The 72,089-nt window shown below is 36.8% G+C and overlaps 1 protein-coding gene across 4 annotated transcripts; it reads right to left on the reverse strand.

The window, feature by feature from the left end:
• Positions 1-15,150: 15,150 nt before the first annotated feature.
• On the reverse strand, positions 15,151-35,758 carry LOC129874720 (villin-4-like). 4 transcript variants are annotated; one of them, XM_055950054.1, is made up of 24 exons: positions 35,427-35,758; positions 34,931-35,029; positions 33,904-34,011; positions 33,446-33,545; positions 32,415-32,483; positions 32,107-32,343; positions 31,836-32,013; positions 31,621-31,753; positions 26,148-26,310; positions 25,910-26,057; positions 25,677-25,777; positions 25,302-25,457; positions 24,453-24,521; positions 24,292-24,360; positions 24,052-24,189; positions 22,205-22,333; positions 21,743-21,890; positions 21,578-21,588; positions 20,921-21,061; positions 17,066-17,191; positions 16,931-16,996; positions 16,133-16,460; positions 15,816-16,057; positions 15,151-15,730 (listed from the first exon to the last, which is right to left on the reverse strand). In XM_055950054.1, the coding sequence occupies exons 3-24, from the start codon at positions 33,957-33,959 to the stop codon at positions 15,617-15,619; spliced, it is 2,922 nt and encodes a 973-aa protein (XP_055806029.1). In that variant the 5' UTR covers positions 33,960-34,011; positions 34,931-35,029; positions 35,427-35,758; the 3' UTR covers positions 15,151-15,616. The 4 variants fall into 4 exon arrangements, with proteins under 4 accessions (XP_055806029.1, XP_055806030.1, XP_055806032.1 ...); XM_055950055.1 differs by lacking the exon at positions 34,931-35,029 and having other exon boundaries at positions 33,904-34,001; XM_055950057.1 differs by lacking the exon at positions 34,931-35,029 and having other exon boundaries at positions 31,621-31,750.
• Positions 35,759-72,089: the final 36,331 nt, after the last annotated feature.

Raw genomic sequence — 72,089 nt, forward strand, 5'->3', positions numbered from 1 at the left:
GCACAATGGAACTAGGATCACCCACACATTTCGTCAACATAGATACATAAAACACCGGATGAACCATAGCCATTTCCAAAGGCAACTCTAACTCATAGGCAACCTTGCCCACACGTCTCAAGATTTTATAATGCCCTACATACCTAGGGCTCAACTTCCCTTTCTTACCAAACCAAACTACTCCCTTCATGCGTGAAACCTTCAAGTACACCCAATCATCCACATTGAACTCAAGGTCTCTTCTCCTTGTATCGGAATAGGACTTTTGACAACTTTGAGCCGTTTCAACCTTTCTCTAATGACTCTCACCTTTTACAAAGCATCAAGCACCAAATAGGGACCCAACAAGGTCATCTCACCTACTTCAAACCAACTAATTGGAGACCTACATCGTCTTCCATACAAGGCCTCAAAAGGCGCCATCTCAATATTTGAGTGGTAGATATTATTGTAAGAGAACTCTACAAGTGGTAGGTGATAATCCCAACCCCCCTTGAACTCCAACTCACAAGCTCTTAACATATCCTCTAGCATTTGAATTGTCTTTTTGGCTTGCCCATCGATTTGAGGATGGAATACGGTGCTTAACTTCACCTTGGTACCCAGACCCCTTTGAAATGATCTCCAAAATGAGAAGTGAATTGGGTACCACAATCCAAAATAATCGACAAAGGCATACCATGAAACCTCACCAATTCCTGAATATACAACTTAGCATAGTCCTCGATGCTATAAGATGTCTTGAATAGTAAAAAGTGAGCTAACTTCGTCATCCTATCAACAATCACCTAAATCACATCCTCCTACTTCCAAGTGGGGATCTCAATGTCTTGTGCTAGGCCACCTGGCCTTTGATGTTCGGTCTTAACTTGTTGGCAATTCGGACATTCAGGCACAAATTTTTCTATGTCCCCTTTCATGCCAGCCCACCAATAAAGCTCCTTCAAGTCTCAATACATTTTAGTTGAACTGGGATGAATGGATTATGAAGAGTTGTGAGCCTCCTTCAAGATCAAACTCCTTAGGCCATCCACTACGGAACACATAACCAACCTTGGTAGTAAAGTACCCCATCTCCCCCTTATGAAAAGACCTCTACTTTCTTTTCTTTCACCAACTTCTTTAGCTCCACAAATATCAGGACAAGGTATTGTTTGGACTTAACATCCACCAACAAAGATGATTCGGAACCATTATGAACAAACATACCACTATCATCCCACTCAACTTTACCCTCTTCCTTTAATCAACATGAGTCACACTCCCCATAGACACTCTACTAAGTGCATCAGCAACCATATTTGCTTTACCTAAGTGATAATGCACACTCATGTCATAGTCCTTAAGGAGTTCAAGCCACTTTCTTGCCTCAGATTGAGGTCCTTTTGAGTGAACACATATTGGAGACTTTTGTGATCGGTGAACACATCCACATGTACTCGATAGAGGAGTGCCACCAAATTTTTAAATAAAAAATAATGGCTGCTAACTCAAAATCATGGGTAGGGTAGTTACACTCATGTACCTTCAATTTCCCAGAAGCATAAGCTATAACCTTGCTGTTTTGCATCAAGGCACAACCCAAACCTTGAAGAATCATAATAAACCAAAAACCCTTCTAAGCCTTCCGATAGAGTCAAGATAGGAGCGGAGTTAAGTCAATTTTTCAAAGTTTGGAAACTCTTTCCATACTCATCTATCCAAACTTTGTATTCTTTTGAGTCAACTTCATCATAGGAGATGAGATGGAAGAGAATCCATTAACAAACCTTCTATAATAATCGGCTTGACCCAAAAAGCTTCTAATGTCCGAAGGAGACAATGGTCTAGGTCAATTCTTGACCGCCTCTATTTTCTTAGGATAAACCTTACACTATGTGACCAAGGAGTGCCACCTCTTTCAACTAAAATTCACACTTACTAAATTTTGTAAACAATTGCCTATCCCTCAAGGTTTGAAACACAACTCTTAAATGGTCCTTATGGTCTTCCTCACCCCAAGAGTAAATCAAGAGGTCATCAATGAAAACTACTTTTTTTTTTTAGGGAACAGACCCTACACGAGGCTCCCACCTCTCGTGCACAGTCAGGGGTTGAGCATCACCCCCAAGCCTTAACATAAAATAAAACAGAAAAATACAAGGAGGGGGACATAAACCTTACCTCCGATCCTATGTTGGTTCATAAGTCGGCTAACCTATTAAGGTCGGCTAACTCATCCCCGTAGCAAAAGGAGCTATCTATAACTAGAAAGCAGTAAACCTATGAGAGGACTCCTCCCGATACAAGTCGACTAAGAAAGCATAAATGAGGGAGACTCTCCCCTTCCATGAAAAGACAAGAAAGTAACCTACACTAGTCCTATTCAACTATGCTACGTACCATACATAGCTAAATTGAAGAAGAACAAGTATATGAACCTTCTATCTTGCATGGGGTGAAGAAGCTCTTTTCATCTTTGCCCTTTTTCATCTTGTCGTACCAAGTAAGTCCAAGGGAAGTATGCAACAGCATCGCAATCATGATTATCAGCTAAGGAGGATGAAACGAGAATTTTGCAGCTTCTGATGTTCCAGCAGCCTTGGATATTGGAGGGTTCTTGTGTGCCTGCACAGAATCCAAGAGGGCTGTTGCAGGTGTTGTATCATGGTATCTGTTGGCTGCATCTACAAGTGTACACTTTGTAATTCCTGCATCTGCAAAGAAAAACAACCCTTTTGCCACTACTGTTGCTGCAGCTATAGCCCATCTGTTGCAGGTCTGTCTTGATGTTGCTTTATGTTCTAGTGAGTGGTTGTATGCTGAAGTACTTTTTCTTTGGGATTGTAGTTGTGTATTGTACCTGCACAAGTAAAAGAACAAGAAGAAAAATACCTCCAATACTTCTGCACAGCAAACACTGTGCTGTGGTTCTACAGGTCCATTGTGGACTTGTAGTTTGTCCTTGTATGCTGCATGTTGTTGGAGTTTTTGTGTGTTGTGGCTTGTAAACATGTCCCCAACTGTAACATGCTTTAATGTATCTCCATATACCTGTAAATGCATAGAGACAAGCCAACAAGACCAAAAACAAATAGACACCAACCTCCTTATTATGCTTACGTCGGTTAACTTGTTCAAGGTCGCTCGACTAACATTTCCAATTATCTATTTGAGGTGGAACTTCTTGAGCCTTGTAGTTACTGTATTTTCTGTGTTCTTGCAACATTTGGAAGCCTTTTGGACAAGCTGGAATCTCCAAGTAGTGAATTGCTCCATTTGAAGACTTAAGTCGGCTAACTTTTTCAAGGTCGCTCGACTAACGTCTCCAATTATCCGTTTGGGATGAAACTTCTTGGGATTTGTAATTACAGTATTTTCTATGTTCTGGCAACATTTGGAGGCCTTTTGGACAAGCTGGAAGCTCCAAGTAGTGAAGTGCTTCATTTGGAGAGTTAAGTCGGCTAACTTTTTCAAAGTCGCTCGACTAACGTCTCCAATTATCCGTTTGAGGTAAAACTTCTTGGGCTTTGCAAATACTGTATTTTCTTTGTTCTTGAAACATTTGGAGGCCTTTTGGACAAGCTGGAAGCTCCAAGTAGTGAAGTGTTCCATTTGGAGACTTAATTCGGCTAACCTTTTCAAGGTCGCTCGACTAACGTCTCCAAATTTCCGTTTGAGCTGAAACTTCTTGGGCTTTGCAACTACTGTCTTTTCTGTATTCCTGCCTAGTTTGGAGTTAATTTGATGTTGCATGATGCTTTTGTTGGGGGCTGCAGCTGTGGCCTGTGCTGGTTTGATGGCTGTTGTTGTAGCTGTAGTCCATCTGTTGTAGGTATGTCTTGATGTTGCTTTATGTTCTAATGATTTGTTGTATGCTGAAGAGCTTGTTCTTGGAGGTTGCAGTTGTGTATTGTACCTGCACAAGTAAAGGAACAAGAAAAATTCTGCACAGCAAAAACTGTGTTGTAGTTTCTCTTTGTATGCTGCAATTTGTTGGAATTCCAAGCTCAGTTGCTGACACTCCAGCACTAGCCCCTTGATGTAAGTTCTGGTTGTATGGAGGAATTCCACAAGCTGCAAGCTCCAAATGGTGAAGTGCTCCATCCTGCCACTGCTGTAATATGCAGCACACATAGCTGGCCCTCCAACTGTGGATTGATATGTTGCATGTGTACAAGTTCCTGCACAGTCAAAAAGTAGAAGGAAAGGAAAGAAAAAGAAAAAGGCTACTCTAATCCTAGGTAGGTAAGATGCAGGGGAGACTCTCCCCTTTACAATGGTCCTAACTGTAGAACCTTCAAAGTGGTTATCACTAGTCATATTGATATCCAATTTGAAGAGTAAGTTAGAACATTGAAGATAAAAATAGTTCAAGGAGGTTGTTTGATCCTTTTTAATCTTTTTCTCCTGAAGCTTGCCATCCCTATCTTGTCCAGCTTGATGTAGCCCTTGGTTTCTTGTGGAAGTTGTTGCATATTATAGAATTGTTGAGTATTGTCAAGCTTATGGCTGTGCTTAGAAAGAGTATCTGCAACAAAATTGGCTTCTCTAAATACATGTTTGCAATGAAAGTAGTCTAGTAACTGGACTAAATTCTGAAGTTCTTCCATGTATTTGTGTATGCTCCATGGAGGCTTGATATCTTGCTTCAACCACATAGTCAAAAGTTCTGAGTCCACCTCCAGTACCACTCTACTATAACCATGTTGAAGACACCAAAGGATGCCCATAGTAGCTGCCTGTACCTCAGCTTGATTGTTGGTTCCATGTCCTAATGGAGTTGCAAATGCATATATCAAGTTACCCTTGTGGTCTCTCAATATTCCCCCTGCTCCAATCTTCCCAGGGTTGTCCAATGCACTCCCATCAGTATTCAACTTTACTATTGAAGGTGGAGGTCTGATCCACACAACTTTAATCACTTTAGTGTCATGTTGGCAATTTTCTACCATCAGAACCAGATCATTCCAACTCTTAGGCCACTTAATGTAAGGATAGACAGTGCTTATCAGGATGTACAGGTCCTTAACACTAAGGTAAGGATAGACAGTGCTGATACTACAAAAGTATCAAGGTAGGGTTTGAACACCCTATTCATTAGGTCCATAAACACAGTCGGCGTATTCGTTAACCCAAATGACATCACCAAAAACTCATAATGACCATACCTTGTTCGGAATATCATTTTGGGAATATCACACTCTCTTACCCTTAATTGATGATAGGCAGACTGAAGATCAATCTCGGAGAAATGACTTGCCCCTTGCAATTGATCAAATATATCATCTATCCCAGGAATCAGATATTTGTTCGTGATGGTCACCTTGTTCAATTGCTTGTAGTCTATGCACATTCGAAGCAACCCATCCTTCTTTCTTACAAATAATATAGGAGCACCCCATATTAAAATATTCAGCATAATGAACCCTTCCTCCAATAAGTTCTTTAATTGTTTCTTTAACTCCTTTAATTCCGTCGAAGCCATTCGGTAAGGAGGAATAGATATAGGTTGGATATGGGGGGAAAGATTGATACCAAAATCAATTTTCCTTTCAAGAGGGACACTAGAAAAGACATGGGAAAACTCATTAATAGCGGGGACCGACTCAAGAGAAGGACTTTCGGAGTCGACATCCCTAACTCTCACAATATGGTAAATGCAACCCTTAGCAATCAACTTTCGGGCCTTAAGACAAGAAATGAACTTACCATTCTCTATCGAATCATGATCCTTCCATTCAAGAACAGACTCATTTGGGAATTGAAACTTGACTCTATGAGTTTTTACGACTCATCTAAACTTCTACGAGTCGTAACTTGACTTGTATACCCACTTCTCCCTTAGCCAAAATATACACTCTCAACCTCAATCCTATGGGTCACTCCTACGACTCGTAGGCTGAGTCGTAGAAATCACTTTCAGTACCTTTTCCAGAATTTTCCTATGTTTTGACATTTCGACTTACGGGGCCTTACAACCAAACACCAAATATAAAGCCGACTATTAAACTACCTACTAAATAGAATTCTCATTCCTCTGTTCCATGCATCTATCATCTGATATGCATATATTTAATTCTCATTCCTCTATTCCCAATCCAACTCCTCTTCCAACTTATATACATATGATGTCTATCATTCAACTAATTCATCCGTCTGCGAGTTCCCCGACGCCTAATAACAATACACCAACTACAAAGAGTACAAGCAAACCCTTCTAATTTATCGGCAAAAACAACTACGAGTCAACACAAACTGTAAGTTGCAATTGTTACTTATACCAACAAACATGCACACTACACTTGAATGCTTTACACATCCTTTTAACAATTACGCATACTATATTTTGCAATTGATACATATACATACATAAATACGTATTACTATTGAATGTTTTACATTTTCACAGAACACATTAAGTGAATCTCAAAGACCAAATTTTAAAGAAAGAAATATTGGCCTTGTGGCAGCACATATTTACGTAGTTGAATTCCAAAAGTAAGGATTACCATATATACCCTTTTGCTAATATTGAAAGACGGACATAATATAACATCAACATATCGATATCCTTTTGATTATGATTCACTAATTCTTTGTCCCATCGTCCATTTCCAGCACCACACCTCACTACGCCGGCATCCAGGCTCCAAGCCCCAAGCACCAGCAAAGTCCGGCGCCCTCCTTTATGCTACAGGAGCCAAGATTTTATCGCCGGAGTCGACCGCCGGAGAAGTCGCCGACGAAGCCGTCGATAATCTCAGGCGCACGAAAGAGCTTACATTTCTACATATTTTATATTTTATATTCTATATTTTATATTTTCTATTTCTATTCCACAACTACATTCTACATTTTGGCTTGTCTTGTGCTTTCATCTTCTACAGGTTACTGTTACCGACGCCGTAATAATCATCAATACGTCGGCATACCTCCATCATCCACCCTCTCGAGCTTGAAGGGTCACAGAGAGTTAGCTTGGCAGCATTGGATTCTTTCTTCGTATTACTGTTATTCAAAAAGCTTTTTCTGTTTATTCGTACTCAACATTTTATATTTTTTGCCATTGTTGTTGTTGCTGCTGCTTCTCTTCGGCTTCTCTTGTGCATTCATATTTTGTAGGTTACTAAATAGGGAACGCTTCATTAGATCTGGTTATCTCTTTTATGTATCAGCCCGACGCCGGCCAAATCGACAAAGGTTTCGACGACAGTACGCCTGATACAACAATTATTTCCCCCCAAGTGTCTGGGAATACGACTGGTCAGATCTGGACACACCGAGGAACTCACTTACGACGGCAATCAGGTTCATTTCGACTGGAGTTGGTACCTCTGGTTTTCATATATTTTACCCTTTTTATATCTATTTCTTGTCCATACACTTGCAGTTTCATTGCGCTTACTTGACCTTTGAATAATTTATTTGAATAATTTATTAGTTCATATGCATTTTCCTGGAGTTGGTTAGTGATGGTAGACTAGGGTCATGTTCTCGAATGGGTACAGGGATGGAGACAGAGTCGAGGGTAAGGAGGGGTAAGTTGGTTAAAGGGGCGTCTAGACTGAGGGTAGGTTCTTGGAACATTGGGACGTTAACGGGTAAATTGATAGAGATAGTTAAGATTCTAAAGAAAAGGAAGATTAATATAGCTTATGTCCAAGAGACCAAATGAATAGGCTCTAAAGCCAAGGAGGTAGGCGGGTATAAGCTTTGGTTCTCTGGTAGATCTAAGTACAGGAATGGGGTAGGCATTTTAGTAGACAGTGATTTAAGAGATTAGGTAGTGGAGGTTAGGAGAGTCACTGATAGGATGATGTCGATTAAGGTGGTCGTTGAAGGGATCACATTGAACATTATTAGTGTTTATGCACCGCAAGTGGGCTTAAGCGAGGAGGATAAGAGGCACTTTTGGAAGGATTTGGATGAGCTAATGGGAGGCATACCGCCTACTGAGAAGCTTTTCGTAGGAGGGGATTTCAATGGGCACATCAGGTCTATTTCGGGAGGGTATGATGATGTGCATGGAGGCTTTGGCTTTGGGTACAGAAATGGAGGAGGAGTTTCACTTTTGGATTTTGTAAGAGCTTTTGGGTTGGCGATAGCCAATTCGAGTTTCCCAAAGAAGGAGGACCACCTGGTAACCTTTCGTAGTTCGGTGACTAAGACTCAGATAGATTATTTACTCCTTAGGAAGGATGATAAAGGTCTGTGCAAAGACTGTAAGGTCATCCCGATTGAAAACCTTACTACCATACATAAGCTCTTAGTGATGGATTTAGGGATCAAGATGACGAGGAAGAGGAGGGTCGGGGATGACCGACCTAGGATCAGATGGGGGAATTTGACCACGGCTAGTGCCCTAGAGATGGGAGAGAAATTGAAGGATATGGGGGCCAGGGATAGTAGCAGGGATACGAACGGTATATAGGATAGGATGGCTAATTGTATTAGAGATGTAGCAAGGGAAGTGTTGGGAGTCTCGTTAGGTAGTCGTAGCCCGCATCGAGGGGACTGGTGGTGGAATGGAGAAGTGCAAGGGAAGGTGGAAGCAGAGAATATGGAAAGCAAGGATGAGGTAGAGAAGTGAAAGAATGGGGAACTTTATAAGATAGCAAGGAAGGAGGCGAAGTCGATGGTTTCAACGGCAAAACCGGCAGCTTTCGAATGCCTTTACGCTGAACTAGAAGAGAAAGGTGGGGATAGGAAATTGTTCAGGCTATCTAGGGCGCGGGAGAGAAGGGCACGCGATGTGGATCAAGTGAAGTGTATTAAGGACGAGCATGGAAAAGTATTGGTAGACGAGACCCTCATTAAACAGAGATGGCAGTCCTACTTCCGTAAACTCTTGAATGAGGAAGGGGACAGAGAGATTGTGTTGGGAGATTTGGAACATACAGGAAGGCCTCACGAGTGGGTGTTGTAGGAGTATTACAGTCGATGAGGTTAAGGGTGTTGTTCGTAGTATGCGCTGGGAAAGAGCGACCGGACCTGACGAGGTTTCTGTGGAATTTTGGAAGAGCGCGAGCTCGGCAGGTCTAGAGTGGCTGACTAGGTTATTTAATGTCATCTTTGAGACGGCAGCGATGCCTGGAGAATGAAGGTCGAGCGTAATGATCCCTCTATATAAAAATAAGGGGGATATCCAAAATTACGACAACTATAGAGGTATTAAGCTTCTAAGCCATACTATGAAAGTGTGGGAAAGAGTAGTGGAGATAAGGGTAAGGAGAGGCATGTCTATTTTAGAGAACCAGTTCGGATTTATTCCGGGATGCTCAACTACAGAAGTCATCCATCTTATGAGGATACTGGTGGAGCAATATAGGGAGAGGAAGAGGGACTTGCATATGGTATTCATCGACCTAGAAAAGGCCTACGATAAAGTGCCACGAGAGATACTATGGAGATGTTTGGAGGCTAAAGGTGTGCCTATAACATACATTAGGGTGATCAAGGACATGTATGAGGGGACCAGAACCAGGGTAAGGACAGTTGGAGATGACTCAGAGCACTTTTCAGTTATATTGGGGTTGCATCAAGGATCAGCTCTTAGTCCGTTTTTATTTTCCTTGGTGATGGATGGATTGACGCGACAAATTCAGGGTGAGGTGCCATGGTGTATGCTTTTCGCGGATGACATAGTCCTAATCGATGAGACTCGCAGCGGAGTTAACACTAAGCTGGAGGAGTGGAGACAAACCTTGGAGTCTAAAGGGTTTAAGCTGAGTAGGACCAAGACACAGTACTTAGAGTGCAAGTTCAGTGAGACACCTCAGGAGGTTGGCACGGAAGTTAGGCTTGGTGACCAGGCCATCCAAAAGAAGAATAGTTTTAAGTACCTTGGGTCTATTATGCAAGGCAGTGGGGAGATTGATGATGATGTCACACATCGTATTGGGGCAGGGTGGATGAAATAGAGGCTTGCTTCCAGTGTGCCGTGTGACAAGAAGGTGCCCCCACAGCTTAAGGGCAAGTTCTACAAAGTGGTGGTTAGACCGGCTATGTTATACGGGGCGGAGTGTTGGCCAGTTAAGGTTTCTCACGTCCAAAAGATGAAAGTGGCTGAAATGAGAATGTTGAGATGGATGTGTGGGCATACCAAGAGTGACAAGATTAGAAATGAGGCTATTCGGGACAAGGTAAGAGTGGCCTCGGTGGAAGACAAGATGCGAGAAATGCGACTAAGATGGTTTGGGCATGTGAAGAGGAGAGACACAGATGCTCCAGTGCGGAGGTGTGAGAGGTTAGCCATGGATGGTTTCAGAAGAGGTAGGGACAGGCCGAAGAAATATTGGGGAGAGGTGATTAGACAGGACATGACGCAATTACAACTTACCGAGGACATGACCTTAGATAGGAGGGTGTGGAGGAGTCTTATTAGGGTAGAAGGCTAGTTTATAGTATCGTTATTCTTCCTTAGTATTAGGCGTATTAGCGCACTAGGATTCCCTGTGGTCTGATGTCTAATATTAATATTTATTACCTGCATTACTTTCTGTACTTCGATTGTTCTATTTTATCTGGATTGTTTTTGCTTTCGTTACTTGTTGTGCTTCATCAAGCTTTGAACTTCTTATTCTTATCTGACTTCTCCTTTTGATTTTATTTTGATTTTTACTGAGCCGAGGGTCTTTCGGAAACAGCTGTCCTACCTCGATAGGAGTCAGGTCTGCGTACACTTTACCCTCCCCAGACCCCACGTTGTGGGATTTCACTGGATCGTTGTTGTTGTATATCGATATGATAGATTTTTTTGCGCAAAATGTTTTGGTAAAGACAAAAATCCATGACTGAGGGAATTAATTATCAAGCATATGATGCGTGGACCTTGCGGTTAAAAATGCCCAACAAGCACATATATGAGGTATGAGCAGTGCAAGTTTCATTATCCAGAACTTTAACAACCAATCAATACACGGAATGGATGGATATCCAATTTATTAACAAAGAAATAATGGTACAACTATAGACATTCGTGGAATGGAGATGAATACAATGGGTGGTGCCGTATAATCTTTGAGATTCGTACATTTCAAGATGCACACTGGTGTCTCCTCCAGAAGTGTTTTGGAGAATTTATGAGTTCAATTTAAGTGAAATGCAATCTCCACTTATTAATTTGCAACTACATCTCTCAAACAAACAATCGGGTACAGAGCACAACTATGACAAGTTGATTACAATATAACAACATTTTATGCAAAAGCCTACGTTTAATGAATTGACAACACTTAGTATACTATTGGAAGAGGACAATATGCAAATGTTGATCTCAATAGATAATATCAAGCATACTATGTTTATAGAGTACTTCTTTAATAAACAATGAGGCACGAAATAATCTATATAGAAAATTCCCTAAATACTATGTACGGAATCCGCAATCCAAAAAATGGACTGGAAGATTTGATGTTTTATTGGTTGAATAGCTATTGGAAATTTATTTAGACCTTCAAATTACTGTATAAATGACATAAACAAATATAATGGACTTTTATATATTTATATTGTAGTTAATTCATGTGAAGGTGAAAAGTATTATGAGCGATTGTTATTCAACCATGTTAGAGGGCCGACTTGCTCATGGCGAATGAAGACTAGTGTGATATTTTAAAGAAAACAACGAGAGAAAGGAGGTTATTGGAATCAGATAACAGCATCTCTGATTGTCTATGTGAGGCAGTCTACTTCAAAATGTCATAAGCTCTCTGAAATTTGTTCGCAATTATTTTGGTCCACTGCAATCTAACAGATATTAGGAAGCTCTGAAAAACATATTATGTCAATATTTCAGAAGACTTTAGCTAGAAATACGACACCTACAACTACAATATACACTTCAAAGCATTAACCATTTTCTTGAGAATATGGGCATGAGTATCAACAAATCAATGTACCTAAAATAAATCAAACAGATTATCATAGTGCACAATCAGAATGTAGGAAACTAATTGAGGAATGGATGATGAAGGCTCCTAAAGAAGATTTAGAGGCACAGTCAAAGATGAATTTAGACAAGCAGAAGCTTTCAAGATCATATGCAGATTGTCGACTCGGAAACACCAAGATTATTCTTTGTGGATAGACTTGAGGAACTAAAAAAACATATCTCTATCGGGCATTACTGACAAATATCAAATGAAGGGGTATGATAGTACTGGCCACGGAAAAAAATGGTGTAGCGGCTGTGATATTATTAAGAAGACGTACTGCACACTCTAGATTTAGCATACCTCTACAAATAAATGATACAAGTATGAAGAAAATGTCTAAATAAAGAGGAACGTCTAAATTGATATGAACATCTAAAATAAAAATAATATGGGACAAAGCTCAATGGCCAATTGACACACAATTGAAATAGTCCACAAGAGTTTCAGAGATATAATGACGATAACAAGCCATTTGGTGGAAAGCTCATGGTCTTTGGAGCCAATTTTCTACAATTGCTTCCATTGGTTTCTAATTCTATATGGACATAGACAGTTAAAGTCAGTTTAGTGACATCGTATTTGTGGCCTTTAATGGAAAAACTCCACTTCGCAATAAATATGCAAGCAATGATAGATACCAAATTTAGTGATTTTTTTTACTCCGTGTCAAAAATGGTGAAGACCCCTCAATAAAGGATGATTTGATACGAATCCCAGAAGAAATGGTCTTTAGACAGAAAGATAATACTACTGCAGAGAAAAGCTCAATATCGAAAATATTCCTAGCACTACACCAAAATGCAAAATGAGCCAAGTTTATAACAGAAAATGCGATCTTAGCGAGTAGAGATGAGTATGTAGACTAACTAGACAAGATGTTGATAGAGAAATTTTTCAAAGATAGCAAAGTTTTCATAAGTTTTGACTCTGTAGAATATGATACCAATAATTCTTATCAAGAACAATATCTTAATACTTTGGTCTGCTACCACACAGGTATGTAGTTAAATTCACCAGGAAAATTATGTTTTACTTAGTTGGTTACTTTAGATTTACATATCATTATATATATGTATAAGGTGTATAGAACATGACTAGAAAGTTACATATATTTGACTTCTGCTGCATAGGTTAATTCTAAAAGAAAATGTGTCAATCATGCTACTTAGGAATTTGAATCCCTCAAATGGATGATGCAATGGCTTGCGAATGATTTGTAGTGGATTAACAGCACCAAATAAACAAAGCATGCTCATCTATACAGGTTTAGACGAGATAGAGTTACAATGAAAACAACAGATATGTCAAGACTCAATAATCAACATGAAAAATTCAGAATATCATCAACTATATTCTTCCATCTAGACTTTTAATGAGCATTTACTATATACTGATATGTCTAGAGAACCACGTGCAACGCATGTGCCGTGAATCTAGTAAATTAAAAATACACAAATTGATAAGCTTTTTATTCTAAAAAAAGAAAGATAATTGATGTGTATGCAAAAATAAATGAAGAGTACAAGAAGACGGCCAGAGAAACGGAGGGGAATGACAAGTGTCGGCTATTTTTGCAAAGTTTACTCTGTACTTTGTTAAAAGTGAAAAAGGTTTTGATATACATTTTAACTTTGCCATTTAGAGCTAATTTACCCCTCGTTATAAAAGTGGCTCACATATACCCCTATCGTTATAAAGTGGCTCACATACACCTTTTTTTCGAAACGAAATTTTAAATTTTTTTAAAAACCAAAATTCATATAGTCATATATGATCCTTTTCACACATGATTTTATTTTTTGAGTTTTTTGATTATTATTATTTTAGTTTCTTATTCTTATTTTATTTTTTCTTTCATTCTTTGGTATAAAAAAATGAGAAATAAAAAAAGTGTGAATGCAAAACGAAAAAAAAAGTAAGAAAAAAACTTTAAAATATTTTTTTTCCAGACATATTATAATTTATTGTATTGTATCTGTAAAAACATTTGGGGCATATATGATAAATTTTACAAGAAAGTTAGTGAAAAATAAATTTGACTATAAAAATAATAAATTCAAATTAGTCGTTGAATCGAAAAAGCCAAAAAATACGTGTGAGAAGAGTCAAATATACCACTACATAACTATTTTTTTTAATTTAAATTTTTAAAAAATAAATTCAAAATCAATATTTCACCCCATTAGAAAAAAAGAGTATATGTGAGTCAGTTGTGTAACAATAGGGTATATATGAATTACTCTTATAATAAATGGTATATCAACTCTAAATGACAAAACTAAGGGGTATATCAGACCATTTTTCTTTGTTAAAAAGAAAGGAAAAACTACACGAAATAGACCCAATTGTGAAACTATTTACCAAAATTGGATCCAATCCGAACTATTTACCTTTAATGGGCCCATGACCCAAACTATCTACTCTTCCTTATTATTTCTCGTATGACGTCAACATCACTACTATGAATTAATCCTCTATGATACTCCATTGGTATATTGATACCATATCGGTATCATATAAGACTGAGCTTAATTCTCTGTAATACTCTATCGGTATATCGATACCTTATCAGTGTCATATTGGATTGAGTTCTTTTTTAAAAAAATAAAAATAAAATAATTAAGAGAAATTATTACTCATAATCTTATTTATTAAACTCTAAATTAGTAGAAAATATATTATTTATGATACTTTGTCAGTATATTAATGAATTATTGATATCATATTGGACTAAGCTTAATCATATGTAATACTTCATCAATATATTGATACCCTATCGATATCATACAAGGTGGGCGTGACATCAACACGAAGACAACACGCGAATTTTAAAATAAATTTATATCATTTTAAAATAAACATTTTTTATGTAAATAATGAGACATTTAAGGGTAAATATTTTTTCTTTCCGAGTATAAGTGTTCTTTTTCCTTAAAAAAGGTCTAAACTAAGGTGGCATTTTTTAACGCAGGAGGTAAAATCATTCTTGTATAATGCACTAAATTAGGGTGTTATAGTAGAAAATGCAAACATTCTTTTTGTTCATTAGTTTGGTCAATTTTGACTTTTTGTCTCTTAATTCAGGTTCCAAACTCCCTGTTGAAAGAATTTCAAAAAAAAAAAAAAAAAAAAAAGTAACGGGGTTGAAGTATTTGAGTTTTAATGAAGGAGAAGAGAATACACAGCCAGACTATTAAGATTAAATTGGTCAAACACCGAAGAAAATAGGAAATGGGGAAAAAACCAATCAGACTTCCATTCATTAAAAACAAAAAATAAGTGGAGTGGTCACACACTGTACACAACCTCGCATCACAGCCTAATGAATTTCATTTGCTAACCCCTCAAAAGTTTTCTATGAAATCAGTGATGGCTAAAAAAATTAAAAAATATATAGGATGCATAAAAGAAAAAAAAATGCAAACTCACAACAAACAAAATAAATCCAAAAAATATCATTGCAAGTAAAGACAGGATCTTCAGTCCTGTCCACTTCCAAACTTAGGGAGCAGTAGCAGCTTAAAATACACTGGCGCTGTCCCTCAAAACACTGTTGAAATCGGACCCTTTGCTGCTGTATAGGTGCGAGAAAAACGGGAAGCAATTGGAATGGACAAAAAAATGATAGAGAAGGCTTGTAAAATTCTCTTTCTTCTATCCGCATTATATAGCCTGGGAGAGAGCAGGCCTTGATGCACTCAGAACAACTGGAGTGCCATTTTTACCTTGTTCTGTTTCCACTTGGGTAACTTGTAGAAAGCCTCCTTAAGCATCCCGAATTTCTCTCTGAACTCTTCCGAAGACAAGTAAGTCTGCAGCCAAAAACAATAAAGGATCATAGTAAAATCAAAAAAAGCATAATGTACAATCTCCAAATGAAGCTTCTTGAAAACACACCTCTCGCTTAGTTACATCAATTTCAGTGACAGGATCTGTTGCTGTTGTTTTCAGCCGGTCGTAAGGATAGATAGGAAGCCCTTCCTCATCTTCAGTTTCACCCTCTTTCACATCCTCCTGTATTGTTTCTGGTTTAGGTTTAGGAGCCTCATCTGTTACATTGTTAACTGAGTTCTCCTTAGAGTTGCCCTGAGGACTTGATTTCAGGGCCTCCGTGGTCAATTTCGGTGCTTCAGGGCTCCCTTCATCATTTGAAGAGTTTTAGTTTTCTCATATGGAGAAGCGTAGTAGTTAGTTCCAAAATGAAAAGACACTACCTTTGATAGAGGGAGGTATTATGACTTCCTTGGCAGGTAAAGGTTTATCGAAACTTGCTGTTAATGCTGCAATAGCTGCTGATCTAGGTGCCAATTTTGCTGAATCTGGAGTAACAGATTTTGGATAAAGCTTTCTCACCATTGGTGGAGGCGTAGATAGATTTCTTGCATTTGGGTTCTCAAAAGTAGCTGCTAGAGCATTAAAAGCTGGAGATCTGCCCCTAACACGAACTCGGTCAGGGCTGAAAGACACGCTCCTCGATCGCTGTGACTTCTCAGGAGCAGCAGATCTACCACCATATGACACAGGTGTTCTCCTTTTAGGTTTCTAATGGAGCAAATCATGCAAAATTAGAAAATCAGCACTAAGATAGAGGAGTCCTTACATGAAGCGAAACAAACAAACTACTCAAAGAACTCAGCCAAAAGCTAAAAATTAGAAAGGAACTGCCGTCTCTACAGAATAGAAACACGACACCAAGATCAGGTAGAAAGGCCTAAGAACATGATGATTCTAATTCCAGAATATATGAATATAAAGGAAATAGTCATCTCTTCAAAGTGACTTTGAAATAAAGTGCATTCTATAAGTCTTATCTTATTAGAAGGATAGCTTTGAGTTTTTCAAATCCAACAACACTTCAGAAGGATACATCAAAGAAGAAAGTGTCATATTGAACAGCACCCAGATGGTACAAGAAAATAAAGCAAACATGGGCACAACAAAGAGAAATCCTTACCTATGTAGTTCCAGGAAAGGAAAGGAAAGAAAACGAGCAGATATAGGAAGAAACTTACATCCATTGGTGGAGGGCCCCCGTTCTTCACTAGTGTGAGTTTTCTTTGGAATGAGTTTCCATGCATCTGCCGAAGTGTTCTCTATTAGCAAAAATTAGCTTCAAAATCATATGCAAACATCATGAAGACACTTACAGCAGACTTGGTGGAGTCCCAACTGAAATGACGAGTGAAGAAAAGTGGTTCACTCCCTTCCATAACAATGTATATTGGAGCTTGGTGAGATAGCTTCTCCATAAGAAAATCATATTCCAGGAATTTCTGATGGAATTGATCAAAACTTATTAATAAACAACAGAACAGCCTATGAGATCATAAATTTAATTCTGGATTTGTAGAATTTTGTGCAGCTATAAATTTATCCTATAGCACTTCACAAACTATGCAAAACTAGCATTCAGGTTTCCAAAGAATTGTATATCCTGTACTGTCAAGGGAAATGACATTATCCAGCTAATATTATGTTCACAAGGGAAGTCAAGGGAAAGAAGAGTATATGTAAAGTGCTTGGTCTCTTATAACACTAATAACTAAATGCCTGTATAACTTATATGGGAATTGATGTATTATTTTATACAGGATAGACGTGGAATAAGACGCGTGTATTAGCATACCATGATAAAGTTAATTCTTCACTTCAGTATTACAACTCATAACAATCCTTGTAATAACTCTAATCACCGAATAACAATTTTTGCATTATAATCTTTGTATTCCTGGCTGACTATTCTTCTTGAAGCATTAGATTGGCATAGTCAGATTTTGCCAAGCAATCGCCTTTTTCCCATAAGAGATTGTTCTCCTCCAGTCCTCCTAGGCTTGAGAGCTTATTCCCTTCCTGTTCACCTTTCTTTTTCTTTACTTATTTTCTTTATTGAAGGAGTTCCAAAATAACAAGTCTATGAACCAAATGGTCCAAACTAGAGCCTGAAGGAGTTCCAAGATAACAAGTCTATGAACCAAATGGTCCAAACTAGAAACTATGAGATAACAAGTCTATGAACCAAATGGTCCAAACTAGAAACTATGTTCGAATTCTCTACTCGGCAGTCCTCTCCCGTGGCTCCTTGTGCTAATATTCGTGGAAATGCTCTCAACATGGCTCTTTCCTGCTACCCTTTTTGAATAAAGACTTGGTTATAAAGGAACAAATAACACACATTTAAAACACGACATTTTCTTTGATAAGTTTAATTAAATGATATGTAAAATTGAACAGACATCCTTTTATCTTTTCTTAGGTACTTTTTAGGCAATCAGCAAGGGTAAACGATTATAGTTGAGTGTGGACTTGAGTCATCTGATAGATTGAAAGAATCTAAGAAGTCCATAATCTGTTTACCACGTTCATCCTACAACAAAAGCATTTTTTTTGTGAATAAAATGTTTCATTAAAAGACATCAAGAAGATGCAAAAGGTACGAAAGAGGGATTTCTAGCTCCAATACATAAAAAAGAAACTATAATAGATTCAGGGAGCTAACAAAGTTCAAAAACTGATCATTGCTATTTACAGGGGTTAGATTACTCCAGCAAAAATGCTCAAGGTATCCAGCTTTTAAAGAACGGTTTGAGGATGAGATTCCATCAAAACATCATCTCATGACATCTTCTGTTCCTTTCTCTCCAAAGACACCAAAAATTACTTGCAGGAATTATAACCCACATCTTCTTGATGGCTTATTAATTCTCAAGATCTCCAATCTTTAGATGCTTTTCTGACTATTTATGCCATGACCTACTTGAGTCCAAATAAAATGGAACTGTTCCATAAGACAGACACAACTGTACAGTGAAGAGATGATACCTGGGCTATGAAGAGACATGTAGCACTTGTTGGCAAACCATATACCCCTTCTACTGAGATTATCCTGCGTCAGGCATGCTTCATTGTGGACAGTACAAGTGAAGCATAGAATTTTTATGGGCAATTTTGTTCTCCAAATTAGTTTTCAGGGCGAGGACTCAATCACTTGCTTATGCGAACATAGATGCTTATAGCTTTGAATGTCCACGTGAACTTTCCCAAAATAGTCTACCATGGGCTTGTTCATCTAAGTTGCAAACTACCCAGCGGCCAGCTTTGAGAGCAGGCTGAAATGGTAGCGTCTGGGTTATTGGCTATCTGAAAAAGTGGGGTAGGAATTCATCATTTTTGAGCTGTTGAGACACTTCTCCTTCCAAAACTTGATATGAACTCCCTTGACCCGAAGGTTACATTCAAGAAGAAAATATTCCACAACTTGCCAATACTTTTCCAGAGTCCCTAAACCATGGGGGCTCTAGACAGCTTAGTGCACTAGTGATTTTGAGCCCCATATTTTGCCTTCATGACTTCTTTCCAACTACCAGGCTCTAAAGCATATCTCCATAGACATTTTATCAAACCTAGATCTCTGATTCCCAAGCCACCTTAAAACTTTGGTTAAATAACTTTAAGAACATTTCAACAAGTGCAATTTGTGATTCTGACAACAGCTTCCCTGGTTTAAAGTTCCTAGTAAAGTTTTTCTATTTATTATTTCTGTAAAAGTAGAATTATAATTCCATGCTATTTGGGATAGGTTTCCCCTATATAAAAGGGGTGGTTTTGTTATTTTCAAAGGACATTATTAATATTATTTGAGAGGTAGTTCTCCTTTACACCTTTGTGTATGGTGACTATATGCACTTTACAACCTTATAAGAAAGATTCTTAAGCACTAAGATTAATTCATAACTTGATATATTTGGTTTCTATTAAAGTAAATTGATGAAGGTAATTAAGTCTAATACTAATAATTGTCTCCAATTTCTTCGAAATAGAGGTCTAGATCACTTTTGGTCTAAGTTCTTGAATTGGCTCTATTAGTATTATAAATAGTTTTAATCCGCTAATTTTGAATACTAAGATTAATTAGGGTTCTTAGCACTTAATCTTGAAATTTGGGGATTTTATTATCGAATTTCACATATCTTTCAAAATTCTTGTCTTTAATCTTTGTATTTTCTCTTCCGAATTATTTTCTTGTTTATTCAAGTAACCCGATTCATATCACCAATAATTCTTCTGCCTACCTCTACCCCTCTTGAAACCATTCATAGCCAACCTTTCACACCTCTACACTAGGGCATCCGGGCATCTCCTCTGCATATGCCTGAACCATCTTAGCCTCGTCTCACGTATCATGTCCTCTATCAAGGCCACTTCTACCATGTCCCGGATATCTTCATTCCTAATCTTATCTCTCCTAGTATGCCCACACATCCATCTTAGCATCCTCATCTCCACAACATTCATCTTTTGAACATGAGAGTTCTTGACTGGCCAACGCTACATTCCATACAACATAGTTGGTCTACCATGATTCAATCACTAGAACATTTTCCTTGAACTCTTCCGTTCCTGCCGAGAGACTTCTCTCCCTTTTCTCTCTTTTTGTTTACTCAAAAGAAGCATTATTGAATGCTGAAAGTTTATTTTCTCCTAATACGGTCATCTTCACTACTTAGATCGATCTATTATGCATACTTTGCTATTGAAACATTTCTCAACTTTCATGTATCCAGTCAACAATTCCTTGGACAATTTGCTTTTATTATTATGAATTAAGATTATCTCACTTCAATTGCAAATTCATCTTGCTGCTATGCTTTGTGAAATTTTAACTCATAGATTACTCTATTTTCATCATCTAAGCTCTGTAGACATTCTTCTTAAATTAAAACAGAGCACAAACGCTAATTTTGGTACTCCATTAACACAACTAACTGAGCTTTTACCCCTTGAAGCTTCCAGTCATTCAAGGAATTCAAACGAGGCCTGCCCTATTTGAAAAGCCTTACCAGGATAATAATCATATATATGCTGCTCATCCCAATTGTGTGTCGACTCACCATTAACAGCCTAAAGTAAACCTCGCCAACATTATAAATGCAGAAGCTTGCATTTAGCAACTCATACTCACCTAAGCAATGAAAGAACTTCCTTGTAAAGCATTTAAAGCATACCTCACCAATGGCTAAAGCCTGCATTTTATTCTTGGACTCCACCTGCTGGCCAACCCAAATATAAATATCTGAATGACAATCAAGGATAAATACATCTTCTGTCATCAAATCATCTTGGTTGAAATTGTAGATCTCTGTCACCTGCAAGTTTTAAGAGAATCACGTCTAAGTCTAAAAATATTTTTGTCAGTGTTGATTGGACAATAAGTGGGCGTCCAGACATCCAGTCATTTAAGTGTACGTAAGAAATACTCTTATTATATACAAAAGGTACTTGTAAAAGGAAACACTATGTATCTTGTGACCTTTCTATTTTAACCTAAGTTGCTTGGATTCGGGTGTAGGTGTCCGATACGGGTACGGATCTAGAGGTTGGATCCTTCATGATCTAAATTTGAAGATTCAGGGATACGAATCCGGGTATGGATACGGGTGTGGGGATTTGGCTTAAAATAATTCAAACTAAATAGATAGACCGTATCTGATACGTATCCAACACCCATGTCTTGTCGACACGGGTGCGGCACCAAAAGTAAAGAGTCCACGCAACTTAGATTTTAACACTTCCCTCCTCTCCCAATAGGAAATTCGCCAAAACAATAAACTGTAAGAATTAACAAAATTAGAGGGATAAGAAAAGTCCAGCAGAACACTCACCTTCAGTTCCCCTGGAGATCAAGTAAAATCCCAGTAGCCAAGAAATGGAGAAGTGAATAAAACTAAATTAGTAGAACTATTAAAATCAAAGAAACATAAAATGCTACTTTTTCAAGTATACAGATTTTTGGGGGAAAAAACACAAAAGAAAGTGAGAAATTCTACCTTTTGAGAAGGTGCACGAAAACAAATGAGGATCGCTTTCAGCATCCCTTCCAATCTTCTCACTAGGATATTCAGATTTTCCACCCAATATTTCCCAGAATTGCTCAGATTCTGCCCCTTCTTTTTGCAATTTTGACTGCATATCAGGCTGCACGTTGTGTGAGAAAAAACCATTGTTCAACTCTTTGACAACATGAAAAAACCATCTTCCGAAGTTCTAAATAATTTACTGATCAAAGGAAAATGAGACAAGGATATAGCATAATTAATATAGATAAGATAATTCAATGAGAAAGCAAAACTGGATCAGTTTGACTGTCACTAGTTAGACAGTCATGCAGCAAAGATCTCAAAAATTAAACACTAAAAGTGAACACCATCAAGCATATTTTCTTCAGCTTGCAGATAAAGCAGCTCAAGTAATACATGTATGCTATGGGAAAACATTCCATGACAACTTGCCTTGATAAGATCCAGTTGCCTCTCAACAAGTTCCTGATCCTCAGAGTTGGTAAGATTTCCAGTCCATGTGAAGACAGAGGAGCCACTGTGTAATATGTAGCAATATGAGGAATTCAAAGATGAAGCCACCTGATTTCATTAAAATGGAGAAAAGCAAATTATGATTCTTTAGCCAAACACCATGTAGGAAAGTGCAGAATAATCTAAGCACAACAGACAATTTAAGGTCAATAAATTTCCCCAAAACCGATGACTACTCAATTGTAAGTAATTGGACTACCTATATAATATTTGTATCGTTTCTATTCAGATCTACAAAAAAGAAAAGAATGTGCAGAGAGAACTTGCAAAACCTAATTTCAAAATCCAAAAATTGTTTTGCTGAAGAACACCACATACGGTGATACAGAGATGTATAAAAATCATGACGTATTATACACAAACATGACACTTTCAGGAATAATATATGGTACGTCTCCTCCATCCAATGATTTACTAATTACTCCTATCATTTCATGTTACAAACTTCCCAAAATCCAAATTGGGACATCTTAAAATGTTCCAGAAAGGGTCAAAAATGCCCCCTACCATATAGAAAATGGTTTAAATTTGCCCTCCTTCCACCTATTGGACCCCTATTGCCCTTAATGTTAATTTTTGGGTTAAAGTTGCCCTTTATTCCACCTAATGGACCACAGTTGTCCTTTACAGTTAAAAATGTCCCTCCTTTTAACGGAATTATAAGATGGATATGTGGGGCTTTAATTATTGAGGGTGGGTCGGGTAATGGGTAAGAATGTGGGTTTTAATTGAATGGGTATTTAAAATTAGGGGTGTCTCTTTTTATTCCTAAACTGCCACATGTCCTTTCATTTTAATTAAGGGTATATTTGTGTCATAGTATAACGGTAGAGTCTTAATTAAACGTATACTGAAACACAGGGTATATTTAAACTATTTTCGGTAGTACAGTGGTATATTTGGCCCTTTCCCATAAAATATTTGATAAGCATCTCAGCTAATAAGAACTCTTTCTTTCTATAACTGTGGCATTTTGGCGAGCTTGCGCGCAATTCAACTATTTCACCTAATACATGCTACCTAACCAATATATGTATTGGGTGATTCTGCATATTACAGTCTCAAGTATATTGGAAGAATTCAACTAATGTCGCCTCATCTAGGATTCCTTTGGTTGAAAGTTTTTACTTCAGCCTTTTGAAGATCTCTCAAGCATTCCAACTCAAGTAGTTTGATGTTTTCTCAATAAATTAATCTTTCTTTTGCAAAAATAAAAAAACAAGTAAAATGTGCTTTTTGCTTCTGCAAATACATTACACTGTGAGATTTCATAATCTCTGCAACAAGTTAAACACACATAAAATGGCAGGGCACACTAGACAAGAGAATTTGGACTACAGCAAGCTCTAAGGAAAAATTTGACAAGCTAAACTATGTCATCTACAGGGCAACACTATGTGAATAGTACTAGTAAAGCAACCAGTATAACACCAGGATAGCTAATTTGAGGTGCTTAGTAAGACGCTAAGGTCCATAAAACTTTCATCTGGAAGCATCTTCCTTGATAAGAAGAATCTCAGGATCAAAGAAGACCACAGTCCTATTACTAGAATTTGAAGTGTTAGAATAGGAATAGGAACAAGAATAATATATATAGTCCTAGTGTCCTAATTAGAATAGGAATAGTATATAGAATCCTACTTGGAAAAGGATTGTATTGTAGTGTCCTAGTTGGAAAAGGAGTCAAATGTTGGTTGGGAGTATGCATGTATGTATGTTGTCAGGTATGTATGCATGTAGTAAATGAACTTTCAGAATGAACTTACAGGTTCTACTTGAATTGATTGCATATTATCAGGTCCAGTACCCTGAACTCGGAATAATGCAATTCCATCCTCTTTATATGTATCATCTGCAAGTTCCTTCACTACTAGGTGTTTCTTGTATCCTTCGCTAAGACCACCCTGGTAATTTTAGCAGAAATAAGTTAACAATAAATGTCCAATGTTATCTTAAACAAAGACGAAACAATGGTATGAGTCAGACACTTTTGCACTACCACAAACCTTGAATACAATAAAGCTCTGAAAGATGACAAAGAATTGGAGTGGTTCATATCCTTCATAAATGCGAGCCTGGAAGTTTTCCATATTAACCAAACTTCAGCATCAACTCTAGGTTAATGATCAATATTTAATTCTGAACTATTATCATGCCAGTGAATTACCTGAGTAGCTGAGAACTTCAGTAACTCAATTATCCTGCCTGCTTGAGAAATTGCTGAAACTCTGTCTTCCTATGTTCCATAACAGAAAGCAGTGATGTTTAATAGCTGTTTAAACATTTTTTTTGACACAAGCACAAGAGAACCTTTCAAAAGCTACACATTCTCACTCTACTTCCTGAAACAAAACCAAAAGCCATTGTTTCTCCTCTAGCTATTTTTAGTTCTAGAAGATTTTAATATTCATTTCCTTGCTGACTTGATAATTTAAAGATATTCCGTTAATATCTTATACTCCCCTCATTGCATTTTATTGAGATGATCCGGAGTAGGAGGGTAAAACTATCTAATTTTTTGTGTGAATTCTGACATAGAAACTTCAAGTTTTTTGAAATAAAATGTACATATTTAGAAACTACATAAAGTACTACAAGTCACTACAATTAACAATTCATAATATTTAAAAGGCATATGGAAAATCATGGTCAAAGAAAAATTCCTTTGACTCTATAAATAGGTTAGGTCACATAAAGTGGGACGAAGGGAGTATAATTTTCCTTTTTTGAAATGGCAAGTATTATATCTTATATAATTTTCTTGTATTCTTTTTATATTGATCATTGCCTTTCCGATTGTTCGCAAGTTAAAACTCTACGGGATAGAATATTCAATAAACAGGGAGCAAGAGAACTATCCTTGGACTTTTTTTAAGCCAAGATTTAAGACATAACTTATAGGATACAGCACTTCCCCTCGCCTTCTCAAATTCAAATTTTAAGAAATAGAGAGCTGTATGACACACATAAATTGTTCCAGGAACAAAACAGAGAATGATAATGCAGAACATTTAACCTCAACACTTTGCCTCCCAAACCAGGTGCCAATGAGATGCTCCTCTTTATCTTCTCCAGGATAAGAATATTGGAATATGTAACAGTCTCCACTATAAAATTTTGATTGATCAGATGCTTGAAGAAGAGTCTTCTGCTGTCCATTCACACGCCACACCTGAATATAGACATAGAAGCAGTGAATCAGATACTTTACAGCAATGTAATGTTCCATCGAACCTTCTCAAAAAAAAATGTAATGTTCCACTGAATATTCTTGTTAAAGATATTTCTTCCCACGATTCTCATACTTCGCTCACAAGTAATTTCTATTTTAAAATGAAAATTCAAGAAAGTCTTTGTAGATCAATACGGAAATAGACAGAAGCTAGGCTACCTGTAAATTGCCTGTGCAGTCTATATATGGTTGAGGTTCTTCCTTTGGAGGAGCTGCTTTCATTAGGCCCCTCACATTAAGCCCTTGACGCTTAAGAAGCGCTGGAGAACAACGAGGGCAGGAGAACATCAGTATTATCATAACCAGGAGGTTCAGAAAAAATGCATGAAGAAAAAAAAGTAGGTAGATTTAAGTTCTAAGAATTAGCAGAAATCCACCAGTAAGTGACTAACCAGCAACCTTGCCTCTACCATCCTCTGTCACTGCCACATTAGTTGATTGTGGCCAAGAGTCAAACTTTGAGCGGAACATGACAGTCTCGAACCCTTCAATTACACGAACTACATGGCACTTTTTTCTATCAAGGCCAAGGAGTAATTCCTATAAGTTGATAGTTAAATGAGATAATAATTAGGTACATATAAGTTGAGATACATATTTAATAATCTAAACTGACAAATGAAATATTACATCTGCAGCCCCACTTGCAGTTTTTCTCTCATCAAGAGAAGTGTTTCTTCCCATCCACACAAAAACTTCTATCCCACAATCAACTATATAGCAACCATTCGTATCTAGCAACTCCCTTGTCAAAGACTCAATCTCAACAGGTTCTGCTTGCCCTCTTTGAGCTCTATAAAAGTAAACAAATACCAGCAGAATTGAGGTGTATAGGTTATAAGGTGATCATAACAAAAGAAAAACAAAACAAAAGAAGAAACTTAAACTTGAAACATCTTGAAACGTATCAGTTAAAACAAGATTTTTATCCTTTATTGGCAAATGTTTCTGAAGTACAAACATTGCACCTTATAATTGTGCAACTTTTGGGATAAACATCATTTTTCTTTTTATTTACTCTGGTCAGTTGCTAAAGTTTGAACACTCCAAAAGTACCCGAGCGGAGCAGAAATAAACTGAAAACACAAACTTTACTCCACAATATGAAGGCAATAGAAGATAACTAAACATAGACTTTTAGTGTGTGAGTCTCATTTTAGATCCAAAAGGAAGACTTTTGTATGCATCCAGGACTAATGTCAGTATTTCTTACTGGAAGTATCCCTCTCTAGTATCTCTCTCTCTAAGATTCCAGCAAATAGATTTGAACATTTAGCCAAAATTATCAACATTTCAGTGATCATGGTTAGGATTAAGTTTACTGGGTAATGTAAACCCTTTTTTTTTGGAAAGGTAACATTTACTTCTATATATCCACAAGTATACTACATCAAAGTGTAGTCCCCCTCCAAAAAGTTTTACTTCCAACAGTCCTAAGATCTTCTACTTACAGCCAATCAATAGAATGAAAAACATCTTCAGTATTTCCTATCACTACTTGCTTACACCAAAAATAGTAAAGACCTAGGCAATTTATCTTTATCCTCGTATTGTTCTTTTTTCCTTCAAAACATCTCTGATTCCTTTCCTTCCAAATTGTCCACCAAATGCAAGCTGGCTTTTTTCCTGAATTTCCACCACTGTTCCAGAATTTCAGGACTTCTGTAATTCTCCCAGGTTTTGTCCACTTGATCTTCCTCTTGTGGATGAACATCTCCAACAATTGATATGTTCATTTGCAGTGTAAAAAGAGATGGTTGACTGTCTCCACCTGTTCTTCACATAGATAGCATCTAGAGCATAGGTTGAATTTCCTCTTGCTCAAGTTTTCATGTGCCAAGACTGCCTCCTTTGACAAAAGTCATGCGAAATAATTCACCTTGTATGAAATTTTTGTTCTCCGGATCATCCTCCAGGGCCATCCTGCTTGCTGCACTTCAGTAGACCTCAGTTCTCTCTGTATGCCGATCTTATAGTGAATGCTCCCCTTATCTCCCCCTTCCATACTAGTCTATCTTCCTCTTCCGTTAGATTAGTAGCCATGCCATTATGTCATGAAATCTTGTTATGGTTGTCATTTCCCAGTCATTTAAGTTTCTTCTTAGATGTAGATTCCAGCCTTGACCTATCCATAAGTCTGCCACTGTTGCTTCCTGTGCTTGACTTGGACAATGCAGCTCGGGAAATGCTTGTTTGAGTGTCCCCTGTCCACACCAAATGTCATTCCAGAAAGCTACTTTTTCTCCATTACCGACCTTACAGTTTGTTCTGTCCCTGACCAATTGCCATAAGTTCCTAATTGATCTCCATACACTGCAATTGTAAGGGTTGGTCACAACTCTGTCATCCACTTATCTTCCATGCCATATTTTGCAATAATTACATCCTTCCATAAAGATACATCTGGTGAGGCAAATTTCCACAGCCATTTCATCATCAAGCTTTTGTTCTGGGTACTCAAATCTCTGATATTGAGTCCACCCCCTCTTGCTTACTAGCAACTCCTCCCATTTGACCAAGTGATACTTTTTATTATCTTCACTCTCTTGCATAAAAAGTTCCTCCTAATTGCATCCAACCTCTTAGTTACATTGGCTGGTATAGGGAACATTGGCATCACGTATGGGGGAAGGGTATCCAAGACACTGTTAACTAGAGTAAGTCTACCACCTGAGGATAAATATTGACACTTCCAGTTTAATAGCTTCCTTTCACATTTTTCAATTACTCTACTCCATATTCCTCTTGACTTGCTCTTAGCTCCCAAAGACATTCCCAAGTAGGTTGTTGGTAGTTAACCCACTTTCCCTCCTACTTTGAAAGCTAAGTCCTCAATATTTGCTACTGGGTGAATGAAACTCTTGCTCCAGTTTATGTGCAAACCTGAAACAGCCTCAAAAATATTGAAAATAACTCTCAAAATCAGCATGTGCTCCTATACTGCTCCACAAAATACTAGAGTATCATCTGCATATTGTAGATGAGTAATCTCTAGGTTGTTTCTTGTATTATCTCCCACTTGGAAACCTCTGATCCAACCCTTTAGTTTTGCAGTCTGGAATAGATTGCTCAACCCCTCCATAGCCAAGATAAAGAGAAAAGGAGATAGGGGGTCCCCTTGTCTCAGACCCCTACTTGATTGGAAGAAACCACATGGCTTTCTGTTGATCAGGACAGAGAACTTCACTGAGCTTATGCACTTGTCTAATCCACTGTAACCTTCTTTGTCCAAAACCCATCCTCTGTAACATATTCATCAAAAAGTTCCAATTCAGGTGATCATATGCCTTCTGGATATCCAGTTTGCATAGGATCCTAGGCTGGTTATCCCTCTGCCTGGAATCAACACATTTATTGGCTATCAATACTGCATCCATGATCTGTCTATTCTTGATAAAAGCCATGTGTTGTCTGTCCACAAGCTTATGCATCACTTTCTTTAGTCTTTCAGCTAAAAGTTTTGCAATCATGTTGTACACTCCCAAACTAGACTTATTGCTCTGAAATCATTTAGTTCCACTGCCCCTATCTTCTTGGGTATCAAAGTCACAAAAGTGGCATTTATACTCTTCTCAAATACTCCCTCCTCATAGAAGTTTTGAACTGTTGCTACCATTTATGGTTTGATGATGTCCCAAACTGACTAAAGAAAGTCATGGAGAAGACATCTGGACCAAGGACTTTGTCCCTCCCAATGCTTTGATGCTTTCTATGATTTCATGTGCTTCAAAAGGAGCCATCAGCTGGTGGTTGTCATTTTCATGAATCATAGGACACTCCCTCATTTCCAGGTCTGGCCTCCACTCTCAGTTTCAGAATATAGTTTCCCATAATACTCCGTGATCTCCCTCTGTATCTCAGCAGGTTCAGTCACTAACTCCTCCTTGCCTTTAATTTTTTCAATAGTATTGACTCTTCCGTGAGAATTTGTTGTTTTAAGGAAGAAACTTGTATTCCTATCCCCCTGTTTAAGCCAAACTGCTCTAGATCTCTGTCTCCATGTTGTTTCTTCATTTTTGACTCTCTTACAACGCAGCAGTAAGAGCCAATTTGGAAGCTATCTCCCCTTTCTCCAAAAATCTCTGATCCTGTATCATTTCAAGTTCTGCTAATTGGTTGGGCACAAGTTGCTTCCTGTTGTTTCAGATTGCCTTGACTTATGTTACTCCACTCTTTCAACTTTTCTTTCAATGCCCTCAGCTTCGCTACCAGTACAAATTCTGGTTATCCATGGAAATGAGAAACTCCCACAGCACTTCACTCTGTCATTAAAGCCTTCTGTAGTCAACCACCAATTTTCGAACTTGAAATGAGATTTGGTTGTCCCCCACTCTCCATATTGTAGCATCAATGGAGAATGATCAGAAACAATTCTCTGCAAAATAGATTGCATGATGTTTCTCAATTTTGTATCCCAATCTTCATAGAACAGGAACCTATCTAGTTTTGCTGCTGTGGAATGTCCGTCACCTCTCCTCCATGTGAACACTCCCCCTGCTAAGTCTAAGTCCAGTAATTCCATGTCTTCAATGAACTCTAATAATTCTATCATTGACCTGCTGATTCTTCTACAGTTGAACTTCTCAGAAGGATATCTCACTGTCTTGAAATCCCCACATAGTAACCAAGGACCCGTGAATAGACCTCTGACTGCCCCCAATTCCCACCAAGTTTCTTCCCTTTCTGATCTGTCATTTGGGCGTAGACTCCCGTTAGGTGCCATTTAAAAGCCAGATTCTTACCATGAAATTGAATATGCTCCCACACTACTCACTTTCCCTTCCAATATTCTTTTATCCTACATAATTACTATGCCTCCCCTAGTCCAGCTAGCTTCTAGTTGCACATAATCTGCCCATCTATACCCCAAACATCTTTGAACATATTGGCAATCTCCCCCACTCTTTTTGTCTCTTGAAAACACAACATCTGCTTTCCAGATTCTTATCATGTTTTTGATAATACTCATTTTCCTCCCACAATTCAGCCCCCTCATTCTAGGATAAGATGTTTAAATTCAATGATCCATAATGGCTAAATACGCCCCTCCCCCCTTTTACTTCTAGTACCATTACTATTGAACTTAGAATCCAGTTGTAGTTTCTTTAGTTCCAATTGCCCTTTCCTCTTGCATGTTGAAACTTTCTTGCTTATTACTGTCTATCTTGTTGCCTAATGTGAGGTTATCTCGATTCTTGTGATGCGGGTTGGGCCTTGTATAGTGGTTTTTGGAAGCACAAAGCGGAAGAAAGCGACAAGACCGTGCTTCACGCTTTAAGCGCACCGCTTGCTTCATTGAAGTGCAATTTTCTAAGAAAGACTTTCTAAACCTTGCACAATTAAATTAATAAACCAAAATGAAGGGTGATTGGAGGCCTTTGTAAGGACTGCAAAGTTATCTCGAGTAAGAATATTACTACCCAACATAAACTCTTGGCGATTAAAAGGGATGGGAAGAAGAGGACTTTGTATGACGATTGTGATCAAAAGGGGTGGCTTGACCCCTTCTCGAGCTTAGGAGATGAGGGAGAGGTTGATAGCGATGGGGGCTTGAGGAGTATTAGGGATGTGAACAACATGTGAGATAGGATTGGTGGTAGGATTAGCCTTATTCATATAGTTTCTTGCTTTTGTTATTTTATATCATCTATTGTTTATTATGTTTAGGCAACCGCACCATTTTGTTGATGTTATTGTTTCTTGCTTGTATGCTTTGCACTGTTTTCTATAGTTATCATGTTTTCTTAATTGTCGTTTTTCCTTATCATTACTACTTTGATTTGCTTCACTTAAGCAGAGGGTCTATCAGAAACAAAATCTTTTCGAAACAGCTTCTTTACCTCCATGAGGTAGGGTAAGGTCAGCGTATACTCACTTTGTGGGATTTCACTTGGTATGTTATTGTTTGTTATTGTAAGAAGACCAAGGTTAGGTTTTCTTATCTTTTTGGAATTTGTTATTGGTTATCAGCAAAACCTTTGTGTTGTGATTTTAATACAACTGTTAACCATTTTTTTTAAAGAGTAAGGTGATGAATCCTGCAGCAACATAAATAATAGCATTACCTAAATGAATGCGGAAAGAGGGATTTAAGGATACTCACCTATACAATCTAGTAGGAAGAGGATCAACGCTTTTAGCCTCATCCCGTGTAGTCTTCCTTGGAAGAGGAGCAAAGCCACCAAAAAAACCCCAGAATTCTCCAGTCTCAGCATCAGCCATCAATTTACCATCTTCTACAAATCAATCAGAACACCATTCAATGCAATGGACACTTCAGTATAATTCCCTGGAGTAATTAAATTACTAACTACTTACCAATTGCAGCGACATCGCATTTGCCATCGTGGTACGTATCTTTAATGTACTGAACAACTTCAAGTGCTTTAGCCCTTTCTTGAATAGAGGAATTGGAGCCATTAAATTGAAAGATTTTAGACTTGGTATCAAGAATGAAGATGTCGTCATGATTAAGTGAGGATCGAGCATACGGAACCTGTACCAATAACGTAGAAAATGGTCATGAAAATATAAGCTTAAATTTTTCTGATCATTTAAAATCAGAAGCAAAGTAGTTGAGCAGACTTGCCTCCTTCACATGGACAACATGCTTCCCTTGGCATATGTACAAACAGGTCTTATACTCTTCTTCCTCTACATGCTTAAATCCAGATGCAATTCCACCTTTTAGAGGGATTATGCATGGTTTGAAATAGGAAAGGAATTTCTCAGTTTCATGGCCCTGCACTTCACGATATTGAACAGCACGCCCACCAAGTGCTGCATCTAGTTCAATAGTTTTTATGGCAGCAGCACCAGCTTCATCCTAATAAAACAGACTCAACTATGAGAACATTACAAAACACTTGCTGCATAATCTTCTAAATAGAAACAAACCTGACTAGTATCTTCACCAAGCCAATAATGAATATCATGCCGTAAGGCACCATTTTTTGAAGCACTGGTCTGAAAAAGATGAGAAAGAAGGCCTCAGATGAACAAGTATAGCAGTCTATAGAACATTTCTACTGAAAAGTTATAGTAGTCCATAACATTACTAAAAGGAATGTTTTCCCAAGGATATCGCGTCTACGGATACTTCCATAAAATTCTCTATTTCCAGAATTCTGAAACAGGTCTACATCTGAGAATTTTCTCTAGGCCAGGCAGAATTGATGTTTTTCCTTATCTTCTTAAGTCTTGAAATTTTCAGCAATTTTAACCTATACGCATAATCCAACTGAAGAATAAGATGCATGAGGTCTAATAAATATTCGGTACTCGATCAAATTTATCTACAACCATAGTAAACCCTACAATCCAAAAGAGAGGGGAAAGAATAAGCCCTTCTAGCTGACAAATCTGGCATATTAAGCTGCCAGTCAAGTCATCACCATCCCATCAACCAGATATGACATAAATGTTTTCCAATTACATTAAGTGAGTCTCAGGCTGGTCCAACATCATAAATAGCTCCATAATAGAACAATGACAGTTCCCCTTAAACATGATATGGAAGCACAAAGCCTTCCAGAAAAAAAAGGTTACATTCCAATTTGAAATTTCAATCAAGCAGTCAATACAACAAACCAGAAATGACTAGCATGGATGTGTGTGTTAGATTATTTCTCACCCATAGGATGCAATATCTTCTATGGATCAGTTAAGTCATATTAAAGGACGAAACATTCAAGAAAATCTACCATCCAAAAGAATATTTTTTATTTTGTTTTAAAAGTTTAATAGCTTCTAGATTGAGGTAAGTTGTATATTTAAAATCATACAACATAGTTATATGATATAACAGTAAAACATTCTACAGAGACAACCGATGTTCTCCTGTTAACAGTACAGAAGTAAAACAAAATGACTCCACTAAGATCCTTCAGCATATGATGAAAGCTAATAGATCAGCATAAATAACATACCTTCAAAATAATATATGAGTCTCCTGTATAAAATTTACCATGTGATGACTTTGGAACGGGAACTGGACTTAGCTTTTCAATACGCCAGATCTCTATTCCTCTATTAATGGGGTCAAGGAATTTGAATTTGCACTATTCTTTAGCTAAAACATTAGCCAATGAAATTAGAAGATAAATCTGGAAATGGACACAGGCATCAATGATATCAAAAATTATAATTAACTCATCATTCACATGTTATTCTTTTTTTCAGTGCAATGTTTTCTGTATCTATTTCTTCACTCTTTTTGAAAAATATTAGTATAAGAGTTCATCCTCTAATTAACATTGAAGCAGCAGCTCTTCCTAAAGAGGTGTCTCTAAAAAAACAAGCTCTTAAGGATTCATTACAGCAAAGAGAGAGAAAAATATCATTTCATGAAAATCTTCTACTTCTACGTGACCTAAAATGAGGATACGCCTTTTGGCCTGCTCCTTGAAAAGCTGGATCCAAATCTCTCATTGAAACAGCCATAGTTGTTCCTTTCTGCTTTCAGTACTTCAACTAGAGAGAAGGCTGAAAATAACTGAAACGTGAATGCATAATCAGGGATAATATCACTAGACAAAGAGGAAGTTTCAAATCCTTTCTCTACTAGGCATATGGCACAAGAGAAAAATTCATAAACTTCTCAGAAACATAATTATCCAAAGACAAACAAAGATAGTAGAAACAGGACTACTTAAAGAAAGAATACAAAGATGAAAAGATAAAGTAACAACAGCCACAATCTTCAGAAGAAATAGACAAATTATACAAAAACTCATAGAAGAACAGAGAAAATCCATCAAACACAAAACCAACTGAATGTATGCTTCACCAAGCAAAACACATATCACCCTGTAACCTCTAATGACATCAAATACTGCTTGAATTCCAGATAGCACTAAAACAAAAGGAGCTAGTAAAGCTACTTCTTTTTTTATAACTATGGTGTCCGGGCCAGCTTGTGCGCAACTCGCCTAATTCCATGGGTACCTACTAACTCCCGTAATAGGTGGCGGGTAACTATTTTCATCAAGTCTTAGACAAATGGAAGGAAATAACCTAATACTTGGTGCAGCATACCGACAACTACATCTAAGAAAGGGACATGTGGTATATGAAGGAACAAAAACAGTTTTCAAATTAAACACATGCAAGATATTCTTACTTGAACCCTTGTAATCTTGAAGACACTAGTTTCACAGTGATACATTATATTTCTATAGCCTACCACTTTCATTTTTCAAACCCAATTTCATTGCTTTTAGCTTCATTCTCGAGTAGACCCATCCATCTGAATTTTCAAAAATAAGCCTCCACCTCCCTTCTCGCCTACAATTCTTTTTCCCATTCATGAATGCATTTTTTAAAATTCCACTTTGATCATATAAAGCGAAGTAAGCAACTAAAAGAGAAGAGTGTCACAACTTATACCACTCCCACCCACCCCTATTGCATACTTGAGGTTTTCGATCATTTCTTTTTGTTGTTGAGATAGGAATCCAAGGAACAGACGGAAAGGAAGAGAGCAGGTAGTGAGTTGAATTGACGTCATCGTGCTGTGCAACAAAGGGAGAATTCTGTTAAATTTTTGGAGCTGGAGAAAAGAAGAAAAAGGATTGAGAATCGGGATATGAGAAAAGGAAACAAAAAGACCAATAGTATCAAGTCCCAAATCACCCACCAAGCAACCCCAGGAAAGAGGTGACGATCTGGGAATTCTAAATCTAACCTCCCCAAAACTAAACAAAACAAAGCATAATAATAAACATAAAAAGAAAAACTCAGATTGCAAGTCCACATAAAAGGGGTCCAGCATCAGAGAGCATTGAAATTGCAACCTATTTGCATCAAAAAACTTCAATAATGCAACTTCCATTCCCAGATCACACATAAAAGAGCCCAGTTAATAATCTAAAACGAATTTCAAAAATAACTACAAAACAATAAGATTACCTAGCTTTATCGAATGAATTTACCCAAATCCAGTGCAACAGATCCAACCCAACCACACAATTAAGCTGAAATACAAAATTTGACAGGGGAGGAACAATGGAAAGTGTTTGTAGTTGTTGTTTTTCTTTGGAGAGAGAAAGATAGAGAGAAAGGGAAAGAGAGGAGAGAGAAACAGTATATCTATTGTAATATACGTTCGAGAGAGGGACAGAGAAAGTCGGGGTTGGAGGGAATGATTTGGTGCCAGGCGTGCTTGTCACTAACGGCAGAGAAGAAAAGGGAAGTGAAAGAGGAGAGAGAATACAAAAAGGAGGCCAAACACTCTGAGATGAACTGTAAAGAGTTTTTTTTTTATGCTATAAATAATCAAATAGGTACTTAATTGCAAATTACAGATGAAAATGAAGCATTTCTTTCATTTTCTTTTATACTTTTCCTCTCCACAGAGTTGATATGACCCCCCGCCAATTTGAACTTTAGAATTAGCTCATACTTTTGGAATAAGACTAAGACTTATTAACATAATAGAAATGATGTTTTATGAGCTATTTTAATTGCACAATGTTCGTATGGTGGAAGTAAGGGAAAAGCAAAATCAAGACTCCATCCTACTTTAGTTGAAGGAAGATGTTCACAAGCAGAAAGTAATGGCTTTTACTAACGGGGGATGGGGAGATGGTGTATTGAGCATCAAAGTAGATCGTGCGTTCTAAGTGTTGATGATCTTCGATATAGAATCATGACAAAGGCTCATAGCTCTAGTTATTCAATCCATCTGAGCTCTACCAAGATGTACCATGACTTGAGAGAAGTCTATGGGTGGAATGGCAGGAAGAGGATATCGTAAACTTTGTTTCTAAGTGCCCGAATTGTCAACAAGTCAAAGTTGAACATCAAAGGCCTTATGGAGTGGCACAAAATATAGAGCTTCTAGAATGTAAATGGGAGATGATCAATATGAACTTTATTACAGATTTATCGTGATCTCTCAAGCAATATGATTCGATTTGGGTGATTGTGGATATGACTTCTTATCTATTAAGACTATTGATTTAGTAGAGGACTACACCTGATTGTACATTCGTAAGATAGTCCAACTTCACGGAGTTTCCTTATCTATCATCTCAGACAGAGGTGCTTAATTAATGACTCAGTTTTGGGAGTTGTTTCAGAAAGGTTTAGGTTCGAAAGTAAATCTTAGTACCGCTTTTCATCCTCGGACAGATGGTCAAGCAGAGCGTACTATTCAGACTCTTGAGGACATGTTGAGAGCTTGAATCATTTACTTTAAAGGTAGTTGGGATGACCACATGCCTTTGATAGAGTTTGCGTATGATGAGTCGAGAATTTTAACTCATATAGGACTTGTTATTTCACGAATTAGTGTCCTCAATGCCTATTTTGTGTCCATAACTGATTTTAAAGTGTTGATTTGCAGCTATAAAGGTTTAAGAATAAGGCAAGGACATTAAATTGTAAAAACCCAAAAAGTTGAAAAAATAGTGAAAAAAGAAGGATGGCACCCGCCAAAGGGTACTTGGTGACTCGCCTAGTGAATCCTTTGATTGCCCAAAAGTTCTAAAAAAAATGGGCCAACAGTCGAACCAATTTGGCGAGGTAAAAGTCTGAATGGCGACTCGTCGAACGGAAAAGCGAGCATGATCAAACTCACCAAATAATACTGAAAATTCTACTCAGAGAACGTGGCAAAACGGCGAGAGAAATGTGAAGACGGCGACTCGCCGACATGGAATGTGAGCTCGACTAAGATTGCCAAAAGATCCTGAGATTTTTTTATCATAAAACATTGCATAAAGGCGAGTAAGAGCTCCAAATGGCGACTCGCCAACTTGGTATGTGGGATCTTTCGTGCTCGCTAAAAGGGAACTTAAGTACTGAAGAACTGGGGCAACTAAAAATCGAGAAGGCTTTCTGATTGGCGATTCCCTCAACCCTTCAGCGAGCACTACTAATGTCGTTGAAGTGGTTCCGAAGTGAGTTTTCTGCCACATTTTGGGAAGGTATAAATAGCTCTGAAAAATGAGATACTTTTCACTACTCTAAATACTAAAAGAAGACCCTTTTAATATTTTGGGGTTTTGAAATTAGTACTTTGTAAGACCCCAGAAGTTGAAAAGTCCTAAAACAAGGAACAAAGGATGAAAGTGCAGAGAAATGGAGAAAATTGCCCCAAGAGTCGATCACAGATGGCCATCACGGGCCGTGGCACATACCACGCCTTGTGGTGAGCAACTGTGGTGGAGATTCAGAGACTCATATATGTAGGGAAGGGACCACAACGAGGGACCACAGACCATGGTGAGAAACACGGACCGTGAAGCCATCCGTGGTGACCCCTCCTCAAGGCCCTCAGAAAAAACTTCCCTAGGCAAGGGCCATGGACGACCACCACGGATCGTGGAGCCTTCCACAGACCATGGTGTGTTTCTGTGGTGGTCACTCTGCAGGACTCTTGCAGGACCTGCACCACGGCCTCGTTCCACGGGGCCATGATGCCCTTCACGGACCGTCACGAACTCTGAAAGGTCTTTATGAAGAAAGTTCATATACCCTCCCTGCAAACTCCCAAAAACTTTTTCCATGTCAAACATTACGGGACCCCACCATGGGCCGTTGTGAGTACCATGGACCGTGAAAGGTCCCCGTGAAGCCAGTTTCGCCAGATTTAAAAAGGGATATTTTGGTCTTTTTCAGGGTTTTAATTCAAAATGAAGTCGTTTTGAGGGCATAATTCACTCATCTAAAGACCCTAAACCCTCCCAAAGCCCTCATTTCTTCATACCAACTTCCCAAACAAAAATACTTCTCTCCCTTAGTTTCCTCCATCTTCAAGAAATATTTCGGGGTTTCACTCCAAGAAGATCAAGCCTCCATATTTTTCAAGTTTTGCATTATGGAATTATTTTCCCAAGGTATATGGGTATCATCTATGGGTTCTTTCACCCATGGAGCTCAAATATTTTCTCAACTTAATATTTTAATTTTAAATAATGAAATCTTATGGACTTTTACATGATGACTCTAAATGCATAGATTATTGTTTATTTGAAGTTTATTTACCTATATTGATATATATTGATTCTCAATTTCATGAAATAGATATTTTATCAAGGTTTCTATATGAAGGCTTGAAAGTAGTTTTAAAGTGTAAATGGTGGGTTGTTTTAAGATATTTTAATTGATGCATTTTCATCATTCTCATGCATGCTTGCGTTATTTTTAAATGTATTGAAAGTTGAATGAAATGAACCCACCTAATTTCCTTATGTTGAAATGAAGTTAAATTGAAAGCTTGAACTCCAAATGAAGGTTTTCTGAAAGTAAATGTTCATGTTTTAAGGGAGTCTTATTAAATGAGAGAATGATTGAATAATGACGAAACGACTTCTTTGCCAAATAATAGATTCAATGTGATAAGGACAACTCTCACATATATGAATCAAATGAAAGGTTTTAATGAGCTATTGCATCGAATGATGATTTAATGTCTAAAGTTATATGAATACTTATGTTATAATGATATCTAAATATTATTCCGTGGGATTGACCTAGCACCAAATATAACATGTAGATGGGGGACTCGACCTAAGATGTCCTTAAGTAAAATCTCATGTTACATTAACTATGTGGCAACGTAAGAGCCCTTGTAGGCTATTTTGGCTAGTGGATCCACAATTAGCCCTTAAAGTTAAAGTTAAAGAAATAATTAAAGTTGACGGAGTTCTACCCGGCAAGTAGTCTCCCTGTGTCAACATAGGGGGTTATGTTGGATTTCATGTAATAGCTCACATGGTTTTAAATTTCGCTTAGTGTCATCTTCCCACAAAATGAATGTTTTAAGGTTACATATGATAATTTCTCATGCATGCTTTGATTTATGCATTTTGCTTATAAATGTCTTAATGTCCTTCATTATATTGCATGCTCACATACTTAGTATATTTAAAGTACTAACGCATATTCTTGTATATATGATATCACCATGTAGGGAACGATGTTGATCCACACTTTCCTCTGCATGGCTAAGTTCAATCATTGAAGGCTACTACTACTTTGGTAAGTTCCCATATTTCGGGAACAACATTCCTATCTTTTCCAGCTTATGACATGTATAGACTATTGGGTTACTTTTTGGTACTTTTGACTTTTATCTTGAGGGTGAGCTAGGCACATGTCTTAGCCCCTGCCAAATCTAAAGTATTAGAGGTATTGTTGGGAAAATAGACTATGTTGATGTGGTTGATTATTCTTATGTTATCTTGTTTTTCCCTTAGTCCCATTAATCTCTTTTACTTCTGCTTATTCTTAAATGTCATTACCTATGAAAAGCTTAATGAACGCTAAGAGGCTTAGGTGAGGTACCTCTGTGTGTCTCATTCATCGTGTCATATCTAGACCGTAGGCTTGGATCATGACAAACTTGGTATCAGAGCTCTAGGTTTTGAAATGGTCCTCGGTGTCCAACTTACCGTGTTAAATAGGGTCTTGTTCATGATTGTGAAGTTAGCCACAACTATGAATAGGATACTATGAGACATTTAGAAAAGTTTTCATTTCTTTCAAATTCATGTTGTGCCCTAGAGGGTCCTAAGCCTTTCTCTAACTAACGACCCATTTTGTATTATCTTGATAATGCCTCGAGGAAGAGCACATCCAAGAGCAAGGGTTGATGATGAGGACCAAGCTCCTACGATTTCCGATGGCCCATATCATGATGAAGAGGTAATGGTAATGCTCAATTACATTTCTTGAAAGAGATATAGACAATCTTTAGCGGTATAGTTCACCCAACTAAGAATCGGGATCGAACCCACAGGAAATTGGTTGAAACAATTCTATTAGCTATCACTATTTAGTCATAGTTACTACTTCCCAAAAATAAACTTGTATAAAGTAAAAGTGAGGGGTATGATTGTATTTTAGAAACAAAATAATAATGTGGTGACAAATAAACAAGATTGAAGTTGTAAACTATATGAAGACTAGACTAGTATTGTGTTCCCCATGACTTGTAAGTTAATAGACTAATCATATTCATGATATCATTCAATATATTGCATGCGAAATCTAGCGATTTAGGTAATATCTAATTCATCTTCTGGTCCTTCTTAAACGTATCGCATTCATCTCCTCCCGGTCTCAGAATGTATAATTTACTAACCCTTGCCCTGGATCCCAGAGTACTATCTTCTCCCGATCTCAAGTAACTTAGACGAAGTTTATCTTTTCTTTCGAAGCCAGACACTTCAAATTTCTGTTGTGATATTCTTTTCCAAATCACTACCTTCCACTTGGGAAAGCAATGAATACGGGTAAGTTCTTAATGCGTGCACTCACTAAGAAAGACTTTTGAATAAATAAATCACATTACATGCAAAAACAATTCACAAATATCAATCCTAGGTTTGCCTATTCTAGTTAAGTCGTCATGGTTCCCACAACCCTAGTTGTGGGTTTAGCCTTGCATAATTTTGATAGATAAGGCAATAAAAAATGAATGAAACATGTATTAGAAGCCTTACAAATATCAATGAATAAAACTCATAATTGAATAACAAGATTTAGATTCAAATCACAAAACTAGAATTCAAAGAATCTGAGTTGTGTGTTTTTCCTCCCAAATCTATCCAGCAGCTTTTGATCAATGAATCCAACTCCAAATTATAGTTTTAGGTCGTTTATTCTAGCCTTAAAACTGAAAAACAATGTGTAAAAAGTATATGAAAGGTGTACCCTAAAAATATAACACAAGAGGGTATTTATAGAAACCTAAAACTAATCTTAAATGAACTACGAAGCCAATTTGGTTTTGGACTCGGTTGGTGCTGGACGGAAGCCACCACATCCAGTGGTGGGAACCATAGCTCATGGTAGACTTACTTGGTCATTTCCTTAGACTTTTATGGCTGGACATCCCGCCACAGCACCCACCACTGCCAGTGGTGAGGACCACGGCTCGTTGTAAGGCCATTGGTGGCTGCCTTGGCCATGTTGCTCCTTAATTTAGATCTTGGTGCTTTCCTTGTACTTGAAACTTATTGCCTTGGCATTTTGATGTCTGGACATAACACCACGGTGCCTACCACGGCTAGTGGTAAGGACCACGACTCATGGTGAGGCTTTCTTTGTGTGAGCTTTAAGCCAATTTCTTGGGAGCCTTCTTCACGGATGGAGGAGCTTCTTCATGACCAGTATTGCACACCACGGTCCATGGTGGCTGTATTGGTGTGAATACTTGGTCAAAACATGGTTCTTCCACCTCCACATGTCTACTACAATATCCCTCAAGGCCCGGTGATGTTCGTTCTTTGAGTTCTTTCACGTTGTCGCGAAACCCTTCCAAACTCAAGTCAACCTAGAACTTCTTGCATATTTTGCCACCAAGCTGTCAACATACTTCAAGATCTATAAAATTTTCACATGAACCATGATAAATACCATCAACCCAAGCGTGCCTCAATTTTCCTGAAAACTAACTAAAACCGCATATCAAACTACCAGCATAAGCTTAAGAACTTATAATAACTCTTTATTTTGGGTGTCGTAAATGTCGTATTTTGGTGACACATTAACACCCTCAACTTAGAATTGTTGCTTGTCCTTAAGAAATAACAAAACATAAGCCAAATGATGCACAAATACAAGAAACTCATAGGAAACATATAGCAGCCTTGAAACACAAAACTCATGCCCAACTACACTCATGCAATGCACTCATGCTCTAACCAATTCGCGAGGATTACTTCATGACATTGTACTATCCATAGCTTAACCAAATCAATGCAAATAGTCATAGACCAGTCAATGTAGCAACCAAACAACACAATCATAGTGCCCTTATTACAAAAAAGTCTCTCACACAGTGTATATAAGCAAAACAGAGACTGAAACAAGATTACTCACACTCTCAAAACAAGTTCAACAATGCACAAGTAAAGACCATAGGCTTGCCCTTATTTTCAACACTTGAACTCTTGAATAACCTTTTTAGGATCACAATAGGACTTTTTAGACTTGTAATATAGGCTAGGGCTCAGGTAGGGTACATTTAGGGTAAAAGTGACTACTTTGCCCTTTTAAATGCTACTTTGACTTAGCTACTTGTCTTCAACCCCCAAACTCTTATTGCTCCCTTATTCCCTCATTCTTTCTTCTCGAGTGTGTTTTCCGCTTTTGTTCAATCTTTTTATTTCTTTATGACTCACTTTTGCACTTAATTTCTTTTTTATTTGAAGCCACAACCTCTGCTTTTCTTTTATCCTCTTTCGACCATTCTTTTCATACCCTAACTTTTCTAGCCACCCTCAACTTAGGCTTTTGTAATGTACATAATCACCTAGGAGGGACCAGGGCCAAGATAAAGGTTCACAAAACTGATTCTCCTTATAGTAGCCACCCTCAACTTTGGCTTTTGGCCTGAGTTGAGGTAAACATTTTCCTTGGAGGGACCAGGGCCAAAATATAAATTCACAAATAGTAAGGGAAGGAAAATTTTGGTTAATCAAAGAAAAAGTTCATTAAAGCTCAAAGTTTTGGTTCAAAGGGTACAATTTCATTTGGTTGGTTAAATTTAGGCTAAGTGACTTATTATCAATAAAGGCCTATGATCATGTCCTAATCCAGCTATCCAGTTGTTTTAGTGGGACTAAACAGACAAGTTCTAGCTTACAAATTCATCAATCAAACTACATAAATTTAGCTCACACACACATGGCACTGATCTTATGCTCTTTAGCCCTAATCAACATAGTCATAACTAGAAAATCACCATGTACAATGTTACAAAGATCTTAGCAAATTAGTTATCACATTTGAGATGCAAGCACACAATCGTTCACAAATTTTTGAATGGGGGCCATTTTTTTTCTTTACTTTGACGGGCTTACTACAAACTCCTATAGAAACTTGTATTCACACAAACAACCTAAACATGCCTGTTCTACTAGATAATACACCTTTAAAGAAAAGAAACATGGCAAGAAAAACTTCAAAGGGTTTCAGGATGCCCCACTCGCCACTAAAATTTGTGCATTATCCCCAATGCACTCAAAAACTCCTAAATTTAAAACAGGGGAAATGATCATCCCTATGATGCCATAGACATCGATAGTAGGTTACCTAACTACTCAGACTTCATCAAGTATACATATGGGTTTCCTCTTATGAAGCGCCTGATTTAGTGTCGCGGAACGACATCCTTAAAGCAATTTGTAACAAGGTCCATGACCCTTAGAAGGATCCGTAGACCCCTAACTCTTAAAAAACTCAGTACTTTCCGCGAGCATCTTTCATTACTCATTAAAGGGTCTATGACCCATAGAAAGGGCTAGTAGACCCAACCTAGAAATTTCCAGTGAAGTCCTATTTGGTGCACCATTTTGTATGAGGGATCTTCTAAGGCCTGTAGGAGTTCCTACGGTCCGTAGGTCCGCCCGTGGGAGGCCAAAGTCAGTTTTCAATGAGGGTTAGTTTGGTCTTTTCCCACCTTTCCCTAACCAAAACCCTAACATTTTAGGACTGAAATAAGTCCCTTATCAGTACTCTTTATGGTTTTCCTCCTCATTAGCACTTAGAAGACTTATAGCAAGGATTAGATAGGAGAAAAACTAGGGTTCAAGAGCGTTCATCGAGTTTGTTGAGTTTTATCTAGAACACCATTTTTCAAGGTATGTAGGGCTACTCATAGTATTAGAATAAGTTCGTTTGTATCCCCTACATCTAAATTCAGTTAGTAAGATCTAAGCCTAGGGTGTCAACCTAATTTTTCTTCAATTCTAAGTTATTTTATTCTTTATTATTAAATTTGAATCCCTATCGTTGAACTCGTGATTCTTTATGTGATTCTAGTTCTTTATTGTTGTTCATGCTTACTTTTTACATCAACCCTATTTGAGTTGTTTGAAGGCTTTTTTATTGCTATAGATTATGCATTATTTTCAGCTAAAGTAAAAGTATTTCAAAGCTATTCGTAAAAGAAGAGTTTAATCGAAATTGAGTGTCCCAAGTGCATTACTTGATATTAAAATATTTTGCACTACTATTCTTATGCATGATTTTCAGAGTTTAAGTGAGTCAAAGTATTATACATTAATTTATTTTGAGAATGAGTTTGAGAAACACGAGTGATGTTTATGCATTTGCTAAGATTTATAAAGTATGTTTATTTTAAGAGAGAAGTATAATGAGTTTGAGAAAGAGTTGAGTTAGACTGAGTTAAGAAAATGAGACTTAAAGAGAAGTATTTTGAGTATTTTACTCATATGAGCATTATTACATGTTTTGGGAATAGTATTGAGCACCGATTTGGGTATGAGTTTAGATAATTCCAACCCCATGAACAACGTAGCCAGCGTAGGATAGGATCTTGCCATTAGTATGGGTGATTCCTTACTTCAGTCCCTGATAAGGACTTTTATATAGATCCACGATTGAGCTTGCGTTCTTTTCCCTGGCAAGGTATTGGACGGCTCTAGTAGTGAGACTAGTTCGTTGTTTCATCACAAGGCACATAGTGATGGTTTTTGATTAGATAAACTCTCCAAAGAGCAAATATTATTTTTATATTGAGTTGCATTCGTTTGCTTATATTTTGTAAGGCATTTACTTATTCTCATTTTACATGCTTTATTGGGTTGACTTACTTCAGTATTCATTCTAGTTTAGTATTTAGTAAGTATGTTTTCTTTCAGTTATTTTACATACTGTATATTCAATATACTGACATCTTTCGATCCTGCATCATTTCATGATGTAGATACATGTATTAGAGATCCTCAACAAGTGTATAATTGAAGATCATATCCATCCATCTTTGGTGAGACCTCCTTGCATTCGAAGGAACTCTTTTAGGTATTTATTTATTTGTCTTTTGAGGTAGTTACGGGTCTGTCCCGATACCTATTTAGAGTCAGTTAGAGGCTTCATAGACATAGACAAAGTTTAGATGTTCATTCAGTCTTCCTTTACATATATATCTCAGGGTGTTTGATACTATTATTTGAGAAATAATATTTTATTCTTTTTTTATTCCTATCTTATTAAATAATTATATTATAAGAAGTCTTTCAATAAGTAGTAAGATAGGCCAAGGGTTCACTTGTGAACCAACAATGGTTTTTGAGTGCCGGCCACACCTAGGGTAAAGACTCAGGGCGTGACAAAAATTCTCCAGCCTGACTTCATCTAATGCTTCGAATATAAAGTTCAACAAAAATAGAGTGTCTAACCCTAAGCCTCAAGGGAGTGCTCTAAGTGGCCAGATAATCCCTACATATATGAAGTGTGGGAGGAACCATCATGGATATTTCTTAGCTAGTTTCGATGCATGTTATGACTGTGGTAAGACGAGTCACAAGATGAGGGATTTCTCTTCGATTGCTAGTAAAGGTAGAGATGGTAATCAGCAAACTCTATCCACTTCTTCAGGTCTCCCAATTTAATAAGGTACTCCATCTGGTTCTAGTGGTGGTGAGCATCAGAATAGGTTTTGTGCTCTTTAGAGTCGACTTGATTAAAAGGATTCCCTTGATGTATTCACTAGTATGTTATGAGTATTTTAGTTTGATGTGTATGCTTTGTTAGATCTTCAAGCGAATATTTCTTTTGTGACTCCTTATGTTACTATAAGTTTGATATCAGTTCCAAAATCTTGTTAGAACCCTTCTCAGTCTCTACTCTCATCGGTGATTCAGTCTTAGCTAAAAGGGTTTCTAAAAATTTCCTAAGCTCAGTTTTTCAGAAAATCACCTCAGTTGATCTATTATAGTTAGATATGACTAATTTTGATGTTATTTTTGGTATAAATTGACTTCATGCTTGTTATGCCTATATTTCCTATAGAACCTATGTGGTTATGTTTCACTTTTTGAATAAGCCCATCATAGAGTGGAAAGGTAGTAATTTAACATATAAGGGTCAGTTTATCTTATGCCTTAAAACTCAAAAGATGATTTATAAAGGTTGCATCTATAATCTAGTATGGATTAGGGATATAAATTCTGAAACCCCTACTCTTGAGACATTTTCAGTTGTGAATGAGTATCTAGAAGTATTTCCCAATGATCTTTTTGGTATTCCTCCAGAAAGGGAAATAGACTTTAGAATTGGCCTTCCTTCAGATACACAACCTATCTCTAATCCATCTTATATAATGGCTCGGTGGAACTTAAGGAGTTGAAAAATTTGTTAAAAGACCGTTTGGATAATGGTTTCATTAGGCCGAGTATTTATCCATTGGGTGCAACAATTCTCTTTGTTAAAAAGAAAGATGGTTCTCTCCGTATGCGCGTTGATTAGTGAAAGTTGACACAATAAAGAATAAGTATCCCATTCCAAGGATTGATGACTTGTTCGATCAGTTTTAAGGTGCTAGTTTGTTTTTTCAAAGATTGATCTTCAAACTTATCATCAGCTTAGAGTGAGAGACTGTGACATTTTGATAATGACTTTTAGGACTTGGTATGATCACTATGAAGTTTTAGTTAAGTATTTTGGACTAACAAATGCTTCCACAACTTTTATAAATTTGATTAACATAGTGATCTAGAAATATTTAGATATATATGTTATTATGTTTATCAATGATATATTGATTTATTCTCAGAGTGATGATGAACATGTCGATCATTAGAGGATTGTCTTGCAAGTTCTTAAGGATCATTAGTTGTTTGCTAAGTTTAGCAAGTGTGAGTTTTGGTTGAGGTCACTTGAATTTCTTGGCCATATTATTTTTAGTGATGGTATTAGAGTTGATCCTAAGAAGTTCGAGGCAGTTAATAATTGGCATAGACCTCTTTCTCCTTTAGATGTTTGGAGTTTCTTGGGTTTAGCCGATTACTATAGACGGTATGTGGAAGGATTTTCCTCTATTGCTTCCCCTTTGACTACTTTGACTAAGAAAAATTATAATTCTAATAGTCCGAAGCGTGTGAAAAGAGTTTCCAAGATTTGAAAGATCGACTTACTTCAGCCCCAGTTTGGCTCTACATAAAAATTCGATGGTTTTGTTGTGTATTATAATGTCTCAAGAATTGGTCTTGGTTGTATGTTGATGCAAAATTTTAAGTGATAGCCTATGCTTCTAGGCAAATTTAAGTTCATGAAAAGAATTATCCGACTCATGATTTGGAGTTAGCAACGGTGGTATTTGCCTTGAAGATATGGAGATATTATCTCTCTATGATATTTATGTGAATGTGTTCACCGATCATAAGAGTTTGCAATATGTATTTAAGCAAACTTCTTCAAAAGAGGTGGCTTGATAGTGGTTTTGGAAAAAGCTATTAAGAATTTTTCCCAAGGGGGAGATGGTGTGCTTTATTACCAAGGTCGTTTGTATGTTCCAGATGTTGATTGTTTGAGGCAACAAATATTATCTGAAGCTCATAGTTCACCATATTCTTTTCACCCAAGATCTACTTTGATATACCATGATTTATGGAAAGTCTATTGGTTGTATGGAATGAAGAAGGATATTCCAAAATTTGTGGCGAAGTGACTGAATTTCCAACAAGTGAAAGTTGAGCATAAAAATTGAGAGGTTTAGCTCAAGAAATTAGAATTTCTATTTGGAAGTGGGAATATTTGAATATGGATTTCATTACGGATTTCCTCATACTCATTGTGAACATGATTTGATTTGGATTGCTGTAGATCGTATGACTAAGTTGATGCATTATCTTCTAGTTAAGACCTCTTATTCATCCAAGCATTATGCTAGGATTTACATTGAAGACTTGGTTAAGTCGCATTGTTTCATTGTTTATTATATTTCACAAATGTAGTCATTTTACTTCTCAATTTTGGAGATCGTTTCAGAAGGGTCTTAGTGCTCAAGTTAAGCTTAGTATCATTTCAGAAGGGTCTTAGTGCTGAAGTTAACCTTAGTACAACTTTTCTTACACCGATGGTTAAGTGAATCAGACTATTCAGACTTAGGAGGATATGTAGTGTGATTGACTTCAAGGATAATTTGGATGATTATTTTCTTTTGATTCAGTTTTCATAGAATAATAGTTATCACTCGAGTATTTAGATGGCTCCATTCGAAGATCTCTATGGTAGGAGGTGTAGGTCTCCTATTGGTTGGTTTGAAGTTGGTGAGATTATTTTTATGGGGAACAAATCTTTTCATGAAGCTATAGAGAAAGTTTGACTCATTAGAGAGAGGTTGAGGACTGCCCAAAGCCGACAAAAATCATATGCCAATGTGAGAAGAAGAGAGCTCGAATTTGAAGTTGATGATTGAGTTTACTTGAAAATAACACCCATGAAGGGTGTGATGTTGTTTGGTAAGAAAGGGAAGCTTATTTAGATTTGCCTTCAAAATCGATACTGGTGCATCCAATGTTTCATGTTTCCTTGTCGAAAAAGTTTATTGGTGATCCTACTTCGATTATGACATTAGAAAGTGTTGGTGTGAAAGAAAGCCTTTCTTATGAAGAGTTTCTGGTTGAGATTTTGGATCATCAAGTCCAAAGTTGAGAAATAAAGAAGTTACATTCATTAAAGTTCTTTAGAGGAATCAATTAGTTGAGGGTTCTACTTGGGAGGCCGAAGATGATATGATGTTCCGTTATCCTCATTTCTTTCCCTCTACTTTAGTTTCAGCTTGAGGTATTAATTGTCTATGCTTACTCTTTCAGATTCATTCATTTTGGTTATTCTCATGTTTTCATATGCATGCATGTTCATGAAATTAATTTTTTAAAGTCATGTTTTAGCTTGGGGTTGATTTCTCCTTGGATTTATGTATTTTGATGTGATTTTCATTCATGTTTGATTGTTTTATTCCTTCCCTACTTTATTTATGCTATCTTGAGTCTTATTCGAGGACGAATTATTCCAATGGGGATATAATATAAAACCTCGAAAGTTGAAAAGTTTAGAAGGAAAGAAAAGTTTAGAAATTTCTGGTGCACTAGTTCTATGGGCCCTTTGTATGGACCATAGAAGGTTGTACAGTCCATACGAATCAGTCGTGAAAAAGGGGTTAATACTTGGAAAAAAATTGAGTCTATGATGTTCTTGTACGAGCCAATCTACAGACCATACAAGGTCTTACGGTCCGTAGATGGCCATCGTAGAAGAGACCCCGAAGGATTGGAAAATTTATAAGTCTCAAATTACTTTCTATGGATCAATATAATGGTTTATAGATGGTTTCTATGATCCATAGGAGTGGCTGAGATGAAGATTCAGAGAGTATATAATATGGAACTTGTTCAGGAAGAGATGGTCTACGGTCTATCAAACGTTATACGAACCATGGAAGTTGGTCGTAGAAGAAACTTCAGAAAATTGAGACTTTCAATACTTTGATCTATGGCCGATGTATATAGGTCATATAAAGGCCTACAGGCCGTAGAAGGGTCCCGTGGACCTTTTATCCAAAAAATCAGAACCTCAAGGTGATTTCTACGGGCTATATAAATTTCTACGATCCGTAGACCAGCCCATCAGTTATTTTTCTCAGGGTTATTTTAGTCAATTCTGATTCTTTTACTACCTAAGGTATGTCATTTTGGGCTTATTCCTATGTCCTATAACTACTCTTGCCCTTCAAAATCCCTACATTCTCTTTTTCACTCAAAACCCTAAAGGCTCTCAATAAATTCTCCTTTGAGGTCTTCTTCCTCCAGCAAGATAGGGTTTCAAGGATTCAAGTCTCATCTTTCAAGTTTCAAATCTAGAATTCATTAAGGTATGTCGAAATTTCATCCATGGATCTCTTTCACCCATGGATTCCCAAAGAATCTTCAATTACTCTTTATGATTTCTTCTTAAAACCTAGGGTTTTCATGATTTTGTATTAGGTTCAATCAATAATGGTTTTATTCATTCTCAATGATCTCATTATGTATGATTTAATTTTAATTACATGTTTTCAAGAAATTTCTTATGAACCCATGCATTATGCATAAATTATGATTATGAATTATGATTTGAGAATTCTGCATGCATCATGGTTTAAGAAACTATGATTCAAGGATGCTTTTAGATAAAGTATCAAGTATGTTCTATTAAAGTAAGGTTGCTTCAAAGTGAAGTATTCTCATCATTAAGGCTTCTTGATTTTGACGAAAAATCTTATCATCATCTAAATGCTTTAGATAAGTAAATATATTATGAAATCATAATTTATTAAAGGAGCTATTCTTATGATTTAGGTATGTTATGATGAATTTGGTATTATAAGATTTTTACCGTTTTCAAGTTTATAATATGTTATATATGATATTCGTTAAGAGTTTTCTTAGAAACAAGAGGACTTCGGGATGGAGGCTTACCTGTTACTAGAGGCCATATCTCTAATAGTAATCCCTTAATCCCATAACTATGTGCCCCCATAGGAATTTTCCTTAATTGTCCCTAGCTAGTGGATCCACAAATTACTTATGTTCATGGTCTTTACCTGGCAAGTTGGGCAACCTCTTTTCAGTGTGGAGAAGACGTTGAACTCCATATTATAGCTCATGTGGTTTTCACCGGTTAATGGTATCTCTCACAAACACTTTTGATTCTCAATTATGTTATGTCAAGGTTATGATTTTCTCATGAATATTGCATTGATTATATTTATGTTTCTAATAATGTTTTTAAGGATTACACCATGGTTTAGCTTGGTCATTGCATTATCATGCTTTCTGTCATGCATTTCACATTCTCCATACTCATTATATTCTATAGTACTGATCAAATACTTTCTTTGCCTATATATTTAACAATGTAGGTCACAATGCTCCATCTCACACTCGCGATCAGTATTGGATCTTATCAGCATACACTATTTTTGTGAGTTGTCATGGTTTGAGGGTATGGCTACATTATGAGTTCTTTTATGTTATTTCCAGACTTTTTTTTAGTTTTTAGATTATTTCGTGATCTAGGTCTTGTCCTATGCCACACTTATAATAGTAGAGTCTATGTTAGACCTAGCATGATTTTCGCATTTTCAGTTGTTATGCTTAGTTTCTCCTTATGGTGATATAGATATTTTGAAACTTATCTTCTAATTTTTAAATTACTTGCTTATGGTTCTTATCTTTCATTTGTTATACTCAGTTTCTCCTTATGGTGAGATAGATATTTTTAAACTTATCTTCTGCTTTTTAAATTACTTGCTTATGGTTCTTTTCTTTGTGTCATGCTTATGTCAAAAGGCTTGTTTAGGTCTTTCGGGATCCTATTAGCCTTGTCGTCTAGGGGTAGCTTGGGTTATGAAACACTTGGTATCAAAACATCAAGTTCAAGTTTCCTAGGGTTTCTGACTAGCTGCTTTGAGTAAAATCTTATTCATTGGTGTGAAGAGCGCCAAATCTATGAATAAGAGGGTACAAGATATTTTTGAAACTTCACTTCTTTCATCACTTTTAAGTCGTGTGATAGAGTTGAACTCTATAAGGTTTCCATCTAAATCATGTTCTATGACTTTCAAAATCATGCCTCTACTAAGAGCTCCATTGAGAAGGAAATTGAATTAAGATGAAGAGCAACAAACACGTTAAGCTGTGGTTGATCCTTTGACTGAGGAAGTCACTCATGCCAATTTTAGGGTTTATTTTCAAGTGCTTTCTCAAGATATGTCAATAGGAGCTAATTGTGAAGTTGTAGCTCCTGTGTACCCAAATTGGGTAAGTCGGTGACAAGGGTTCAAGACTTCATAAGGATGAATCCTTTAGTATTTCATAGTTCAAAGGTGGAAAAGAATCTACAAGATTTTGTTCAAGGGATCCAAAAGATTGTGGACATAATAGGAGTGACATTGGTGAAAAAGGCGGATTTGGCTTCTTATCAATTGAGGATTGCTCAAATATGGTTAGCAATGGAAGGAAGAGAGGGATATTGATACGGGTCCTTTGGATTGGGTCAAGTAGACCGTTTATTTCTCCTTGAGATGAGTGAGGCTATGGTTCAAGAGTTCATTAATTTGAAACAAGCAAATATGAGTGTGAAGGAATATGCTTTAAATTTCACTCAGTTGTGTGAAGAAATATGCTTTGAATTTCACTCAATTGTCTAAGTTGTTTAGATAGTGGTAGCCCATTCTTGAGCTCGTATGAGAAAATTTGTTTTTGATGTTTCGGAGATGGTGGTCAAAGAGTGTAGAACTACAATGTTGATTAAGGAAATAGATATATTGAGGTTGCTGACCTATGCTCAACAAATTGAGGAATACAAGCTTAAGGAGAGGTCTAGGGAGACCAAGAGAGATCGAATAGATAGTGGTGATTTGTCTCTTTAGAGGTCCGGAAATGGTGGCCATTCTCTGTTTTGACAAATATTCTAACCTGACATTATCTATTGCTCTAACTCTAGAGTTCAACAAAGATAGAATGTCTAATCCTAAGCCTCAAGAGAGTGCTTCGAGTGGTCAGATTATCCCCGCATATAGGAATTGTGGTAAGAACCATCTAGGAGATTGCTTAGCTAGTTCCAATGCATGTTATGGTTATGGTAAGATGGTTCACAAGGTGAGGAATTTCAGTTAGGTTGATAGTAAAGGTAGAGATGGTCGCCAACAGACTCAGTCAACTTCTTCAAGTCACCAGGCTCAATAATGTACTCCATCTTGTGGTGGTGTTAGTCACCGTCAGAACATGTTTTATGCTCTTTAGACTTGATACAATTAGGAGAATTACCCTAATGTGGTCACTGGTATATTATGAGTCTTTTATTTTGATATTTATAATTTATTAGATCCTGGAGGGAATCTTTCTTTTGTGACTCCTTATGTTTTTATGACATTTGATGTTGTAAGACCCCAAAAATTTGGAAAGTCATAAAATGAGGAACAAAGAATAAAGGTGCAGAGAAATGCAGAAAATTGGCATCAGGTATCGACCATAGATGGACATTACGGGTTGTGGTACATACGAAGCCTCGTGGTGAGCCACCATGGTGGGGATTCAAAGACATAGACCTGCAAGGAAGGGACCACAGACAGTGGTGAGCACAACCGACCATAGTGCCCTCCATGGTGATCCCTCCCCTAAGGCCCTAGAAAATTCCCAAGGCAAAGACTAATGACGACCACCATGGGCTGTGGAGCTCTTCATGGACCATGGTGTGATCCGTGATGATCACTTCTACAAGTCTCCCTATAGGGCCTGCACCACAGCCACAGTTCATAGACCATGATCTCCTCCATGGATCGTAGCGGGACTCTGTGGAGAAAGTTGAGAGACCTACCCTGCAGACTTCTAAAAATATTTCCCAAGTACTTTATCATGGGACCCCATCACCAGTTGTGGTGAGAATCATGGACCGTAAAGGGTCTCCGTGAAGCCAGGCCGACCATATTTTAAAAGGGGACTTTTTGTCTTTTCCTGCATTTTAACACATAGTGAAGTCACTTTGAGGGCAGAATTTACCCATCTAAAGACCCTAAACTGTCCAAAGCCCTCATTTCTTCATATTCATTTCCCCAAACAAAAACCCTTCTTTCTCAAAGTCTCATCCATCTTCAAGAAATGTTCTAGCATTTCACTCCAAGAAGATCAAGCTTCCATTTTTTTTGGAAGTTTTGCATTAAGGATTTTTTTTCCCAAGGTATGTAGGTCTCATTCATTGATTTTTTTCTACCCATGGAGCCCAAGTTATTTCTTAACTAAATATTTTAATTTTCAATGATGAAATCCTATGGTTTTTTTTATGATGATTATAAATGCATAGATTATGGTTTATTTGAAGCTTATTTACCCACATTAATACTTATTGACTCTCAATTTCATAAAGGGGATGATTTATGAAGGTTATTATATGAGGACATGAAATTAGCTTTAAAGTGTATTGGTGGTTTTTTTTAAAGATGTTTAAATTGATGTATTTCAATCACTCTCATGGATGCTAGCGTTGTTTTATATGTACTTGAAGGTTGAATGAAATGAACCCACCTAGTTTCATTATGTTGAAATGAAGTTGAATTGAAAGCTTTGACTCCAAAATGAAAGTTTATTAAAGAAAATGTTTAAGATTATAGGGAGTCTTATAAACTGAAAGAATGATGATGAAAGGGCTTCTTAGCCAAAGAATGGATTCTATGTGATAAGTACAATTCTCACATATTTGAATCAAGTGAAAGGTTTTAATGAGCTATTCCACCAAATGATGATTTGATGTCTAAATTTATATGAATGATTATGTTATTATGATATTTAAATGATATTCTGTGGAACTTGACCTAGCACTGAATGTAGCATGTAGATGGGGACTCGACCTAAGGGGTCCTAAAGGCCAAACATCACAGGCCGGGTGGCCTAGCACAAAATATTGAAATCCCTACTCGAAAGTGAGAATATATGAATATGGATTTTGTAGTGGGTTTGCCTCATACTTGGAAACTTCATAATTTGATTTGGGTAATTATTGATAGGTTGACTAAGTCGTCTCACTTCCTACCAGTAAAGACTTCTTGTAGTGCCGGAGATTATGCTAAGTTGTATATTCGGGAGTTGGTGAGGTTGCATGGTGTGCCATTGTCAATTATTTTGGATTGTGGTATCCAATTCACTTCTCATTTTTGGAGATCGTTTCAAAGAGGTCTTGGTACCAAGGTGAAGCTAAGCGCCGCATTCCATCCTCAAACCGATGGGCAAGCCGAACGGATAAGAACAGACAATTCAAACTCTAGAGGATATGTTACGGGCTTGTGTGTTAGAGTTCAAGGGAAGTTGGGATGACCATCTACAACTTATCAAATTCACGTACAATAATAGCTACCGCTCAAATATTGATATGCCGCCGTTTGAAGCTTTGTATGGGAAATAATGTAGGTCTCATTCATTGATTTTTTCTACCCATGGAGCCTAAGTTATTTCTTAAATAAATATTTTAATTTTCAATGATGAAATCCTATGGGGTTTTTTTATGATGATTATAAATGCATAGATTATATTTATTGACTCTCAATTTCATAAAGGGGATGATTTATGAAGGTTATTATATGAGGACATGAAATTAGCTTTAAAGTGTATTGGTGGTTTTTTTTAAAGATGTTTAAATTGATGCATTTCAATCACTCTCATGGATGCTAGCGTTGTTTTATATGTACTTGAAGGTTGAATGAAATGAACCCACCTAGTTTCATTATGTTGAAATGAAGTTGAATTGAAAGCTTTGACTCCAAAATGAAAGTTTATTAAAACAAATGTTTAAGATTATAGGGAGTCTTATAAACTGAAAGAATGATGATGAAAGGGCTTCTTAGCCAAAGAATGGATTCTATGTGATAAGTACAATTCTCACACATTTGAATCAAGTGAAAGGTTTTAATGAGCTATTCCACCAAATGATGATTTGATGTCTAAATTTATATGAATGATTATGTTATTATGATATTTAAATGATATTCTGTGGAACTTGACCTAGCACTGAATGTAGCATGTAGATGGGGACTCGACCTAAGGGGTCCTTAAGTAAAGTCTCATGTTGCATTAACTATGCACCAACATAGGAGCCTTTGTATGCTATTTAGGCTAGTGAATCCAAAATTAGCCCTTAAAGTTAAAGTTAAATAAGTGATTAAAGTTTACGGAGTTCTACATGGAAAGTTGTCTCCCCGTGCCAATATAAGAGGTTATGTTGGATTCCATATAATAGCTTGCATGGTATTAAATATCGATTATGGTCATCTTACCACAAAATGAATGTTTCACATGCTATGTATATGATTGATTACTCATGCATTGCACTATGCTTCATATTACATAAATGTTCTAATGTTTCTTAATGTTCACGCATGCCTACATACTGAGTACATTCAAAGTACTAACACATACTGTTTTGCCTATATGATATCATCATATAGGGACTGACATTGCTCCACACTCTCCTCCACGTGGCTAGTTGATTCATTAAAGGATACATAGTTGGTGAGTTCCCATATTTTGGGAACAATATCCCATTTCCCTTTCCTAGATTATGACATGTATATACTCTTGGTTATATTTTGATACTTTTGAAATTAAGTTTGAGGGTGAGCTAGGGACATGTCTTAGCCTCTGCCAAGTCTAAAAAATAGTTGAGGTATTTTGGACGAATATACGTTGTGTGATGTTTAAGGTTGACTATTTTGACTCCAATATCAATGTTATTTCAATTAGTCCCATTACCCCTTTTATTTTCACTTGTTATTAAATGTCAACACCTATAAAAAACTAAATGAATGCAAAGAGGCTTGGGTGAGGTACCTACGGGTGTCTTATTCGCCGTGTCACATCTAGGCCGTAGGCTTGGATTGTGATAGATGTTAATCCCAAAATCTTGTTAGAACCTTTCTCAGTCTCTACTCCTGTCTCTATTTCTTTAAACTAAACAGTACGAACCTACAGCTAAACAGGCCTTTCAATAATTATATTGAATAAAGAAAAGTGATTCAGTATTAGCTAAATGGGTTTCCTGAAATTGTCCGATCTCAATTTTTCAGAAAATCACCTTAGTTGATCTAGTAGAGTTAAATATGAATAACTTTAATGTTATTTTTGGTATGGATTGACTTAATGCTTGTTATGACTCTATTGAATATATAACCTTGTAATATCCTGGGTATTTGAAGGTTAGAATATGATATAGTAAGTCAATTTAGTGACCTCGGTAGGTTTATTGTTGGGACAAGTATTTTTGGAAATAAAAAGGAGGGGGGGGGGGGGGTATTTCAAAAAAAATGTATGCATATAATAATATTTTTATTCAAGGATAATATGGAATTTTTTCCTATTTAGTACACAATTAACCTAGACAATTTTGGGACAAGATTTCTAATCTATATATTACCCTAAAACCCCAATTCTCCTCATTCTTTAACAGTTTTCCCATCATAAAAATTCCCTCTCTACAAAAAGGGCTCTCAAATTTCTCCATTGATGACTAAGGATATTCCAATTTCTCCATTTATTTTCAAGTTTTTCTCAAGCAATTAATTCAAGGTATGTGGTGTTCATCCATGGGCACCTTTCACCCATGGAGTTCAAAGAATTCTTCAATTTTCAATGAATTTCAACTATATTTTTATGGATCTTCTCAATTTCAAATTTAATTGCATGAATTAAGATTTACTTTGTTATTAATAATCTATTTTTTTCATGAATTTATAGATTTTTATTATGGGTCGATGAATACTCTTAAAAATTACTAAAAAATCTAGAAATTTGTTGGGGAAGTGCTGGGGCGGCGTGCCAGCATTGCGCCAAGATCATGCCCCAGTAGTTTTGGGTATAGCATGGTATGCCAGCAGTGTGCTAGAGACAGGCCTCAATAGTTTGAGGCCTGAGGCGGCGCGCCAGCAATGCGCCACCACTTAGATTTTTCCCTCCACTATACCTCTTGCGTATTTGATCTTTGCCTCACCCCAACTACTCTTTCAAGTGCATGAATTACATTTCATTCATGATTTAATCTCTCTACTATGCATGAGTCACTACTTAATGTCATGATTTAAACTTAATTTACAAAGACTCATACATGATGTTACTTTCAAGTACGATTATTCAATTATGATTTCAAGTATTTTTCAACACATGATTTACATGCAAGTTTATGACAAGGGGTGACTTAAGATCCTTAAATGGTGACCTAGGAACCTAATGCTATTTCTCATGAAAGTAATATTGTGATGGTGGAAGGCTTATACCCATATTACAAGTATGTTATGAATTGAGCTATTTTATGAACTATGAACTTTATGAACAAGTTTATGAATATATGTTAAGTATGATTTATGTTATTTTTGTGTCGGCTTTCTTTACCATATGTCTATATGTATGAATTCTTATTCGTCTTTAGATGGTGTGACTTAAAAATATTATGAAAGACATTTAGTATTTATAATAAGTCCTTCTTTCTCGTTAAAGTGTATTTTAAAAACTTTAAGTAACACGTCGATTTCCAAAAATCTCAAATATAATTTTTATGTTTAAACTACTAAAATACTTGATTTATGAAAATACTTTCATTTACTAATTATGGAATCAGATATAAGAACTAAGTGAAGCACCTTAAGCTCCTTATGTACATCTTTAGGGTTAAGTTATCTTTCTAAAAAGTCGAGTTAAGTTTTCAAGCTTATTTGAAAAACATATGTGGTTCCAAAAGACATTTATATGTGATACGAAGGGGATTATGAGAATAAGAGTACTAATAATCCGAGATTAGCTAAGTTTTTATTATGGCCTAATATGTATATTCAAAGTTCATATCATACATGGCATGTTATGCATAGACTCTGAGCTATAATCGAAAGTACGGGGCCTATTTGCCCAGAAGACTATATATATTATATAGATGGCCACAAGTTGGCAATATGATGCTGGTTAGTTATCGGAAGATACCGCCATTGCTAGCATTTGGTTGGGTAGTCATGGATTTGCATCTCTCTCTCTCTCTCTCTCTATATATATATATATATATATATATATATATATATACATGAAATACGACTACACGAGCATACCATAAATATCTGATTACTAGGATGTTAGATGTCGTCCATGGAGGTTATTTGAGTTTTAGTTTTAGGTTGTATCTCTATTACCCTCTTTTAATCAGCTATTTATGATTGTAATTTCTGCCTTACATACTAGTACATTTTTATTCATAGTGAGGTCCCATTGCCTGGGGATGTTGCATTTTTTTTTGTACGTGCATGTCTAGGTAGGGATTCTGATCGACCCCTCTTCTAGGATTTGGGGTTCAGCTATGAATTGGTAAGCTATACCTTTTCCTGGAGCTTTCATAAGATGTTTACTTTTGTTGTACAATTTGGGCATAGCTGGGGCCTTGTCCTGATAGTGCTTATGACACTCTAAGAGGCTATTGTGGCACAATATTTTGGTTTTCTTTTTGCAACTTTCAGTCTCCAACCTATAGGCTTGACATGTATATATATGTGTGTATGCATGTATGTCTTTAATTTCTCCCTCATTGTCTAGCTAGTACTTTATCGTTTAGGCTTATCTATCTTTATTTATATGACTTATTGTTATTGAGGTCATGACCTTAACGGTCTAGGCTTAGGATTTTAGATGTTGTACTGCTCGATCTTTTGGGCTCCAATTTAATTAACTATTATGTTAAATGGCTAACTCAATCGAATACGGTATCAAATGCCAGTCCCACCTCCCCTATTTTGGGGTGTACAAACTTGGTATTAGAGTAGGTCATATCCAAAGAAGTCCACAAGCCGTGTCTAGCAGAATCTTATTTATAGGTGTGTTATGTACCACACTTATAATCATGAGGTTATGAGGCATTTAGGAATGATTATGTTTCTTTCAATTAATAGATCATGCTATAGAGCGAAGCTATAAGAACATATGAACGCTAAATCATGATTTATGTCTCTTATGTAAAAACATACCTACTCTTAGTAGATGGCACATCGAGAGAAAGGTATGGATTCAGGGGAAGGTACTAGTCATTCCTCACTGGGTCATAGGGATAGATTTCCCTTGGAGGCACATCGTGAGTCTCTAGTACCTCTAGTACTAGCTTCCCCAACACTTATTAAAGCCCGAGGAGATGTAGTACCCCCAGCCTTACTAGTTCTATGGTACTTGAGGCAGCTAGGGACATAAGACCTACAATACTTATTGTTCCCCCAATAGAGACTGGGAAGCATGGGATCAGGGAAGCAGTATAGTTGCTGACTAGGATGACTTATATGCATTAGTGGCAATTAGAGTCAGAAGTAGATGCTCGGAGAGATCGATCAAAAAGCTCAAACATACGAGAGTTCTTCACCCAAAACCTCCATTATTTACGGGATCCAGTTCCTGAGGATCCCCAGGACTTTATAGACCATATGTATAGAGTATTAAGGGTGATGCACGCCTCCATCACCGAGGTTGTAGAGTTGGCTTCTTTTTGGCTATGTGATGTAGTTGTCTTATGGTATGAGGCATGGGAGAGATCTAGAGGTCCTATTTCTTTGCCAGTAGAATGGGAGGAATTCTTTGAGGCCTTTTTAGCTCATGATCTACTGCAAGAGGTTTGAGAGGCCGTCTTGACTAGTTTATCAGCTTGAGGCAGAGGGATATGAGTGTGAGGCATTATATCCATAGATTTAATTCTTGGGCAAGGTATGCACTAGATATCATACATACCATGAAGGCTAGAGTTCATCATTATGTGGATGGTTTTGGGGATCATCTGATCAGAGACTGTAGGGAAGCATCCCTATTGGATGATGTAGACATTTCCCATATACAAGATTTCGCTTAGACTACAGAGGACCTTTCTCACTGGATTTGTGATACCCGCAGGGACAAGGATCAAAGTAAGAGGGACCGTACTATTGGATCTTATAAGGAGCCACAAGGTGATTTTAGACCCCTTACTACCTAGATATCAGCCTCGGCCAGTAGGTAGTGTCCAGCCATAGATGCAGGGTAAGCAATTTGATCGTTATATTTAGTTAGGACCGAGGTAGAGCTCTAGCCATCCTAAGGTTCATCGACAGGAGCATTGCACACAGATGAGATACCCTACTCCTACATGCACACAGTGCGTTAAACCGCACACCGGGCAGTACAGAAAGGGTTTGGTGTATGTTATCGTTATAGGTAGACCAGATAATTTATTAGCCGGTGCTTAAGGTTAGGTAGAGGTGTACAACTTAGTCTTCAGGATCCATAACTGCCTCTTCACTCAGAGTCCGTACTTCCTGACTAGGTCCACAATCTACTCAGGGTCATGGTAGAGGAAGAGGTAGAGGAGCCATCCTGAGGGTCACCACTTTTATGCACTCATAGTCTAACCAGATTCAGAGGCATACCCATATATGTCACAGGTACATTGACGATACATTCTTGTGTTTTTTATGTATTGATAGATCCGACTCTACATTTTCATATATTACTCCATTTATTGCTGGTAAGCTTGATAAGTGATTTGAGTTTTTGCCGTATTCAATTGAGGTGTCTATGCCAGTTGGCGACTCTATTATAGCTAGTCATATCTATCGAGGTTGTACGGTGTTAATTAATGACCATCCAACCACCGCTAATTTAGTTGAATTGATTATGCTAAACTTTGATGTCATTATGGTTATGGATTGGTTGGCTGCTTGTTATGCTAATATTGATTTTTATGCAAAGATGGTCGAATTTCATTTTCCAGGTGAGTTCGTCCTTGAATGGAAAGGTAAAGCAGCCACGCCCAAGGGTATATTTATTTCATACCTCAGAGCTCGAAAGTTTATAGCTATAGGTTGTATTTAGTTTATTTCAGTGCTATATATAAGGACCCAACACTTCTTCAGTTGGTTTCTATTGTGAATGAATTCTCGATGGTATTCCTTGAAGATCTTCTCAGAATCCCCCCTAAAGGGAAATTGATTTCTATATAGATTTTCTTCCTTAGACGCAGCCTATATCCATTCCTCCTTAAAGAATGGATCTTGTTTAGCTAAGGAAATTAAAGGAACAATTGAAGAACTTTCTCGATAAAGGTTGTATCAGGCCAAGTACATCCTCATGGGGTGCTGGTGCTCTTTTTTTAAAAGAAAGATGGCTCCTTGCAGATGTGTATTGACTACAAGAAACTAAATAAAGTCACTATTAAAAATAAATATCCTCTTTCACAGATTGATGACTTATTTGACTAATTACATTGTGCCAAATGTTTTCCAAAGATTGACTTGCATCCGGTTATCATCAGTTGCAGGTCAGGGATATTGATATCATAAAAACAGCATTTAGGAGGAGGTATGACCATTTTGAATTCCTTGTTTTGTCTTTCGGGCTTAGAAATGCCCCAGCAACCTTTATGGATCTTATGAATCTGGTATTCAAACTATTCTTTGATAAATTTATGATTGTGTTTATTAACGACATTCTGATATATAAATGGTCAAAAGTCAAGCATGCGGACCACTTGCGAGTTGTATTGCAGACTCTCCAAGACTACATGTTATATGCTAAATTCTCTATATGTGAATTTTGGATAACTTATGTAGATTTTCTTGGTCATATTATTACCGGCGATGGTATAAAGGTTGATGGCCAAAACATTAAAGCTGTGATAACTTGGCCGAGGCCTTTGAATCCTATGGAGGTTCATAGCTTTTTAGGCTTGGCAAGGTATTACCAAATGTTTGCAGAGGGATTTTCCTATATCTCTACACCACTAACGAAATGACACATAAGGCAACTATGTTTCAATGGACTGAAGCATGCAAATATTATTTTCAGGAACTAAAGAAAATGCTTACCACGACACTTATTATGACTCTTTTAGATGGCACCAGTGGTTATGTGGTATATTGTGATTCCTCGAGAATTGGTCTAGGTTGTATTCTTATGAAACATGGTAAGGTTATCGCATACGCCTCCAGAAAATTGCCAAAACATGAACAAAACTATCTTACGCATAATCTTGAGTTAGCAATAATTATCTTTACCCTAAAGATTTAGCGGGATTATCTATACGGAGTGCATATTGATGTTTTCACTGACCACCAGAGTCTTCAGTATTTAGTTAAGTAGAGGGAGCTGAACCTACGATAAAGAAGGTGGCTAGAATTACTAAAGGACTATGATTTTGACATTTTATATCATCTTGACAAGCTAACGTTGTTTCTGATATGCTTAACAAGAAGTTTATGGGCAGTCTAAGCCATGTTGAAGCTGATAAGTTCAAAATGACTAAAGATCTATACCACCTAGCTAATTTGGAGGTGTGATTGGTAGACGTAGAGGGTGGAGGTGTTTTCATTCAGAATACAACTGAATCATCCTTTGTTACTAAAGTGAAAGAGCGACAGAACGAGGATCCTAAGCTTATGAAACTGAGGGAAAGTATTCCACAACATCAACAACCTTTATTTGAGCTAACTAGAGTTGGGGTTCTTAGATACCAAGTCATTTATATGTACCGATAGTCGGAGAGGTTCGTGCTAAGATCTTTCGGAGGCCCATTGTTCTAGATATACAGCTTACCCTAGAGTGAAAAAGATGTACTAGGACCTTCGATAGTTCTATTGGTGGATGGCATGAAAAAAGATATCGCGGAGATGGTAGCCCAATGTCCCAACTGTCAGCAAGTTAAAGTGGAACATCAGAGGCTTGGGGGCCTAAATCATTATATTGAGCTTTTATTATGAAAATGGGACATGATAAATATGGATTTCATCACTGGTTTGCCTCACACACCACAGAGGTATGATTCTATTTAGGTAATTGTTGATGGGATGATGAAATATTGTCATTTTCTTGCTTGTTAGGATGACATATTCAGCTGAGGAGTATGCTAAGCTCTACATTCGAGAGATTGTGTGCCTTTATGGTGTTCCAGTAGCTATTATCTAATTAAGGGGCTCAATTTACAATACATTTTTGGAGATCTTTTTAGAAAGGTCTAGGCACTCAGGTAAATCTTAGCACCACTTTTCATTTGGAAACTGATGGTCAGGCAGAGCGTACTATTAAGACTATTGAGGATATATTAAGTGTATCCGTGTTGGATTTTAAAGGAATATGGGATAATTATTTACCTCTTATTGAAATTGCTTATAATAACATCTTCCAAGGTAGTATTCAGATGACCCCTTACGAAGCACTATAAAGGCAGAGGTGTAGGTCTCCAATCAATTGGCTCGAGGTCGGGGAAGTAGAGTTGCTAGGTCCTAATCTATTCTAGCAGGCGGTTGAAAAAGTAAAGTTTATTAGAGAGTGGTTACATACAAAAAGAGTTGGCAGAAGTCTTATGCAGATGTTCAACGACGAGACTTAGAGTTTAATGTAAAAGATTAGGTTTTCTTGAAAGTATTGCCTATGAAGGGTTTCATGTGATTTGGAAAGAAAGGGAAGCTTAGTCCTAGGTATGTTGGACTGTATAAGATTATTCAAAGGATTTGTAAGGTGGCGTGTGAGTTTGATTTGCCTTTATAATTGGAGGCAATCCATTCTATGTTTCATGTATCTATTTTGTGGAAGTGTATTGGAGATCCTTTGTGTTTTATGACCATTGAGGATATTTGCGTTTCTGAAGACTTGTTTTATGCAGAGGTACCAACAGTTATTTAGATCGACAGGTAAGAAGGCTTTGAAATAAAGAAGTGTCTTCCATGAAAGTGTTATGGCGAAATAACAACATTGAGGAAATTACTTAGGAAGACGAGGAGGAAATGATGAAAAAATACCCCCATCTATTTACGACTTAAGGTGAGTCACATTTCAATAATGTGCAAATATTTCTTTACCACAACTTAATTATATTTTAAATGAATTAAAAGTGCAATTTATATGTCTTATTATGAGATAGCTATACGAAGCCTAGTAGTTGGAGTTTTCAAAATTGGATTTAAGCTTTGAAAATGTAACAAATATAGCCTCACAAATAATGTATTAGAGGGAAAATAATTCAACCAAGGAATTTCATCAATCAATTCACGGATGAATGTTCTTAGGGGGGGGGGGAATGATAAACCCCATTTATTTCTTGCATAATATACATAGCGTGGCATGGTTATACAAGGTGAATATGACTTGGAATAGTACATCGGGATAATGATACTTCTAATGCTTGGTAATATCAAGAACTAAACTAAAGTTTTAGGTCAAAGGAATCCTTTAAACAATCGTTTGAGGTTAAAGATATGGTTCAAGTAGCACCCTGTCCGTCTGGAGGGTTAAATTAGCTTGAACCTTCGAGATAAGAATAAGAACATCTATCATACAAAGAATAATTATATATGAGGTATAATCCGATCATAATGGTTGTATATTACGTTTTGAGTCAAGCTAGTTGCAAAATAAAGATCGGCAAAAGTTATAGTAAGTTTCTCTTATAATTTTTTTGAACTATAGGTCAAATGACTAATATCATTTATCCCAATACATAAAAAGTTATGGGGTACAAAAACTATCAAATCAAAGGTCTATGATTCTAGTTTTCAACAAAAAAAGACACATCAAACTGACATTAGAGTAAAATGTTATAATAGTTTTACCACAGACTAATTGAGGTAAAATAGGGTTGTGAATCGGGTTGGGTCAAAAATTTGGTTAAGTAAGCATTTGGATGTTTTAAGCCACCAAAATATTTCATTACAAAAAAAAATAGTGATCAAGCTAAATAGAAGGTTTCATGGTGTTCTTGAGTGATTAAGGTGTATTTTTAACGATTTCTATCATTAAAGTTTGCCCCTGTGCCTAAAAATACGATCTCTAGCGTGAAAATCATTCCCACTTCTATTAGCTGCATTTGGAACTATTTTTGAAAGATAAACTTTGTAGTTTGTGTTTTTTTTTTTCAATCTTTACACTTGTTTTGCTAAGGTAATCCTCTCGGGACTCTTTTGTGATTATTTTTATAAAGTTCTACAGACGTTTCTCCAAGTTATAATCCTATGGTGAATCTTCTGAGTTAAGCTCAATTATAAACTATTTATAAGCTATGTATATATAGTGTTTGTGAATCTTAGGATGTAAGGAACAACTTTCGTGAAGGAACTACATGCATTCAGACGTTTGTTGGAAAGGTATGTTAAGGTTAAGTTTCGTCCTTCCTTTTAGCACGATTTATGAGAAATTTCTAAAATGCCAAATACGATATTTTAATATTGTATTTCTAGAAAGACATTCTGTGGAAGGCATTGGGATCGCAACTGAAGTATTTTCATGATGTTATTAGGTTTATATTTCACTCGTTCGGTTAAATAGGGTATTTGACATCTATATATGTCATTTTATCGGCTTTCTTGACCATATGTCCATACGTGTGAATTCTTATTCGTCTTTGGGTGGTATGACTTAAAACTATTATGAAGGGCATTTAGTATTTATGATCATCCCTTCTTCCTCGTTAAAGTGCATTTTAAAAACTGTAAGTAACAATTCGATTTTCAAAAATCTCAAATATAGTGTTTAAACTACTAAAACACTTGATTTTTGAAAATACTTTCTTTTACTAATTATCAAGGAATAAGGTATAAGATCTACGTGAAGCGCCTTCATCTGATGAACATCTTCAGGGTTAAGTTATCTTTCTAAAAAGTCAATTTAAGTTTTCAAGCTTATTTGAAAAACATATGAGGTTCCACGAGACATTTGTATGTGATACGAAAGTGATTATGAGTTTATGAGAGTAAGACTACTAATGAGACATGATTGTCTAAGTTGTTATCACCTAATATGTGCATTCAAGGTTCATATCATACATGATATGTTATGCATAGACTTTGAGCGATAATCAGAGGTAAGAGGCCTATTTGCCTAGAAAACTATATATATTGTATAGATGGCCATAGATTGGCAATATGATGCTGGTTAGCTACCAGAAGAGACCGCTATTACTAGAATTTAGTTGGGTATGTCATGAATTTTCATCTATATGTATGTATTCATGACATATAACTACACGAGAATACCATGCATATCTTATTACTAAGATGTTAGATATCGTCTATGTAGGTTATTTGAGTTTCAATTTCAGGTGGTATCTCTATTACCCTCTTTACATCATCTATTTATGATTCTACTTTCTACCTTATATACTGGTACATTTTTATTCAAAGTGAGGTCCCATTTCCTGGGGACACAACATTTTCATTTCACACATGCAGGTCCAGATAGGGATTCTAGTCGACCCCTCTGCTAGGATTTGGTGTTCAGTTATGAGTTGGTAAGCTCTCCTTCTTTATACAACTTTCATAAGATGTTTACTTTTGTTCTACAGTTTGGGTATAGCTGGGGCCTTTTCTCAGTAGTGCTTATGACACTCTTAGAGGCTATTGTGGACACAATATTCTGGATTTCCTTTTTGCAGCTTTCACTCTCTAGCCTATAGGCTTGACATGTGTGTATATATATATATATATATATATATATATATATATATATATGTGTGTGTGTGTGTGTGTATGTGTGTGTGTGTGTGTATGTGTGTATGCATGTATGTCTTTGGTTGGGGCCTCATCATCTGGCTAGTACTTTATTATTTTAGCTTATCTACCTTTGTTTATACGACTTATTGTTATCAAATCATGACCTTAACAGTATAGTCTTAGTATTTCAGATGCTTTGCTGTCCGATCTTTTGGGCTGCCAATTTATTTTGTTAGTATGTTCAATGGATCACCTCCCCCATTTTGTGTGTGACATAGTCTATATGATAGACTGTCCTGCTAACTCGTAGAAAAAGTTTTGCATGCCAAAAATTTGGGGTATCTGATCTACAACTATGAGTTTCATCCACGGTCCATAGGAACTCCTATGGGCCGTAGAATCCACTCGTAGGATGGGTTGAAGAAACTCAAATTTTTTCTAGGTATATGGGTGGCATACGAATAGCCATCTATGACTCATGGGTTCTCCTACAGGCCATAGGTACCTCTTAGCTTCATTCATCCTCAAATGATGACCAAGCTAAGAATTTTTTCAAGGTACGAATACAATGCATAAACCTATAACATCAAGATAAAAAATAACCTACTCAAATTCTCAAACTCAAGAAGGTACTAACTCAAAGATAGGAATAGGAATATTGCCTTCAACATTGGTACTTGTAGGAATAAATAGACGCGGGTACATGACTTTCATATCCTATTGACTTCCCATGTGGCCTCCTCAATGAATTGATTTCACCATAAAACTTTGACTGAAGCAACCTCTTTAGTCCTCAACTTACAAACCTGACGATTAAGAATTAGGACAGGAATCTCTTCATAGGAAAAACATCTTTCACTCGAATGCTTTTTGTAGGAACAATGAGTGAAGGATCTCCTAAGAATTTCTTTAGAATGGCGATTTTGTACATTAGATAAATGAAATCTAACTTTGATAGAAGCTATAACTTATAAGCGACATTACCAACTCTCTTTACAATCTGGTAAGGACCAATATATTGGGGACTCAACTTTTCTTTCCTCCAAAACCTAATAACTCCCTTCATGAGTAAACCTTTCAAATACACCTAATCATTTACCTCAAACTCTAAGTCTCCCCTCATCACGTTAGTATAGGATTTTTGACAATTTTGCGTAGTCTTTAACCTTTCTTGGATAGTCTTTGCCTTCTTCGTAGCTTGATGAACCACACCTAGCCCTATCAACGCAGCTTCACAAACTTCAAAACAATCAATTGATGATCTACATCTTCTCCCATACAGAGCCTCATATGGAGCCATTTGAATGCTTGAATGAAAGCTATTATTATAAGCAAACTCAATAAGCAACAAATGGTCATCCCAATTACCTTTAAAGTCAATAACACAAGCTCTCAACATATCTTCAAGAGTTTGAATAATACACTCTACCTAACTGTCTGTTTGAGGATGGAAAGCGGTACTAAGATTTACCTTTGAATCCAAATCTTTCTTAAATGACTTCCAAAACTGTGTGTAGTGAATTAAGTACCTCTACTAATTTATAGTCAAGAAGTAGACTGATTTGGTCATTCTATCAATAATTACCTAAATAGAGTCATGTTATTTGCAAGACCGCAGTAAACCTATAATGAAATCCATATTAACCATCTCCCACTTTCATTATGGAAACTCTATAATCTGAGCTACACTACAAGGCCTTTGATGCTTAACTTTGACTTGTTGGCAATTTGGTTACTTTGATACAAACTCTACTATATTTCTCTTCATACCATTCCACCAATAGACTTCTCTCAAATCATGGTACATCTTTGAAGAACTGGTATGAATGGCGTATCTAGAGCTATGGACTTGGCCATAATCCTATATCGAAGATCATTAATACTTGAGAACACATAACCTACCTTGATACCTCAACACCCCATCTCCTTATTGGCAAAAGCCATCACTTTCTGTTTATCAACATCTTCTTTTAATTGAAGGAGAATAGGATCTTGATCTTGTTTTTCATTTACTTCATCAACTAATAAGACTCAACCCCATTCTCCCTCATTAGAGTCCATAAGACGAACACCCAATTGTGCAAGTCTATGCACTTCATTGGCCAACTCTTTCTTCTTTTTCTCAACAGGAGCGGTACTTCCCATGGACAACTAGCTAAGAGCATTAGCAACCATATTAACTTTATCTAGCTAGTAAAGAATACTCATGTCATAGTTCTTAAGCAACTTAAGTCATCTCCTCTACCTTAGGTTCAACTCTTTCTTTCTAAGTACATATTGCAGGCTTTTGTGATCTATGAACATATCTACGTCCACGCCATAAAGATAATGACACCAAATCTTGAGAGCAAATACTATCGCTGCCAACTCTAGATCATGAGTCGGATAATTCCTCTCATTGATCTTAAGATGTATGAAAGTATAAGCTATGACTTTGTCTTTCTGCATTAAAACACAATCCAATCCAACTTTGGACATATCACAATAAATGACGAAGCCATTTGTTCCCTCGGGTAGGGAAAAAAAGGAGCAGTAGTCAAACTGGTTTTCAACTCTTGAAAATTTTCCTCACAAGTATCAGAATATTGAAACTTCATCTTCTTTTGAGTCAATTAAGACAATGGCGATGATATGGAAGAAAATGTTGTAATAAAGCTTCTATAATAACTGGTTAAACCCAAAAAACTTCTTATATCAGTCAAGGATGTGGGTATGGGCCAATTCTTAATAACATCAATTTTTTGCAAATCCAGTCGGATACTATCACCGTAAAATAATATGGCTGAAGTACACCACAGATGTAATCCAAAACTCACAATTTGAAAACTTAGCATATATCTCATTTCCCTTGATCATTTGGAGAGCTCAGTAAATGAAAATATAATATTTTACTATTGAAGAGTTTATCAATCCGACAACTATTACTTATGAGCTACGTGATGATATAATGGACTGCTGTCGTTGCCACTACTATCCTATACGTTACAAGGGTAAGGGACACAACTCATCTCTGGATCCAATAAAAGTTCTTTTTTAGGACAATAAGGAGTCAGCCAAATGCACGGTACGATCCTATCCTATGCTGGCTATATAGTACATGGGGTTCGAATTGTTCTATTTTTTTTACCCAAATCGGTTCTCAATAATACTCCAAAAATATAATTTATTATCCTCATAACTCAAGCGAGTATATTTACTCAATTAACTCATTTAGTCTCTTTTGGACTTAGTTCAAACTTAACTCTTCTCAAACTCTTTTTCAAGTAATTGATGAAAATAATCATTCTTTAACTTAAAGAATTGCATAAGATAATAAAATACAAGACTTAACTAGGGTTCATGTGAATGCAAATATGAATCCATAATCTCAAAACTCAACTCAATAAGGTATAGTCAAACATATACTATAATGCATTTAGAAATTCATATAAATAACTCAAGGATTCTCTTTATTGGAATTGAAACACAAACTTGACTATAGGAACATGTAGGGGACGAGGAAAAACTTAGTCTAATGTTTTTATAGTTTTACATAACTAAAACGAAAATTATCAATGTAAAAATCGAAGACTTGGATTGAAATTCTTGAACCTTAGCTCTTCTCCTTCTCTCCAATTCTTACTCTCAAAAGTTTGTAAGTGTTAATAAGAGGAAAACTCTATTGGGTATTGATAAGGGAGTAAATTTAGTCCCAAAATAGCTTGAGTTAAATTCAAAAAAGGTGGAGAAAAAATTAGAATATCCCATATTAAAATGGAGTAAGTCGTCTTTGGTTGCCTTCCAATGGACTATGGGAACTCCTAAGGACCATAGGGTCCTCCTTGTAGGACTTGGGGTCTAAAATAAAGACTTATAGGAATTTAGAATTCAGGTCTATGACCTCCTTCTACTAGTCATAGACCCTGAGACAAGTCCTAGGGACCAGTTCATAAGAATCAGGGCACCTACCTGGGTTTTTGAGGTTTGACCTAAGGACACTTCCAACGAGTCATAGTCCATGTAATAGAAAGTCTTTCTAACTCATAGGAAAAGTTTTGCATGGAAAAAAATTGGGGTCTCTGATCTACATTTACGAGTCTCATCTACGATCCATAGGAACTCCTATGGGCTGTAGAAGCCACTAGTAGGATGGATTGAAGAAACTTAGATTTTATGTAAGTGTTTGGTGGCCTACAATGGCCACCTTGACTCGTAGGTTCTTCTATGGGGTTGTAGGTACAACTAGTGGGCATTGGGCAGTCTACTTTTTCCCTTTTCTCATGTTCTTTCTTTATTTTCAAACTTGATTTAGGTTAGGATGGCATGGGGTGTTATATTTTGGTTGAAATTTTGGATCATCAAGTTTGGAGGTTAAGAAATAATGAAGTTGCTTCCGTGAAAGTTCTTTGGAGGAATCAATTAGTTGAGGGTGCTACTTGCGAGGCCAAAGCCGATATAATATCTTGTTATCCTTATTTCTTTTCCTCTACTTCAATTTAAGCTTGAGGTATTAATTCCTCATGCTTACTCTTTCAGTTTCATGTATTTCAACTATTCTCAAGTTTTCATATGCATACATGTTCATGAAATCAGTTTTTAAAGTTATGTTTTAGGTTGGGGTTGGTTTCTCCTTGGTTTCATGCATTTTGATGTGATTTCCATTCATGTTTGGTTGTTAGATCTCCTTCCATACTCTATTCTTACTAGCTTGAGTCCCATTCAAGGATGAATGTTCACAAGAGGGAGATATTATAACACCTCGGAAGTTGAGAAGTTTAGAAAGAAAGAAAAGTTAAGAAATTTCTTGTGCATTGGACATATGGCACCTTTATATGGACCATAAA

The sequence above is a fragment of the Solanum dulcamara genome, chromosome 11, assembly GCF_947179165.1.
Source record: "Solanum dulcamara chromosome 11, daSolDulc1.2, whole genome shotgun sequence".
Taxonomy (NCBI): Eukaryota; Viridiplantae; Streptophyta; class Magnoliopsida; order Solanales; family Solanaceae; genus Solanum; species Solanum dulcamara.

Excerpts from the sequence above, each read along its gene's own strand:
- LOC129874720 (XM_055950055.1), bottom strand. The coding sequence starts at position 33,959 with ATGGCTGTTTCAATGAGAGATTTGGATCCAGCTTTTCAAGGAGCAGGC. Across the intron at positions 16,461-16,930 it reads GGGGCCCTCCACCAATGGAT|AAACCTAAAAGGAGAACACC; the intron begins GTAAGTTTCTTC and ends TTGCTCCATTAG. Across the intron at positions 16,058-16,132 it reads AATACCTCCCTCTATCAAAG|GGAGCCCTGAAGCACCGAAA; the intron begins GTAGTGTCTTTT and ends CAAATGATGAAG.